The sequence below is a fragment of the Cyanistes caeruleus genome, chromosome 3 (genome assembly GCF_971803275.1).
Source record: "Cyanistes caeruleus chromosome 3, bCyaCae1.hap1.1, whole genome shotgun sequence".
Classification (NCBI taxonomy): Eukaryota; Metazoa; Chordata; class Aves; order Passeriformes; family Paridae; genus Cyanistes; species Cyanistes caeruleus.
In genome coordinates this window covers 91,216,048-91,288,136 of record NC_141703.1, presented here as the reverse complement: position 1 = coordinate 91,288,136, position 72,089 = coordinate 91,216,048, and the positions used below count along the sequence as shown (strand labels likewise).

Sequence of the window (72,089 nt, the reverse complement as noted above, 5' to 3'; positions counted from 1 at the left end):
CTGCGAACAGCCACAAACCGTCTGTTCAGGCAGTGCTCCAAGAAAAGTCCCAGAGCCCTCTGTCATGGACAGAGCACACCGAGGCAGAGATCTCTGCCATCCCTGTTTGGCTAGAAGACTCCTTTCCATCCTGGCACAACGTGTCCTGGCCTTGGGTAGCCAGGCTTTTGTCACCTTCTCTTTGGATTTCAGGACTGTGATCTCTCTTTGGAGAGTTCAGCTGATACAGCTCCTTGCAGCAATATGAACAACACTGAAGGTGTCCTTCTGTCCCCTCTGCTGCCCATGCTGACCCTCAGAGCTTACAGCAACATTCTTGGTCTTGTTCTTCATCCTCATAGACTGGGCCCAAAATACTACAAACACTGAAGAAGACTCCCAGTTGCAGATGCTGTTCTTTGCCATGCTCAAAATTCCTGTCATTACATGAGTATTTCACTGGTCAGGTGATGGAATTTTCTTGGCACCAAGGGATAATGATGTGACAAATATTGGTATTTCTAGGAGTGGTTCTTCCACAGGTGGTCCCAAGCCTTATGAGTTTTCGTTCCTTGTACCAGGTTTATTTCTTCAGCACTGATAATCTGGGGTAAAAATGTGAATTTGCTGTCTACTGTCTACATGTACTTAAAAAGAGAAGGAAAAAGAGCAAAGTGAAAATCGTATTTTGTTAAAGAATATTAAAATCCTAAAATCAGATGGAATGCACTGTTCTGCCCATGGGAATAAGTAATGCCTTGCTAGTGCCAGTGCATACTCCTCTGGAAAGTGCCTAAATCCTGCAATAAGGATGGAAGCAGAAAACCAGCATGGAGCAGATGCTTGGATATTAAGCTGATATTTGCATAAGTGCTCAGATGCCCATCTGTGTTTCCACAGTATCTCCTCTTGACTGGAAGCTCACTGTTGCAATGAAAACACATTCTCACAGTCCACTTTGACAGAGACTCAGAGGCTTGTGCTTTATCAGGCATGTGTTGCACATCAGAGAACACAGTTAGTTACTGTGATTCAATTCATGAGCACAACTGGTTAAGCCAAAATCTTGTGATTTCTTAGGGAAGTCCACAGCCAACTGCAGCTTCACAAACAGCCCCTCCTCATAACAGGGGTAGGGTTTGCTCAGGCCCAAAGCTACCTTTAGGATACTACACAGGATGCTTTTATCCCACTTTTTCAGTAAAAAAACTCTCTTAAAATTGAAAGAAGTTCTAATTGTGAGGGGGATTGGTTGAAGGAATTTGTCCTGAGCAGTGTGAATTGTCTCTTTGTCTTAGTCTTCTTTTACTGCTGCTACCTACTTTCTCTGGTGACAGACTACTCTGAATTTTGTCACTCTAGTACTAGGTTTCCAGGCATATAAGGTTGTTTCAAACCCAAAAATTCTCTGTGGTTTTGGAACTAGTTATGAAATTATGGTATATGCAACCTAGTCCAAGCTGCTGATGTTCCAGTCTTAGAGCTTGGAGAACTGGTAGTAAACAACAAACCATCTTTCACTCCTTCCAGTGACAACTCATTCTCTCTTTCCACTCCTGTATTATGAAATGTCTTTCTGCAGAGCTAAAAGATATATATTCTGTGGGTGGGAGTAGGTGTTTATAGCAATGCTGGGCATTGAGAAACTCTAAGAGAGATGGATCTTTGCATGGCAGGAAAGGAATATATCCTGACACAATGACCTCGAATAAAAATGACAAGTGAGGTCCTCTTTCAGCACAAAGTGATGTCCCCAGAACAGGCATGACACAGTTAAGCAGATCCTGGATAATAGTGCAGAAAAAAAGTCACTGATAGATACCTGATTTTTATCCCTACAAACTCTGTCATTCAACATAGGTACTTTTCAAATACACTTTACAAGAATGCTGGTGTGATCAGTTCTTTTTGGTATTTTTTTCTTTTTTTTTTTGTCTTCTGAACACTTTAAAGGCCAAATGTATTTCAGTGCCTTTCAAAGTTTTTCACATCATGAGAGACACACCTGTAGATTTGTGCAAAATGAAAATGGGTGAAATATCACATACTTCATTGGAACAACTGCTAATAGTCAGAGCTGAAATTAAACCCAAATATTCTGAATAGACTACTTTGACCAGTAGTTGTTGTTCAAAATCACATACAAAAATAATTCCTACAATCAGTTTTGAAGAAGTTTGTAGAAATGCCAAATATTTCCCCAGGTACCTGTAGGTCTTTAGAAGGAATGGATTGACCAAAGAAAAGTTTGCATGGAAAGGTAGTATCTTTTCATAGGCAAATAGAGAAAAATTGTGTAAAAAAGAGACATAAGAGTCCTTTTTTTTTTCAGATTGGAAGCAAAAAATTTCAAATTATAGTGTACCTTCCAGATCTAAACCCAGTGTAATAAAAGACCTGTTTCAGTCCGTCTGATAAAACTTTGCCTTGCTGATATCCTTAGGCCATCACAGCTGCATTCACATCACAACAACAGTCTTACTACACTCAAGGTATCAAATTCTTTTGTCTTATTCAGAGGACTGGAAGGGACCATGACAGGTTATCTAGTCCATCTTCCTGACTTCAAATCAGAATCAAATATACCTATGTCATTACTGAAATTTATTTATCTAATGTGTTCTAAAAGACTTCTAATGACAGACTGCACAGTCTCCTGAGGCAATCTTTGTGTTACCTGAACCTTTCTTACTGCAGTTTAAACCCATTACTTCTCTGTCCTATCCATCAGGGGCATGGGAATCTCTTCCACTCTGTCTATTTCAAGAAATTTTTATTTCTTGAAGACTTTTGCTAAATTCTTAATTTTGCCTTTTTTAAGTTAAACAAAACCAGCTCTCCCAAAATTGTCTCACTGGTCTTTTTCTCTAGGCTATTTCTGACTCTGACTTTTAGGATTCTTTCTAATTCTTTCTTTTGCTGCCTGATACACTGTGGGTTTTTTCCTGGATTTTTCTTGCTATCCCAAAGCATTATTTATTTATTGGTATGGAATATGAAGCATGATCCCAAAACAGAGTGAACTTAGAGAGTGATCTCACACTTCGAGGAACAAGTGACCTTCCCTACCTCAAATTATTATCCCCAGAGCACAAAAGCCTGTTGGTACCCAAACTTGAGGTGAATATACATGCTTTTATCTTTGAAAAAATGTTTGATTCCAAGAGAAGGTAGTAACAGCAAACTAAGGCATGCTTTCATGAAAGGGAACAGTTCTGAGTCATCTAGAAGAAAATAAATATTTTGTAGTAATAAGAATTGCCATTTTCACATGTTGTAGGTCCTTAGCATTACACAGAATGTAGCAGATAATTATTAGCATCAACCCAGCCTATCAGATGGGAAAAGCAACAGTACAAAGAAATAATGAGATGAAGCCTGAAGCCACATAATGAGAAATAAACATAAAGATGAACAGAAAAGAATATTTCCTGATTTATGTTGGTTTGGTTTTTTTTATTTTATTTTCTCCCACCTCTGCAGTCTGGCACTGAATTTTTTTCTCACCTTAAGGGAAGGTGCCTAAGGCCAGGCTCAGACTGGAATCCACTGATGGAGTGGGGCAGAGGAGTCAGCTGAGCAAAGAAAGTGAACTTTCTTCATGTACCATGACTGAAGTAATGCAATTTACTCTGCTGGAGCTGTATCAGATCAATGTGATGCCATTCATCTTCCACCCTGTGCCCAGGTAATGCTTTTACCTCTTAGCTTTCAACAGAGAGGCAAAAGAATAAACTGAGATTAACTTTCATGGAGTTTTATTGCAAAACAAGTGTGTAAAAAATTATTTTAAGTGACCTAGATGATATCTTTTCGCATCAGTGTTTAACAATATCTGCTTCCATAGACGATGTAGCTGTTAGTACTGTAAGGATCCCTTAGGACAAAATCTTGTTGTAACATATTTTCTCTGCACCAAAGCCTACATAAATGTTAAATGAAGCCTCTTTACACAAATATAGGTAACAGAGGGAGAATAATCCTGTTAACAGAATCAGCATTGCAGTCGCTAAGTCATAATATTTTATTTATTTATTATGTCATAATACCTATAACAAAAGTAACTAGATGCTATAAAATAATACTTACAGACACAGAAGTTGAAATGGCACACCATAACCAACCCTTCATAAAAGCTACTCTCATCCACAGTACCCAGGGAAAGAAAGAAGAGAAAGTCAAGCTCCTTTCCAATCCCAAGTAATATTTAGTCACATTCCTGGCCGAGCACAAGAGCTGTGTAGCACATGCTGCTTTCAAAGACACAACCTCCAAAAGAGCCTTAGATCACCATGCAGCACCCAGAGTGTGGATCTTCAAGCTGTAAAGGAGACAGAGGAAAGAAACATCCTTTTTCTAAATGTGGCCTACTGTCAGCTACTGGATTGATCCAAGCCAGACAATGGAAGGGTGACAGAATGGGTAAAAGGAACAGGGATAAAGTTTCTCAGCATGATGGACAGCAAACACAGCAAGGTTAAGGGATCCAAAGGACTGCACCTTGTGCCATGTGGAAACCCAGAAATACATCAAAAGAAGGGAGCAGGGGTATCTGTGCTGCATGTGGAGAGTTAAGTTAGGTATTTGATAGAAGAAGGCTGTCTGGTCAGAAATAGAGAAAGAAAAGCTGTCAATGCTGTAACTGCTAGCTGTGAGGGAATAAAATAGGACTTCCTTGGCCAATATCAATCTATACTGGAAAAAAAAAAAGTGACTTTGAAGAGCTCTCAGCAGAAAAACAGCAAACACAACTACCCTCTGTTATTCTCAGCAAATCACCTGATTTTTCCTTCTCTGGCACTTGTGGTCCACCTCTCCTAAACTCAGCCTCTGCAATTTCTTGAACACTCAGAGCCTGAACAGATAGCAAGGGACAGTGCAAGGAGACAACAGAGTGACCAATGGAAAGAAAATCAGCGCACTCTTTTAAGCCCTTCTTTCCTCCATGCCATATCTTTTTTTTAACTTTTCCTTCCAAAGAGAGACATGAAAACAGCATAATGCAGAGGCACTCAGATGGCACTGCCAACACAGTGCTTAGGAAAACAGTCCCTCCCTGACTCTGATAATTTAGCTTTGTTTTAGTTTCAAGCTAATGAACATTAATGCTGTAGCCAATCTTCAATTTATACCCATCTAGTCCAAAGCACAATTATATGCCGAGCAGAAAATGCAGCTTTGACTCATAATAATAAGATTGGCACTGTGTCTGGCAGCTTTTCACTCCTCCTTTTCATGCCTGCAGCCGTATCAGTTGGGCAAAGCTTGTGCCATATTTCCTAACAAAAGGTCAGGCTGGCAGACAGAATGGGAGGACCGGGGGCTACGCAGTGTTGGAGCAGGACACCTTCTGAAATGCCCAGCATTCCCCAGAAAGAGATGTAGGAGAGGCATTTTCTCAGAGATCTATGCTAAAGAAAACAAGAAGAAATGTTTTAGACTCTGTGTTTGCTAATCCAAGTTGTTCTGTCTTCACTGACAGAAGACTCTGGTTCATGTGAGTCTACTGTAATTTAGTCCTTTACCAGTGCAGACCTAGTCCTAGGGTGCATTTGATGGTGCACCCTGATGGTGGCAAGTGTGCTCAGGACATTTCCAACTACTTTTGAATCACTCTTGTCTATTCAAGACCCTCTGGCAGACTTTCCTTTAGGAAAGCTGGTACTGTGCTTAATTTGAAAGTCAAAAAGTGTCAGTAGTGTTCCCGGCTTTGCTGTTGCCTTGCATGAGATACCAAAGCCATCACTTAATCTCCCTCTCTCTGCTTCATTTTCTTCATCAGTAAAATAAAGTGAACAATAACCAATTCTCCCATGCAGCAGACTCTGGACTAGTCAATGTCAGTTGCAAATGTGCTTTGAGATTGCAGAGTGGAAGTTATTAGAACAGAGTTGAAGAAGATAAGTATCCCATAGCCATCCTTTGGAATCCTCTCACAGTTTCAGCTGTACATCCATTTATTTTCTGTCTGTGTCTGGCGCAGAGTCACTGCTGCAAAGCAATGCTCTGAAAAAGCTCCTGGTGAAAAATTCTGTTGAGAATGATGAGTCTCAGTCTGTCTGGAAGGTGACTATATCTATGAACAGACTTAGTCCTGTTAGACATCTTCTTTGTTTTGGCATAATACCATACTCTATTGCATTTTCACCTGCTTAATGGGGTGGGGCACCAGCTTGTCCTTTGTGTAAATTCCTTTATTTCTTTATTTTTTTCAACAATGAGAAAGAGTTCTACCTGGCCTCTTTGGGGGGAACAGTTGGTGGTGCCCAGAAGGGAGAAGCAGATGCTGTTGAGATATTCATGGTGTCCAAAATAGAAAGCAATTTATATGGACAATTAAGAAGAGCCACACGGGACTTTGGTGGTTGGAAGCTACAAGTCTCTAAGCAGACAATTTCTAGGACTTAAAAAAAAATTGAATTCACCTGAGGCCATGCAAGAGAAGGAAAGTTATATTGAGAGAACAATCCCCAAGTCCATTCACTAGGGCTTTCAGCTCCTGAATTGCAGTGGAAATACAATATGTGGTGTCCTGTCATCAACAGGATTTAGAGGACAGAGAGAGCAGTCATCTCAGAACAGGTATGAAATTGTCAGAAAGAGTAGAGGCAAACCAAGACAGGGTCTTTGAAAAATACTAAAATAGGATCTCTGAAAGTCTCTCTGTCTTGACTCTCACCTGTCATGATGTCTACCCTCCTCTGATTTTCTTTGCCCTAGCTCCTCCAGAATATTTTCTCTTCTCAGTCATGACATCACACAGGAAAAAGACCTGATGAAGGGACAGAAATACAGTAGAATGGGTTATATGTCTGACATTTGTTTTGTTGTCATTGCTTTTGTTCACTTGGCATTGGGCAGATGGAGAATGTCAGAATTTTCTGTTGACCTGACATTTTTCCTGCTGCTTCATCAATTAAGAGAGTTTCTGTTTCAGGCAGAAAGGAGTTAAATCAATCTGCTTCAGAACAACCCTAAGAAATCACTCAATTCCTTAAAAAGTCTCTGGAGGGGTGATTGCTATAGCCTGAGGGATGTGCAAGCTGAAGGCTCAGCAGCCACATTGACATTTGAAGGCATAAACGTTTAGGAGAAGGGACAGATATTACTGTGGTTTTGTCCCTTCTCTAGCTGACGACAGAGCTAAGTGCATTGTCTGCACTTGCCTGTTCCCTAGACATTGCTTGGGGCTGTCTTGTTAGGCCCAGAGTCCCACTGAGAACACAGCAATACAAAAAACAGGAGGGCATTTCTCACTCCATAGCCAGAGCTGGAACCTGCTGAGCAGGAGCTCAGAGAAATCATGCACTGACTCACTCCTTGCTTATTTGCACATGTGAAGTTGGGCCAGCTCAAAAATCTCCTAATGAACCATCACCCTGCAGGATGGTATGAGCTTCTGCCCCAGTTCTTTGGCTGCTGAATTGAACAGTTTTAGCTGAGTAGCTCCAAGGCCTCTGCTGCATGCAATGTGGGATCTCACAGGGCATTTCTCCTCTGGTCGCTTAACTCAGATAAAATCTCTGGAAACAGCTTTCCTGAAGCAGCCAGTCTCTCACAAGGCTGAAACTATCATTTGCAAAAAAAAAAGGATGGACTGGTGAGACTAGATATAGGACCCTACTTACTTCAGGTATGCTGAAGTCTATTTTACCTGCTTGTTTCATTCAGATTTTGCTGATGAAAGGAAGTATTTTCCATCAAGGAATGAAGGCTCTACTTTGTTGCAGCATCTTTTACTCATCTTCCCTCGCCATCTCTAACAGCTCTGATGGGCTTCCCATCAAAACCTAATTTTGTATTTGTATGTCCATTTACTGGATGTTATGCTGCTAAGACTTGGCATCATATGAGCTAAAGTGCTTTTTTTCTCTTAATTTTCCCTCTTGTCCAAGTAACATATGTCTAGCTCATTCCTTCCTCAGTACTGTTTTTGACACAACATATACAGATCTATAGGTAAAGTAGATGTCTGCATGGTACAACATTAATTTTTTGCTATATGATGTATTTTGTCAATCTGAATAAGAACTTAGCTCCTAACAGACAATACTTTAACAGTAAATTCTGTGAGATGTAGTCCACATGGCATTTGAGTCCTTGGTCTCAAATGTGAGGGTTTTCTCTCTCTCTCATAAAATCAGCAGTTGGTTAATATATATTCTGCAGCAGAGCTCTTTCCTTTTCTGAGAAAATTTTCTAAACAGAACTTTTATTGAAACCTGTTCATTACAAGAAAAATACCTGGTGTCTAATAACTCAAAACTTCCCATGGAATGTAATAGAAAGATTTCTGTGGAATAATTCAGAACTGCTTCTACCGATAAGGTATTTAGCCAAGATAGCCAGCAGGTCCTTTGGATATGTCTTCACTGCTGCTTTCCAGAGAAAGCACTACAGAAGAAGGATTTATTCCCTGGAATAAAAGGCTAGCGTGGAAAAGCAGAGTCCATGGGCATCATCAGAAGCTTGCTATATCTAAGCCCACAGCTTCACCACCTTGGCAGGCATGTGAGAGGAATAAATATGATACCAGCCTGCTGTTAGTCAGCAGAACTTCTTGGCATAAGAACATCAAGCAGGAGATCCAGAGTCTTCTCTGTCTGATACCTGTCATCATCCAGGACACAGGCACAAAGATTCTTGCTTCCCCACTTCAGAACTGCCCAGACAGATGTAAAGGTCAAAGGAACGATGTGGCAGTGCTGTGGCATGCCCCCAATTGGTGTACATTCCATAGGGATGAGAAAAAAAAGGGAAATTAAATTGATGCTGTCTTTTCTTTCTACTGAGTGCCAGGAGCTGTTTTAGCTACAACAGAGACACTCTAGAGAAAGGGGCTGACAGGCAGAAGGAGGGAAGTAGGAACAGTAGAACAAGACAAGATTAGCCAGCAGGGAATGGGTGAAGAAATCAAAAGTGGAAGGTCAGCAAAGCAGGAAAAAAAAGAGGGAGCAAGTATAAAAGCACATGGAAAAAAACTGAAAAAATTCAAAGGTAGTTGCAAAATAAGGAGGAGAGAAAACATTCACTGAGCAGACATTGAACAGAAGGCAACCGTATGGGTTATCAATTCCAGCCTCCAAATACTACAGACAACAATGGAAGAGACTTTTATTGAAAAACATCCATAACTTCTGCTTCAATCCCCATTCCCATTCTAAGTCAGAAAACACTGAAACCTCACAACACTTGATGCAAAAGAGAAAATGCTGCAGTGACTATAACATGTCCAGCCAAGACAATGGGAAGGATGAAGGGCTTTGGGAAGGACTCAGACTCTTGCAGATGCAGGCAGGTTGGCACATTCTGATATTTCTTGAGAGTGTGTCATGCTCAACATGGCAATAGAGGAAGTCCAGGGGGGCAGTCACTCTAAACAATCCTTGCTTTTCATTCCAGAAGAAAATCTTTCCCAATGCCACATCCAATCAATGCTTTTAATTCAAGACACATCAGTCAGGCAGTACCACTAGGAGAACCAGCATAACCCACTGACTATTCTGTCTTTAGCCTTGGATAATTTCTTGTTTGGGTAATTTAATGCTTCAAAGGCAGATCAATTTGCCCTCTCCCCACTGCTCATTCCTCCCATCGTTACATACACATCTGAGAGAATAAAGAACTGGGAAATGAAGGGACTTCCTTCTTTAACCCAATAGTGGTCTGTGGGATCTCTGAAGCATGAAATTAATTAATTAAAATATAAATGCAGTGTAATTCCTTCTATGAACTCAGCAAGCTCTACTTTTTAATTATTTAAGTTCCTTGCCCTTGTTATCCTGTAAGGAAGACCAGAACTTCGTTCCTTTGAAGTTTAGAAACCTTCTCCTGATTTCCCAGCTAATTTATACTCATCTGATCTTTTAGCACTGCTTTACTTCAGCTGAAACAATTCTCCATCCTGGTATTTACAAAGAGTGCATTTATGAAGAAAAACCTCACTCTTCCTCATCTTTCTTCTACAAGTCTAACCAAGCCTCCCACACACACGTTCTAAAGGTCTGTTGCTTCCCCTCACCATCCTCACAACCCCTTTCCATGCATCACTTTCCCTTTTTTGACCAGAAGTGACCCAAATTGGCCGCAATATTTTAAGTGAGGCCTCCTCAGTCCCTCATATCAATGTACTACTAAAATACTTCCCTTTCTGAAAATATCCTCGCCTGATATATCCCAGAATCACATTAATCCTTTTCAAGGCAATGTCATATTCCAGCAAAAAGGCAAAGAAAATGTGAAGCAGAAAAGGGAGATGCTGAAAAGAAAAAATGAAAGCATCCTGAGGAACAGCAGACAATTCTGGAGGGAGAAAAAAAAAAAAAAAACAAAACCAACTGCCCTGCAAAAGTAAAGACATAATCAGCTTTGTAGAAAAGGTAATTCAAAGGAATAATGGAAAGTCAGAAAGCTGAGGCGAGGCACATCTGTACAAAATCACGGCGCACTAGCTTTGCACGACCTCTCAGCTTCATGCCCAGTCTCTGGCACTGCTTGCTCATGTCAGCATTTTGGCAAAAGCAAGACTGACAGCATCACACTGGCCAGGGGGGGATCTGAGTGCAAGGAAGGCAGGGTGCTTGGATTAGTCTGGTGAGCCCTGGGGAGACCCTCTGCAGGAGAACTCGCGGGTTGTCCCCCCAGGGTGCGGTGCTTTTTGCGCAGCAATTTAAGAATTAGCATTCCCCTCGTGCTTGGGTGTGTGCATGTGTGTGTGTGTGTGTTGGATATGTATGTGTTTGACATACAAAACCCACAGGGTCTTTTCTGAGACCTAAAATTTCAAGGCTAATATTTTTTAATAAAAATATTTCACTGTCCCATAGACATGCAAATACTGTCCTTTAACCTGCTAAAGAATATAATGGAAGATCTTGGAGTGCTTTAAGAATATTAATGAGATGTTACAATAATCCCCAGGCAGTGTATGCTTATGTATTTTCTGTGTATTCCACAAAGAGATGAAGTAAGTTCTGTGCTAAGTTGCCTCACTATTTTCTGTAGTGAAATGTGATTATGCTTTTTCTTTTAGTTATTATGTTGAAGAAGAACTTCAACATTGAAGCATTTTGCAGAACTTTAAAACAGAAGGTGGAGGAATAGATAAAGCTCTACATTTTGCTGCTATACAGTAAAGTTGATGGGTTTTGCCTTGTAAAAAGACAAATATATAAATAAAACCCAACAAATATTCTCATGAGTGGGTTGTAGAGCAGCACCTTTGTTTCTGCTAGTGCAGAAGGAAGCTTAACTTGCAGCAGACATGCGATATGTCAATTCATTTCCATTGTATTGGCAAGAAGGAACACATACAAGACAGATTTATCAAGCTATCTGATAGTCTAAGAGCCAAGAATTCTTCTTCCAGCCCTCTTCTCTCCTCTCTGCTTTCCTCCATACACACACATGCACAAATAAAGGCAAATCTGCCACTCTTGCAAGCATAACACTGTGAAGTTCTGCAGCTTTATTGTGGGTGTTTATCATAAAGCATCCTTATCTGTTATCTGCTTATAAAGAAGGCTTTGGCATGTTATTTCAGAGTAATAGCCGAGAGCGAGTTAAATTGCATTAACCTTTAAAGCTGGCATTAATGGGTAACCGTGTCAGGAGACTATATTACTGTACAATTTCTTTTTCTTATTCTTATGCTAACTCTGTCTAGAGATGGGTTGCTGGTTTTTTGGTTGGTGGGGGTTTTTTAGGGTGTTTTTTTGTTGGGTATTTTTTTTCTGTGAGTGCCAGCCTTACATCACAGGCTTTGAGCTCTGAGTACAGCATTTGTGCTCTAGGAAAGCATTCAGCTGGAAGAAATGTAGGACTGGCTTTTCCTCAGTGCCAACAGACAGCAGGAAAGAAGCAGGTTCTCGTGGCAGAGGCTGTACATCTTGTCCTTCGGCAAAAGCAGCTGGTGATTTGGTACATGCTCCACACCCATGTCTTATTGCAATGAGGTGAGTTCCAGGCTAGGCTCCACTCCAAGCCTGAAGCTGGAAGGGCAGAACTTGTTACTGGACTTAGCAGTGAGAGATAAGCCCTCTCCTATCACTTCAGAAGGTTGTCAGACAATCATCAGGATAGTGAGATCTTAGAATTGAGATTTTTGGATGTGGGGGCTAAAATGCATTGAGCTGTACTGCATTCTCTGTGCTCTGACATGGAAGACTTCTGCAAGGTATTCCAAGTGTGCAAGCCCAATTTAACAGCCGCTTTCCATGAACAGGGACAGCTGGAGCTACTCCAGATCTATTATGGTGTAAATGGAACTGGAACGTGGCCTACCACTTATCAGATATTCTCTTCTATGTATTAATTATACATGTAAAAGTCCTGTATTTAGGAATAATCGCAATAATTTATCACTTTCAGAGAACTGTAATTGCAAACACAACATAACCATTCATCAGCTGTTTCAGATGGAAAGGAGTAGGCTGAGAGAAGGCAGCAGCCTCTTTGATCACATTTTGATTGGGAAGTCTCTTCATTGCAGGTTTGGTTTGTGAACTCTCCTCCCCCTCATAACTCTTCAAGTCTTCTTCACGAGCTGTTTATTCAAAGAATACCTCTGCTTGACTCACGTCTCATCACAGTCCCTCACTAGCTTTTGAAGGAGAGCTAGCAGGAGAGTGCCGTGAAAGGACACAAAGTTCCCACCAATAGCATTTCTGAAAATACAAAATGGACAAAAAATTACAGTGATCTACAAATCTTTCATATATTGGGAGCCATCAGGTTTGGCATTTGGCAAGCCTATCTTACCAAAAAGACCTGTCTTTGGGAAAGGGGTAAGGGGCCAGAGTCAGTTTTAATCCCTCTCAGAAAAGGTCCTGGTAAGAGCATCAGTCCTACACCCTAGGCCTCTGCCTAAGTGACGTGCCTGGGGTAGTGCAGTAGTGCTGTGAGACGTGGCTGCCAAGGAGATGAGTACAACAGGAGAGCCTAAATAGAAGAGAATATGATTTGTTTTGGAGAGCTGTTGCAACAAAGGTGCATGCTAAATACAGAGCCGCTAGAGTTTCTTGCCAAAAGCTAACATTAATTGTTTCAATTAACACTGCAATTAACATGCAACTGAAATAAATACTTTCTGTTTTCTTTTACTTGTTTCTTAAAAGAAATCCATAACTGATTGTTTCCCAAGCTTTCCCTGGGAGCACAGGTGCTGAGCTGCCCTTTGAAACGGACCTGTGCAGCCTCTTATACGCGGCTGATCCTTGAGGTTGGGCACTGCCAGCTGGGGAGGCTTCCAGGCCTTCAGGGGCACATCACTTTGTGTTTCCTCATGAATATTTGGTCATGGGGGCTGTGCTCAGCGGCATCTTTTTAGCCTTGCTCTCAGAGATGCCTGTCACAACCCCTGTGTAGGTGATCACTCTCCCTCCTTCAAGTTGTGGAGATTCACCATCACAGTGCAATTCTGCAAGATGGGCACCAGCAACCTGGGAGCTTGCACATCATTTAGGACTGGTCTGGTTCTGTGAAGTTTTGGGCAGCTTCCTAGGGAAGGGGAACATACATCACCAGGTCTGGCCTGGTTTTGTCTGCATGTATCAATATATGGCCCTAAAGGAGCTGACCAAAAGCCCTCCCTTTTCTATTTCTTTTCAATTTTCTATTTGCTTTTCTATTTCAAACAGCAGAAGTTCATCCTGTTAGTTACAGAAGTGCCAGCTACAAGCCCCGGGGTGTCAGGCAAAATCATGTGCACGTGAGCTTGTACACCAGTAAGGCCCTGATTTGAGGGGGAATGATTCTGTTCTTGCAGCTCTACCGAGGGTTTTGAAGCAATGCCTTACATTTGAAACTGTAATAAGGATGTGACTCTCTCCCTCCAGAAAACAAAGGAAAATAATGACAATCATTGGTAGAAATGGCGTTGATTTTTCTTAATGATAGATGAAATGAATATTTCGATGGGAGTGATGGATGCTACCAGTCAGAGTTCTTCTTGCTTCTTACTACAGCAGCCAGTGCCTCTTTATGTACCCGTCTCATGAAAGTGTCAGAGATATTTAAAAAGAAGGGGGAAAAAAAAAAAGAAGAAATATGCTAAAATTAAAATGGAGAAGAAAAAGTCATTTCACACATTTAATGGCATAATGAAGTCTTTTTAATGTAATTTTCTTTACTCTTCTGATTACATATTCACAAAGAGGATCTTCACTTCCATCTTTATTAGGCACTGTGTTTGTCATCATTATGGGTTAAGTATTTTCATAAACATTTGATGAATATTAACCATTTAAAATAAAAAATAACAGTTTATTCTCACTGCAATGACTACTTCACATGGAGATATTAATATTAGAGCAAGTCATATGAAATTACAGACAGCCTTGTCCCTGTGTGCAGGGAAGCAGTGCAGAGGCAGGGAGGGGAGAGACTCAGCCTAGTGACATGCAGAGGGGCTTGCAAAGCTGGATCCTAGCTACACTTTTGGCAGGAGCTGACAGTGACCCCAAATGACTACTGAATTGGCTCATAAGAGACTGGGTGGTCCTGGATCCTTTCTACAAGCATGAAAATAACAGGCTGTTTTCTTGCTCTTCTAACAGGACTGCACTCTTGCCTGTTGCTTGCACAGGGCTAATCTAGCCCAGGCTTGAGTGTAACAACCTGGTTTATTTTTATGTTGTCTTTAGCTGGTGCAAATGTCCTAACAAACACAATTTTAAATGTGTTCTGTTCTCTACAGCAGGGAAATGGCTTCCTAAAACAAACAGTTCCAGAGCCAAGTGCTGCAGAAAGAGGAGGAGGAATAAATACCACAAAAGAAAGTCCAGTAAAAAGAGGTTGCCTGGAGTTGGGTAAAACCACAATCTGGTTAATCTGGTTTTAAACACAGAAAAATGCACACATAACATTTTGTGTCAATACAATACAATACAACATAATACAATAACCACTGTAGTTATAATGAAATTATAGCTATGTTTCATTTTGATCCTTTATTTTTATTAAGAAAGTTCATTTCTCAACAACTAAATAATTTTTCAAAAGGAAAAATATTATGTGTACTGCTTAAGCATCGTCTAACCTCTTTCTTCCATTCTGGTTCTCTTTTGTTTGTTCCGTTTTCCTTTCCCCAATCAATAAAATAAAAACATCAGTGATGACATCCTAATTTCACATCATCACGTGGAAACTCATTTCTAACAGAAGGCAACTGTAGCACAAAATACCTGACCTGTTTCACATGACCTGTTCCTTTGCTTACTCAGAGGAAACAGGAGGCAGCTGATACCCTGGGGCTCTCCCCACCTGTAAACCAATTTTAGACATCAGGCCCTGGCTCACTCTTCCCCAAGAGTGCCAGCTTGTCCTGAGAGTAAGGAGCCATAGAGCAGTTGTTTTTTTAAGAAAAATGAATATACAAAAGGTGAGAGAAAAGGTCCACCTGTGCATCTTAAAGTGCCTCTTCCCACCTCCCCAAAGTGCAGAGCAATATTGCCAATGCTGACAAACGTTATTAGAAGGGCTGATGGGGGAAGGATCTGAGAGTTACTCTTTGTTGCCTTCCCAACCATAAACTGGGTCACTTTAATTAAATCCTCTAGGTAGGGGATCCAGAGCAGAAGTGTAAAGAGCCCGAAGGCCCAATTCAAAAGATCCCAACTCCTCGCTGACTGGAGAGGGTTAAAGGAAGAATTACTGGTGGATGTTTAATTAGGATTTGTGGGACGGGGATTGAGCATTAGGCTGGGGTTTGTTTAGGGCTCATGTGTGCTCAAGCACCGAGGTAATTTCACATTGTGCATCGCTGCGTCCTTCGCAGAGCTCAGCCAGTGCCGTGCAGGAGCTGGAGTAAAAGCTCCACCTGGAGACAGCCGGAGCTTGCCTGCTTCCCTGCACACTTGCAGCAGATGCTGCTGGCGAGGTTTTTCTGGCAGAGCAAGGGGGGCAGGAGCCCTCATCCCCAGAATTAGCTGTTCGCTTGCTCCCAGGCTACAGCCTTAGCACTTCCCTTCCTTGCAGCACTTAGCGCCGCTAATTCCCTGCTCCCGGCAGGAGCCGGGCAGGTGCTGAGTGTGAACAGCAATTGCAGGCCTGCAGCAGGGATAGATGGAAAGCTTGAGTCAAAGCCTCCTGCCACTCCCTGGCCACCATTCATGGGAGAGGGATGGTGCCTTAAGAGTTACATTTGAATCTGGAGCAGTGCAGCCTCACTGCCTGTTACCCGCTCCCGGGATTAGGCAGCCAGCCCCGTGCTCCGTGACCCTTTCCAGCAGGCTGCAGCCTGCCAGGAGCCAAAGTGATGCTGTATCCACACTGAGGATCTCATCCTTCCCTGCAGCCACAGGAGAGGCTTTTCTGAGAAACCTCTTTGGTTTGAGGTTCCTTTTCAAACCCCTCTGTCTAATTTGCACCACCTGACAACCGACTGCTTTCCCAGGAACGCTGCTGAGGTCACTGGTACTGGAGGACAAACAAGGAGGCAAGATGTAGCTCCTGGGAATAACTCACCCTCCTTGTCTGGGATGGGTTTTGAAATCCTGATCTGAACAGAAGTTTGCAGTTTGGCATCATAACTCTGTGCCAGGACTGAGGTGTCAACTCATATTAAGCCCCAGGGTTCTGGGTTTTATGAAACAAATGGTTCCTCTTTTTTCCTGGCTAGTGATTTATAAAGGCATGGGGATGCTCCCAGTAACTGGAACTCAGCTGTCTACATTACCAAATCGCTGGTGTGGCCCCTGGCATGGTTTTTGCCCAGGCCAGCCAGTAGCATCCCAAAAGACTCCTTGGCACAGTCTATGATTTAACATAGGCCAGGGATCCTTTCCATAGGCAGCTTGTACACAGCTGCCTGGGGCTGGAGGGAAGGAGAACTTTGTTGCATGGAAGCTGAATACTGCAGGCCAAGCAGCATCATTATCAGGGCATCTTTCTGGAAACATATGTAATCCCCTGGTACAAAAATAGGTTTTTTCACCAAAAGTCTGTTCAGAACCGCTCAGAGAAGGAAAATCCCCTTCTGAGGCAGGTTCTCCTCAGCTGGGCTGAGCCTCATAAAGGTGTGGGACACGCTCTTGGACTTGGATATGGCCTTTCAAGCAGGTATTGAATAGCCAGATCAAGTCCAACTTAGCAGCAGAACAAATAATCTTAGGTGTAGGAGAAAAGAAAATGCTGTTAGAAAGTGGGTGTTGTGCAGTCTGGGTGGCAAGAACAGAGGTGACAAGGGAAGATCTGGCTTGCATGCCCATTTCTGAGAACCAAAGTTCACTATGATGAAATAATCTTAAACTAGACTGGCTTGTTGATAGTGGAAACCAAGCCCTTGCATGTTATAAGTCAGCAGATGGTGTACAAACGTGATGTCAGGAACCAATCCAGTATGACCCATGGCAAGAAGGAGAATGAATAAACAGGGAAATGAAACAGAGGTAAGAAATGCCAAAAAGAGTCAGCACAGAGGGACTCACATCTTCAGCAGCACTGGAAAAAAAGACCACAGGAACAAGTTTTGCCACAAAAAAAAAAAAAAAATCAAGAAGTGAGTCTGTAAACAGAGCTGATCATGGGGGATAAAGATGAAATGGAAGCAGACTTTTTTAGTATCTCAATCAGGAGAAAAAATGTGACAAGAACCGACTGAGAGGCTGAAAAGTGAGTGATATGCTATTGCTAAGAATAATGCTCAAAACTGTAACAGCTGATAGAGGTACTGAGCATTGTGAACCCAGACAGAGTAAGACTTCAGAGACATCTCTTGGTTAAAGTGAAAAAACAACCAACAAGCTCACCAAAAGCCAGGAGCAGCAGAAAAGGGAGCAGATGTTGGTGGTGAGAGCACCAGACTCCACAGGCGACTTTGGAGACTGCCGGTGAAAAGGCAGGTGTGCCTCCACCCTGGAATACAAACGCAGGAGAGTCTGTCCTTACCCCACATACTCACAGTGAGACTTCACCTTCCTTTGTTCTTGTCTGGGACAAATTCTGTCCCTGAAGGACTAACCCAGAAGGACCAAAAAAACCCCTTTCACTTCCTGACCCCTCACATCAGTGCAAGATATAGCCTCCTTATATATAAGCCCTCCTCTGCTTTCCCACTGTTTCTCTGTATCAATATCCTCATTCCCAACAAACTTGCTCAGATTCAACACAACAGGTTCTAGGTTTGTAATTTATAAAAAAACCAAAAAAACCCAACTGTACCAAACTCTTCCCAGAGAGAATAACAGGTAATTTTCTTTTTCCAAGGAACTTGAAGCTCTTTTCTTATTCTCCACTTCAGGTTCAGCCTCTACCTTTTGCCAGTCACTTGTACAGCTGGTTTCAGGCAGAAGCCCTTTAGCCTGGTCTGAAAAGGGCACCTTCTGCTTCAGTCCTTTCAGGCATCTGGATAGGAGGACAAACCATCTCTGTCAGAGGCATCATGGTCAGCTGTGCACCATGAAATGTGAAGATACCAAAGTTATGCCCAAGCAAGCTCAGGTTTCTGTCTCAGTGTGCAGCCATGTAGAGAAGCACTTTTGGGAAACTGGCCCTGGCTAGTTAACCATGCTTGCGACACAGTACCCAGGAGACCTGTCAGCTTCCAGAACTGCCTGGCTCAGCTTTGCCTTGGGTGTCTGTTCAGGATACACTGGTGTGTCACACAAACACACTTGCAGTACAAGGGTCTCAAATGATTTACAGTCTCCAGCAGCCCAGCATAAGGCTTAGCACAGACCTTGGGAAGAGGTTCCTCTGATGATGGTGGGTGTATTTTTATTTATTCCTTTATGCATATATACACTGTTGTGCATAATTAATGCTTCCACACTGTATTTTGACCTTGCCTGTGACTTTTATTTTTCCCACTGCATCTCAGCATCTCTCTTACCTTAGTGTGTGCCAGTTTATTTCTTATTTTTCTCCTTACAGTCAACCATCATCTCTCCCCATCTCTCTCCCCCTTCAGTCTAGACCGCTTTCCCACCTCTCTACAATCCCCCCTCTCTCTATTTCCTCCCTCACTCCATCTCCCTTCCTTCCCTCCTTCTTTCCTCTCTCCCTCCTTCCTTCCTTCCTCAGCATCAGCAACCCGCCCCACCTCCCTCTCCCTCTCCTGTCAGCAAAGCAGTTTATCGGCAGTTGCAGTCTCATCTATCAGTCCAATTCATCTTTCCCTGCAGCCTTTGGGGGCAGAGCAAGAGGAAAAACCACAAGCTGCCTTCCTAAAGAAACCAGTGGCAGCCACAGGCATTAATATGAGAAGCTTGGGAAGGTGTCGTTTTTCACTCAAGCTGACATTTAAGCTGTTTCATAAATATGAAATCAAACCAAGGGCCCAGATGGGCCTCCACCCCCTCCTCTTTTGACTAAGAGCGGTTGTGATACTCTCTTCACCAGCTTAAAAAAAGGGGATGACAGGAGCAAATCCCTGGGGAACGAAGGATAGAAGGAGCAACTGTTCTCAGTGGTGGCACCTGTGCTGTTTACACTAGCTTTAGCAAAGAGTCACCAACCAGTACAGGAGAGCCATCAGTCACTATTGGTAGTGGCAGGTGGGATTTCCCTGTGAGTGCACAAGGCAATGGGGTGGATATTTCTCCCGCTATTCCCACAAGGGATAGTAGTTCTCTTTCCATGAACAGCCCTCTTACCACCATGACTCTTTCACACATACACAGAGTGTGATTTCATGAGAGAATCTCTGTTTCTGGTCCTATTAGAAATCTGGCCTGCTTGCACCACCCCAGTCCCTCTGCAGCCTGTTGTGCCATCACAGGTGTGCAGCACCTGGACCACAGCACATCCCAGAGAACCAGTAAAGATTTTAGGATAATGTACTGGACCAGCTGGAAGGGCTGCAACCTCAGACTTCTTTCCACTCCCATTAGGAAGGAATTCCTTTCACAACTGGGATGAGGAAGCTGTGTTATAAGTATCTGTTAATTATCACAGATACCAGGAGCAAGGCAAAGAATGTAAATCCTGCTGCCTCTTTCTCTTGGCATGATAAGGAGGGTCTCTGAGTTTGTCTGTGGTCTCAGTTTTGCTTTTCCCACCCTGCTGGCACTACTTCACCCCTCTGTCCCTGCAAATCTTTACTGTACTTGCAGGCAAGGGGAGAGAGCCACAGCCCCAGGAGAGCAGAATGGATTTGACACCTTTAGATATGCTGGTAGATACCACTGGCAGTGATCCAGCTCCTTGGGACCCAGGCATTAGTTACACATACCCTGAAATTGCTTGCCAGCCTGTCCAGGGTGTGACAGGAGAAAGTGACCCTGTGGGGCTCTGAGCTCTGCCTCTTGGTTTTGCCATGTCGTATGGGCTCATCCCTCAACACAGCGTGCTCGTAGCACCTCACACTGCCTGCCCCCACTGTAACCCCTGAACTACAGCCAGTCTGCTCTCTTCTGATGAACCAAAACCATCTAATTCTCAGGACAAGTTTAGCTGACCCCTTCTGTGAGAACCACGAGCTTAAATTAAAGCAGCTTCCCTTGTGTACAACCCTATTAAGTGTTTACAGAGTAATTGTGCCCTCTCCCTGCCCCAGTGTCCATTTGTCTAGACTGAACAGGGCAGGCTCCTTTCCTCTGGTGTGGTGGGCTTGCTCTTCACTGATCATACAGGTTTTCCATGTTGACATTTGCTCCAGTTTTAATTCTCTCTTGCAAACAATTGACAAGAATAACTTTGATTGTTGCAGATGATATCCACACCTCCTCACACAACCACCACGGTACTCCACTGTGTCGGGCATGTGCTCCTCCCATGGAACACATCCTCACACTCAACTTGTAAGCAAAATAGTTGAGCCCTGATTGACTGCTACAAGCCAGCCTGTCTTGTGTTTTCTTGCTTCAGTGACAAGCTTTCAGTGTGCAGGTGAAGCACTTGTTCACAGTGCCCAAATCTGTAGCCTTGCATTTCGTGCTGCTGCATTTCCTCATGTTCCTGTTAACACCATCTCCACAAAACCTTGTGGTTTTTTGGTGATCCTCAGCATTGTTGATGCTGCCTGTTAATCCACTCCTAATTGTAGGCCAAAAGTTATCATTAAAAACAATTTTCCCAAGACCAAGGCTTAAGGACTTGCCTAGCAACCTCTTTCCAGCAGAGCTGCCTCCTTCCCCTCTTACACCCATTCCTTACTCACTTCACAACCCTTGTACTAATCCTCATCTTCTCTCATTTAACTAATAATTTCCCAGGTGGCACCAAACCAAATTTTAATGAAGTACAGATAGAGAAGATCTACTACTTTTCCCTTGTCTAGAACATCAGTTACCTTATCAAAGACAGATATCGAGTTAGTCTGGCACAATCTCTTTTTGATAATGGCATATTGCACTATATCCCATTTTCTATTCCATGTCTTCAATTATTCTTTCTGACATAATTTGCTCTGAATCCATCTATGCCCTTGAGGCCAAAATAACAAGTCCATGGCTGCCTAGATTGCTCTCTCTCACTTTCTTAAATATGGGTACCACATTTGCTATTATCCAGGCAGAGGAACCCCCAGTGATTGGGCAGATTTATTAAAAATCCCATCTACCAGACCTGCAATTTCATGGGCCTAGTTTTTTAGTGTCTGGGGAGGGTGGTCTCCTGACCTCCCTTGTTTGAGCACAGTAAGTTCTCTGAATTGCTTCCATCTTGCATGCAATCATTGCCTTTTCAACCCACTTATTCCCATTAGTCCATCTCACTTTGCCCCCACACTCTGTATCCCTGCTCTTAGGGGCAAAGTAGCCCTCTAGTTTAGAACTGTTCAAATTTTTCCCACTAAATGTAGAGGTTCCAGTTTTGGGGGTTTTTTTTCCATTTGTAGTCTTAAGGATCCTTCTGTTGTTTCATTTCCTTTGCAGGAACTGACTCGGTTTGACTACTAGCAATTCTCACTTCATCCCTGCACTTTCTGACCTCCCAAGACATACCTTTCTTTGTTAGTTAATCCCCTTTTCGAGGCTGCCTTGATGTGCAGGTGGCCTAGGTGGTTATCAAGTGCAGCAGACTGCTGGGGGGTAATAAAAGGTCCACAGACCTATGGCTTTCTTGGCTTACGCCAGGCTCTGCAGAGCTGGCCTTGCTGCGACTGCCAACACAAACAGGGGCAGGGCAGCTGCCACTGCTGCAGGAATATGTCCCTTAAACACTGGGAAATGCTGCTCCTACCCTCTGCTCCTCTGGATGTCAGTCAGAGAAGAAACTTAGACCTTCTTCTCAGATCCCTGATTCTTTTCTTCCCCTCCCAAAGCCAGGAATCCCCCTTTCAGTGGCCTGAGAGGCACAGATGGGTGTCTGCTTTCTGTTCAGAGTAGATACAGGGCACTTTTGTAGCTCCTTTGGAGGTGGAGGGAAGCAGACCCGGATCTGCATTTTGAGATGACAGTGATTGAGTGATTGACATGTTTCAGGGAGAGAGGAAGGCTCCTTTCTCTAACTACAGTTGCCTTAAAATACTCACAACTCCTTTGCAGCCTCACAGCTCCTCTTGTCTTCGTTCACCTCACATCTGCTCTGCAGTGCCACCACAAATTATTTCTTTGATCTTTGTATTTAGGGATGGCAGCATTCAGAAATTTGTTAATACTGTAGACAACGTGCTGCTTCTGCCCTCCTCTGTTCCTTCTAGGTTTTCTGCCTGTGGCTGAGACATTTTTAAAGTTAAGGTTTTAAAAATAGTTGCTCATTCATGTCCTCCAGGTTTACTCTCTTTTCTTAGGATGCAAATTACAAATCATTTTGCAGTACCTGCTTGAATGTATTATTTAAATGTATTATGCTGTCCCTTCTCCTTTAAAGTCTCTAATTTCCCAAGTACAGCTAACTTACTGATTTTTTTGCTTAAAAAAAAAAAAAAATTGCCCTTTGGAAATAAAAGGGAACTCACATTCATGATTCATTCTTATTTATCTGACCACTCAGTCTGAGCTAAAACATATAGCTGTAGGACTTGAAGGGACCTTGAGAGCTCATATAGTCCATCTCTGCCCCCAGCAGTGATCAGCTGTCCAGACCTCCATCACTCCTGACAGGCATGTGTTTAACCTGCTCTTTTAAACCGCCACTGGCAGACTCCACAACCTCCCCATGCAATCTGCTCCTTGTATTACTTTCCCCTCACCTCAAAAAATGTTCCCCAATGTCTCATCTGAATCTCTTTTCCTGCAATTTAAGGCCATTATTACTTGTCCTCTCTGCCATGGATGCAAAGAAAAGGTTATTGTCTTCATGGCAGCTTCCTCCTTCTTCATAAACCCTTTGAGACCTCTCTTCCCAGGCTAAGCAGCTCCTAGCTCATTCAATCTTTCCTCACTATTTGTGGTTTCTAAATCTCAGAGAATTCTTTGTTTTGTTTTCTGGACTAAGCCCAGGAAACCTACATCTTTCTTAAAATATAACATCCAAAACTTGATGCTGTCGAGGCCGAAGGATTACTTCACGTATCTCACACATGATGCTCCTGTTTATATATCCCAGCATGTGTTTGCTTTCTTTGCAACAGGTGATTTACTATTATTGACTCACAGGCAGTTTGAGATCCACTGTAACTCTCTACATCCTTCTCAGCACAACCATACCCAGCTGTTCCCATGTTGTGCTGGTACTATCGATTGCTTCTGACCAGCTTGTACTCATCTTCATTGATTTGCATCTCTTTTTTTTTTTTTCAGATTATTTCTCCAATCCCTCTAGGTAATTTTGAATTTTAAGCCTTGTTCCCTCTACAATGTATGTGCTTTTCACCAGGGTATTTATTCTATTATTTATTCTATTATTTATTAAGGGCATACCTTATTCCATAACCGAAGTCACTAGTGACTATGGTGCCCACCTTGATGCATCCTTCTAGTCAACCAGTGAGCCACTGATAACTGTTTTACAAATGCAGTTTTCCAAGCAGTTTGGAATCCATATCATAGTAATTTTATCCAGGCTGCATTGCTCTAGCCTGCTAATGGAAGTCTCACATGAGACAGTGTCAAAACCTAACAAGTCAAGGTGCTTTGTCGTTATCTACAAGGCTTGTTACCTGTCAGAGTAGGAAATCAGGTTGGCTTTATACAATTTGTTCCTGACAAAATCAAATTGCCTGTTATTTACCATGTTGCTATCCAACTCATGATCAATCTATTGTTAGGTCCCACATAAAGCTCTCCTGTAAAATTCTCTCTGCTAACTGAAATCAAGGCTACAATAGCAGCACTTTTGATGAGGCTCAGTGATTATTTGGTGATGAAGTCTTTTAGCTATCACATTCAAGAATAACCGGGCCCTACTTTTATTAATAGCCCTTATTTTACAATCTACATTTTGGAAAATACAGCCTTCTAAACTGACTCAATTCCCAGTTATGTTCCTCCTCTTTCTTACATGTTGAAGTGTTTCATGATCCCATGGGCTAGAACACACATCCACAAGTAACATTTTTTCAGTTCCTTCCCAGTGTGATTTTAACCCAAGCATTAAGTTTTATACGACTCACATGCCCGTCACACCCTTAACAGGCATAATCCTACCTAACTTTATCCTTGTTTCTCTTTTTCCTGAAAACCATATACACTTCAATACCTGGGTCCCAGTCATGACTGTGACTCCAACATGTTTTTGAAATAACCAGTTAGTAACACAGGTGTTTTGCTGTTTCTCATGTTCCTTGATGATGAATGTTGATGCACCTTGGCTGTTTCGGTCTCATCCTGCCCATTTTCCAGCTAAACTGTGTACAAGTGTTCCCCAAACACTATCACTAATTTCACTACTGTTCTAGTCAACATTTGTGCTCTCATTTACTTTGCCTTTCTGTTTCATTCCTTTCCATTCATCCATCTATTGCTATTAGTCTTTTACCCATTCTCTTTCTGTGTTTTAAACAAAAAACCACAAGGACAAATATTGTACAAGACTTTCCTGAACTTTCAGTCTCTTTCCTAGACTAAAATCTCATTATTAATTGTGCTGTCTTAATGCCAGAAATCAGTCTCTCATGCATAGAAGAATCATCTCTCCCTGGAGGATGGCTCTCCTTTTGGGAATGCCTCTCAGTGGTTAGGCTTTCTAAAAACCCTCCCAGTTATATTATTGCCTCTGTGCATGCAAGAAATCCCACTGTAGCTCACCTGAGCTTCACCCACTGATCTGAGTACATTCCTTAATATGGCACAGGCATTTTTAACCTTCTCTAGTGGAATTCTGGCAGTAACACTTGTCCCACCATGAGGGATGGCCGCCAGGTTTTTTCACAGGATGGTCTTTGGGTTCACAGATCTTCATTGTGGAATTCACCACCGGATGTAAAAGGAAACAATATTCTTTCTAGGACAAAACAAGGCCAATGAGTCCCCGGCTGTGGCTGTGGAAGCAGACACAACACCATACAAAGGCCAAATTTTCAAATGTGAGCTGCAATCTGTGCCACAGCCTGAGGGGATGCCTTGCTGAAGCAGCCTGGACAGGAAGGCACAGAAGTTGCAGGGAAATGTTGAGGACAATGGTTCAGCCACTTGTGATCCTCATTGTCATGTAGCAAACTGTAGGTGGGATGAAGGGGAAGGAGAGACAGGCGTTCTAGAAAGTACAGAGCAAGGCAGGAGGAAGGTGAGGGCCTGGAGTGTCTTGGATGTGTGAGAGACTCTGTGCTATGGATGCTTTGCTATTCTGTCCCTGTAGCCTCCTCTGGGATGTGCATGGATTGAGAAATTTATGCAGATTCAGACAACACTTGGAAAACAAACCAAGCCCTTGGGACTCATGGCTGTGCACTATTCCTGTTTGCTGTTTTGTCTACTGGGGGTCCTCCTGTTTGCTCTCATTTTCCTCTGTGAATGACCCTTATCTTCCATCTGTATCCCCAAGCATGTCCGTATTTTTTCCCTCCCTTTCCTTCCATTCAACTAGGATCATAGATGTGGAACACTGCCATATCATGACATCTAACCCTTGTGGAAAAAATCTTCACTGAACAGAAAAGAAACCCAGTGGCAGCAAGGAAACTGGTCTGGAGAGGACTGTGATAAAGTGGAGAGCAAAGTAGGGAGTCATCTGAAGAGTTTCTCCAAAAGCCTGGAGATTTCGGACATCATGAAGTTTCAAGTGCAGTTATATTCTTGAAAGAAAATTAAAAGAGAACTTTTTTCCTCAAAACTTCTAATCTTACAGATTATTAGAAGAAAATATTATTACAAGTCAGGGGAAAATGACACAAGATCTCTTGAAATGTAGTTTAACCTATTGCACCTAGAACATTATATCCATTAAAAAAAAAAAAAAAGAACAGAGAGAGTAGAAGAAATAATAGAGCAAGATAGGGCCCCAGAGACATGCTGTTAAAAAATTATATTTAGAATCTCTGAATCTCCAAGGTACAGCAGACACAGAAGGAAATTATACTGCCTCAAAGGGTGATTTCCAAATACCATACCCAATGGGAAATTACACAGAATTGACTTCCTACATCCTTGTATCTGCCATGATCTTTTCCATTTCACAAGGCAATTGTGAATCTCTGCCACTTGGATTTGGCAGATTTTGCATGGAAGGTGGGAGTGTAAAAAATATTTTCAGTGTATATGTCTAATCCAGTGATTTAATAGATGTGAACAAAATTTGGAGTCTCTATGCCAAAGGAAGATCTGCAATTTCATATTTTTCTTTGTTAAGGAAAACCAAAACAAAATAAACATAGAAATTCTCAGTAAAAAATTGATCATTTTACATCAATCAGAACGTTTTATATGTATCTTAACTTTAGTGTTACATTATACTGTAGTTCCAAAGAGAAAATAAGAATCCAAGCAAGATGTTATAAAAAAGCCTAAATAAAACATTTCAACCTCCTGGAAGTGCTGATATGTTTTCTGAGTGAATTTCATCAAATGGGGCACATTTCTACAGACCCTGAAGCTTTCATAAAATCAGCCTTTACAAATGAAAAAATCCTTATACCAAAAAAACCCAAAAAAAAGTCAAATGCATCTCCTGTTTAGTTGCTAGCCTTCATTGCTGGAAGTACAATCATTGTCACTTGGTCACTAAACAGCCTTCAAGGAATGAGTGATAACAATCTCAGCAGTGCTCTGGTCAGACTCTTGAGAGAGCACACTCAAATTCACGTGGTTTCACACTGGTGACCTGCAGACTGCTGCAGGTCCACAGCCTGTGTAAATCACCCATGAAACACAGTGTCTTTTGCTATTTTTGAACTTGCTGTACGAGGTGAAATTTCTGCTGGAAATGTTTGGTTTTTTCTGATTTTTAAAAGCATTCTCAACATTTGTCTGCCTTGTAGGGCAGCAGAAGATGAAGAGTCACTGCACTGAGACTTGGCCCGCCACAGCAGCAGAGGAAAATGTACTGGCCAGCGACTCAACAACCCCAGGGAAAATCAACTCTGAGGAAAAAAGAAAGCTTTCTGAAGAAGGGAGATGATAACTTCATCTTCCTCTGAAAGATGCTGTCTTCTGCCTCCAGGACAAGCATGGATCTGAGGCAAATCCTCTCTTTTCTTTTCCATGGAGTTGTGCATCTCTACTGCACAAGTGACATTATTCTTCCCTTGTATTTCTGAAATTACTCTTCTCTGTTGCGCAAGTACTCTCACCTACATTTCTGGAAAGTGATAAACATGTTAATAAATGCAGCTCTCTGCCTATCAAACCTGAAAATCAGGAAAGCTGCAGGTTCAGAAGGCCAAACTACAAATCCTTGCTGCTGCGGTGCAGCAGATGAAGGACTCTGAAATACAGCAGTTATATTAGATAGTTATCACCTGGGTGAAACATTTGGGATGTTCATGCATCAGATCTATCCTCCCTGCTCAATAGATCATGTACAACCTAGTAAATGTTCTCTAGGGATATAATTCCCTGCTTTTGTGGTGGAGACCGCTCTTTCTTCATTCAGCATCAAAGTTACACCCCTTATCTTCAAAGAGAGGTGTTCCACTTCAGGTCAGAGGTGGTCTAGTATCAGTGAAGAGTGAGTAGGACAAAGAATTGGTCACTATCTAGGAGCTAATGAATGGATCAACGGAGAAATCACTACATCTCACACTTCACTGACCATTTTGGACTAGCAGAAGGATTAATTACACTATGGACAGTGGGATTTGCCCAAGTAAATACAGGGACATGAGCTGTAGAAATTTGCATCTGGAGAAGCCATTCTAAGCTTCCCTTGTAAGTCAGTAAAGCTCTAATCAATATAACTAATGCTGTTTAGGGTGCAGTTCATCTCATCCTAAAACAAACACCTATGTTTTATCTGCTGAGGCACTCTCCTCAGTATCCATTAACAATAATGGCATGCAGATGCCTAGCAGGGGTAAATCTAGGACATAGATACCCATCCCTAAGTGAGACAAGTCCTCCCCTGCATCCCTTTCCAAGCTATAAATGGGGCCCTGGTAGGCAGTGAGGAACAGGCTTGCATTATCCGTGCAGAATTTGTTGGGGAATTTGCTTCTATATCCTCTTGTAGCTAATGGTCCATTCCATTAATTCTTAAGGTTGAGGTGACCTTGCAAAGCTAAATAAGTGCATTTCTCAAATAGCACACAGCAAATATATGTATGCACACATTTAGATAGTCATGAAAGAAATTAACCCTACCTCTCTAACTCATTTCCCACTTTCCTTTCAGTGGCAAGATAATCCACTTAAATAGAGTTCTCAACCTTTTTACAGGCATAAAATAACATGAAAAATACGGAAAAACCCAACTGGTTGGTTCCTTTCCTGTTCATGGAATTAAAAGTATAATTATTTCCTTATTAAAACAAAAATTAAATATTTTCTGAGCTTTCATCCTTTTTTTCTTTTCATTATACCACCTCTTAAAATAAAAAAGAAACATGAAACTTAATAAAAATAAACCAAAATTGATGCAAACAGAATAATTGGCAAGGCGTGAAAATACTGCTTGTATCCTGGAGACAGACTACGTTGTCGGTCGTTTCTTAATTTTCACTCTATTAAGGTAATTTCCTGTGACTGTGGCTTTTTTTCCGGCAGCCATTCTCGCACACCATCATCTTTGCATGCTGGGTGGGGGTGTGTAGTTTTGGGTTTTCTTTTCTTGGTCAGGAAAGAAAAAAATGCATGTGGTCAGGTCCATTTCCAAGAACTCTGGAGGCAGACGCGCTGATCTGTGAGTCCAGATGAGTGGAAGGCAGCAGGGAAAGTAAATTTGCAAATGCAGCTTCGACATCACTGTAATATCTGCTCAACAGCACCTTCACTGGATGTCTCCTACAAGAAGACAATGTTTAGGGCAACAGTGCACTCCAAAAACATTCTACCCAGAATAACGTGTCCCCCACCAACGCACCCAAACTTGGACCCAGGTCTGGTTCTGGACTTACAGCAGACTGAGAGCAATTTGGAACCAGTCCGAGGCTATATGAGTTTCGGTGGCCACCATGACTGATGGCCATGTGTTGGTCTCCTTCATTGCCCAGTTTCTTCCCTGCTGGTGGCACTTCTCCCACACTCCTGCTTATGAGCAGGAGATGTTGATACAATCCATCAAGGCTATCAGAGGTACCTGCCTTAAGACATAAGTACCCTGAGGAAGTTTATAACTTAATCTAGATTTTGCAGAGAGCTGTCCCAGCTTGAAATGTACAGCTTGTCTTTTAACATGTCAGAAGTGACATAAGGCCAAATTAAACTGATTTTAGAACCACAATGAAATTCTCATATTAAACAAGATTAAAACCTTTGTCAAAGACTCCTCCACCTGAAATAATTTTAGTAAGCTTTGGAAGTCTGGGAGTGGAAAATGTCTTTCACCTTTTCCATTCTTCTCCTTGCTTCCAGCCAGAACCAAATACGGTAGTGTGGAAAAGTTTTATGTGGAAACAAGAATTATCAGATGCTCTCAAACTAAAATTGCTGCCTGTGATGAGAACCTGGCATAGCTGAGCAGGCAAAGTGCTTCTTCTATTCATCCCTCCACCTGTGATACTTGCTGTTCTTCTGTGTGCATGTGTTTGCACGTGTGCATAACTTTCCAATGACTTTGAAAATCCAAAATTTTTTTATTATTATTATTATGTAGATATCTTGTGTATATTTCACAAAAGTATGTTGGAGGCTGTACACACACTTCCCTGGAAATTACATATTTTTCACAATACTTGTCTAGTGTTCAGCTGTGTACAGAATTTAATCACAGCCTGGTATTAAGGTGTAAGTTTGATCATCAAGTAAAATGTGCTATCTTTCTTTACTACCTTTGCTCTTTGGGAATCTCTCTGTGTTTGAGTCTCATATCAGTGACATTGACAGCTCTTGTTGCTCTTGTCTGAACCACTGGCAGACATAAAAAAGCCAGGCTGGCACTGCCAAATCCAATTTCTGTTTCGGAAGCATTTGACCATAAGAGGCAGTTGTTTCAGTATTTTGCTGCATGTCATTAGGAGCAGGTGTAGTCTGGATGATGGCCCAGATGAACTGTGTTCCACAAGCAGCTCTTGCCATGGGAGATGAGATCCGGCCTTGCTGAAGGTATTTCATCTCTGCCTCCTTTCTGCCCAACGTGGCAGTCCCAAGTGAAAGCTCACTGGTTTCTACTGCATTTTGAGTTTTGTCAGAAACTGAAATACTACATAAAGAGCACATGTCTGCTTGCAATACCGCTCAGTTCTCTCTGTTCATGATTTTCAGAGGAGACAAATCACTTTCACACTCAGGATTTTACACAAATGAGAGATTAATGCCATAGCTGTGTCTACAACATTCAGCAACACAAATCTACACAGAGCAGCTTGAAAGGAATTGGTATAGGTTAGAGTAGAATGTTTAACCTTGATGATGGTGAATGGAATAAATGAACCAGTGAGGAGGCAGGTTCTTTCCATTCCCAAGGTCTTAGGGGTAGCACAGAGCAGACCTCATTGTCTTCAACATCCTCACCAGGGGACACAGAGGGGGCAGGTAGAGACCTCTTCATTCTTGGGACTAGTGACAGCATAAAGCTGACTCAGAGCAGGTTTAGATTGGATACCAGGAAGAGGTTTTTCACCTAGAGTGTGGTTGAGCATTGGAACAGGCTCCCCACAGAAGTGGTCTCAGCACCAAGCCTTGACAGAGTTCAAGAAGCATCCTCAAGTACATGGTGTGACTCTTGGCAAGTCCTGTGTAGGTCCAGGAGCTGGACTCAATGACCCATATGGGCCCCTTCCAACTCAGCATATTCTATGATTCTATGATGATTCTGTTATTCTATGATGATTCTATGAGTCTATGATTTTATGAGATCTTTTACTGCAGGTCTATCTCTTACCTGTAGCCATTCCTCCAGATTCCCACCCTCTTTGAGGTCCCATGTTTTTCACTCCTTTTTAGCAGGAGGACTAAAGTCATTGGAGGGAACAAGCAAGGCTTTAGTAGGAAGACTTGTGTTAACACCTTAATGAAGTGCAGAAGAAAGAGAAAAGGCAGAAAGAAGAAGTGAAAAAGACAAGGTATAAGGGAAGAAAACTGGCAAGCAGAATGAAGGCTAGAAATGCACCTCATATGTGTTGGGGCAGACTACCATACAGCAACAAGTTTTTTAAATCTCCTAGAGCAAGAAGAAGCAGACAGGCACAGAAGAGTGAATGGCTTGGCCTAAACCACTGACAAAGCTGCTACAGCGACTGCAAAGCCTGCAACAAGTGGCCAGTATGGATGGCTCCAGAGAATGTGTACTTCAGCCTCACGTCCTTCTACTGTGTTTCTGCTCCTCCAACACCAACAGCCTCCAAACTCTCCAGAAGACTATACTGGATAGAAAATCAGCCATACCAAAGACCAAACCACACCAAGTGCAGACAGATCCAGACTGAGAGAATTACCCAAGTGCTAAATCCCAAAGGAAACTCAGCATAGAAGTCAGGAGACACTCAGATCTTTCTCAGACTGAGACCCTCACTCCTCATATTATAGGAGGACAAGAAGCATATCCATGGGCACTAATAAAGCCTTTTCTTATGCTTAGGTTGCCATAGGTCCTCAACCTTCTGTAGATATATTGCCTAGAGTCTGTTGATGCATTGTCGATTTTTCCTTTTTATTTACGCTCTTCCCATTTCTGTCCCATATTTCACATTCATTCTAGCTTATTCCAAACTGCCTTTTCACCTCATTTTTTTTTCAGCAGGTGTTTTTCTCTTTCTCACCAGCCTCTCTGCTTTTCTCTTTCCTAAGGGGAGTATGGACTGGGAAACATCTGAATTAAAATGTGTGCACATCTGATGCATGCAACATCTTGATATGAGGCATGAGAAGTTTGCCATATCCCCAGCGATTAGCTCTTTGACTGCCATCTTCCCAGTAGCAGAATTTTCTTCAAGAGGAAGTACATGGTGCAATCAGCTCAGTTAAGGGAAATTAAATGAATTTGGGATTGGTAAAAAACACACACAATCAAATTCTGAAAGAGTGAAAGGAGACGTGTCTTCGGTATCCGTCCTGACTCAAATTGCTTTTCAGCAGTGAAAGTAAAACATATCCTGTTTACAAAACACAGGGGAAAAAATCTCAGAGCATGATGCATCCTGACAACTAGCATTTAAAGACACAAACATGTAACTAATGCAAATTCAAAAGAGTTCTCTTACTTCATAGAAAGTTAATTGGCACTTTTAGGGAGTAGACCAAACAGCACAGAAATTGTCTACTTATTGAAATTAACTGAAGTGGAAGGAAAACAAAGGATGGGAGAGAAAGAGACAAAAAAAAAATATATATACATTTTAACTCCTCATAATGGACAGAATGCTGTAAATTAGAGACAAAGAACCCTGCTCTGCCAGTAATTACACCAGTGTGTAACAGGGGACATGGCTGGACCAAACTTGTGCTGCAGGGATTTTTGTTGCCCCCCTGTAAAATGGAATCACTGCCATTCATTTTGTTTTCTCCTCCCTTGCCCTCCCCCAAGGCAAAAATCCCTGAATCAGCTGGATGTGATCAAGGCATTCTGCCACTGTACAAGCAAAATGGGGAGCTCTTGAACACTCTCATGGCAGACATCCCACATCCCACTAACATATTTTAGCTGTCAGGTGGATTAAATGTCTCCCTTTAAACAAACTCATGAAAATGTAAGAGCCCCTCACCATTTTGTCTTTCTCAAGATGAGTTTGCTGACACAGACTAAAGGTGGGCAAGAGCAAACTGGTCATTAAATACTCAGTGATCTACAGGCCAGATATTCAGGAGTTCAGCATCCACTCTAAGGGTCTTTCCAAAGGATTCAGCCCCTGATAGTTCCTGGCAGGGAAAGACCAGGTTTTTGGATACTCCCTAAGTTCAGTGCACAAGAACTGCAAGTACTGAGGGCTTCTGAGGATCCTGCATAGCTTAACAATCGTTTGGATGAACAGTGGTGCCAGAAAGCTGACTCTGACCAGCAATCATGTGTCCTTCTTTAGCCAGAAATGCCATAAAACTGGATTGTTTAGTGTTGTTCTGCAGCTCCCACAGTCAGACACTGACAGCTCAAATGCAGCTGTCTCTGATTTTGGGCTCAGTTTAAGTCATTTAGACATGCTGCCCAGACAAGTTTCTCCATGCCTGGAGGATCTGGAGGCCACTTTAAAAAATTGCCTTGGTACCATATCCAACTCTCCATCCAGCCATGAGCCTGACATTCTCCCCTGAGCCTGCAGAAGTCCTCAAGGACATCACGTTCACCACTGCTGGAGAGCCCACGAATGTGACAGCTCCCTGCCTCCTGCCACAGGCCTGCCTTACCAAATCAGACTTTGATGCTAGTCTGTGGTGAAATGGGGTTTTCTGTGTCCCGAAGGAAAGCAAAACTTACTTGAAGTTACAGGCTTATGGTCTCGGATTCTTTTTGCTTCAGCTGATATATTGTCTAAATCTAAAACTTATTTAAAAACCTGTCTGGATGCGACGGCTTTTAATTAATCTTCTCTTAGTTTTTATACTATATAGTACCTTGAAGACGCAAGATCAATCACTGCTGTATTGTAATGTAGAGCTGGGAGACAGAAAGATAAATGAGCTATCAAGTTTAGCATTTTGATAGCTAAGTTTAATTTTAACTAGCTAGGGAACATACTGTGGATAGGTGGATAGAGTCATGAAATGGAGCTTTCATCTTTAAGACCCAATCTAGAGTTCATCAGAAAGGAACAGAAAGAGTTCCTTAATGTCTGGTCAGTCTCACATGGACTTCTCAAAAAAAAAAAAATAAAAAAAAATAAACAATTGCAGAAAACGAGAAACATCATCAAACAGCAAAAATAAGAATCACACAAATCTGATGGTATGTGACTGTATTTAGCACTTTTCATCTGCATATTCTACAGCTTCCACCCTCCAAAGACTCATTCAGAAGGGCACTGGGACCATTTCCAATGCATAATATTAGACATACATGAGAGTTGTGGCAGAAAGACGTTTCAGTACTTTATAAGGAAGGGTAAACACACTGTCATGCACATGATGGGGAAGAGAGAGGGAAGTTTATCACTCAAGGGTACAAAATGAGTCAGCAGCAGAGCTGACAGCAGAACCAAGGAATCCTGACTCATGAGTTATTCTATCCATGAGGCTTTCCACAGCACTGCAAGTAATTGATATAACAGGCATGTCATTCATCCTTTAGAAAGTACCCATTCAGGATGAGGGACATTCAGGCCCTTATGTCTTTTATGACTCACAGTCACTCAAATTATGATGTGTTTCACAGAATCTACCACAGAAACTTTAATTCTTGTGATTTCTGCTTGGTCCATTGCAATGATTTTCATCTTAATGCGTGCCACGCATCCATCACAGTGACGACTTCATAAGTGCTCCACCCAGTCCTACTGCAATGACTAATGCTAATGCACTGCACCAGTCTGAGAAGAATTTCCATCATGCATCATTTTAAGATCATATTGTATTCAACAGGACATTTAAATTAAGGCAGTTCTTGTACATATGGTTGCTCTGAATCTTAACTCTGGCCTTTTTCCATTAGATCAGTAAAAAGGTTGAGCAGGGGATCTAAATAAAAAGTAGCTTTCTTTCTGCCTGCATTTCCAAGGAATTTATAAACACCCATCGCTCAGGTTTTCCACAGTCTGGATGAAAGCGTCTTTTTCCCAGAGGTATATTCTGATACACTGGGGTGAGAATTACATTCACAAAAGCCAAAGGAAATGCTGAAATCATTGCTTCTTGTTCCATCAGGCCTAGAGTAACAGTGGGATTTGTAGTATTTTTTGCTTAGGGAGAACAGTGTATCTGTGCTTTCTCACATAGTAAAGAAAGTAGATGCAACTGACATGACTGATAATTAAATCTTACCCAAATAATTAAGTTCCCAGTTACTCTCTGCTATGATACTGGGGCTCTGGGCACACAGTTAATAACACATAGCACCCATTATTTTACCAATGGGTTGAAGATGTTGTGGCTATGTGACACAAAGAGACAACCCGGTATTAATTCATTCAGCTGGCTGAAAATTTTACCAGAATATTTTGATGATTTAACTTTGCTCCAAAGGACTTTATTTGGTGTAAGACACCATCTGTCCTTCACTATGTGGCATAAAGCCTTGAAAAATCGTCCCTCTGTAGCTTCTGGTTTACTTATTCAATCAACAGGTGCATTTTTAACCACACCCGACCCAGATCAAAATTGTAGCAGGAGCTGATGCAGCAGGGCACATGGCCTCAGAGTCAGGATGCTGTTTTCTTCTCAGCTCACTCCATATGCTTGTCAGTGCAAGATTATGTGCTGCTATTGCGCTGGTACAGGGATTTTAGCCAGTCTGTTCCATGTTCCATGCTGTGGTGTGTGATGTGGCTTTGGGACTGCAGATATCCTGGGAGGACCTGTGCCAAAAGAGGGTTTGTGTTCTGCAAGGGCAGGCTCTCGTTACTAGAGCCAAATGCACAGCAAAGACATGCAGGTCAACCATTTTTAATAGATTAGAAATAGAATATGACTCTGGCCATTTTTATACTCTGTTTATACATGCTTTAGACAGCCCTCACACGTGCAAAGTCCCATTGGAACAAGAGTTCACAGGGAGTAAATCTCAAGCCTGTAGCTTAGAACCACTTAATCACACAACAGACTTCATTTCTGGCAGAAGTAATTAACAAAGGTTCAGTCATCTAATCAGGGAACAAAGGCATGGCTCTGTCACCTCATTGACCAATCACACCACCCGAATATCGAATCTTGACTATTGACTACTCACAGCAGAGGGTTTGCAGTACCTCCCACACCAAAACACGCATAAACAGAGGCTGCAGGTCAGTCAGTGCAAACCCACTGTGTAAAACAACTGCTGCTGAGCACACAGAGCTGGAGAACACAGGAACCAGGGGTAGGGAGGGAAAACAAAGCAAAGCAGCTAAATTTGCTATCCACTGCAGATTCTGCTCAGCTGAGTGTAAAACAGCAAGAAAAAGGGAGTGGAAAGAAAGATTGGAAAAGAAGATGTTCCCTGTGTGTCCTCTTGATAAATGCTGCCCAGACAAAAATTCAGAAGTGTGGGAGCACTCAGGTTTTCACAGGGCTTCTCTAACAGCAGTGAACTGTCTAAAAGCCCATCTTGCAGGACTCCACACTATATACCAATCTTCCCGGACAGAGCATTCCTCAATCACTTCCCTTTTCCATATGCTTGTTTTGCCCAGTGCCAAGCAAAGGCATTCTGCCAAAGCTGATTTCTTCTGCCCTGCTTGGAAGCTTGGAATGCTCCTTTGCATTGTGTTCAGGCTTCCTTCTTTGTACCGAGGTGAACTCTTCTGCGCTATGAGAAAAGTAAAGTGTGGGACAGGGAGGGGGCTGAGGCTCAGTACTAGGTTTTCCTGGTAATGGCTAGGGCAGAACTGAGACTGGGAGCAGCCTAAGACAAAGTTCCCATTCAGATCATAGCATCACACCATGCTCCTGCCTCTGCAGTATAATGAATAATAGCCCCATCATCCAGGCACCTTTTTTATGGGGGATCCATCAAAAACAAAACCAAACTGAAGAGCTCAGGTTCATTCTAATTTATCATGTAAGCCTGACTCTGAGAAAAGCTGTCTTACAAAAGGATTCACACCTTCAGAAAACATCCCCAGCCCTGTTTAAGAACTTTGAAAACAAAACCCAGTCTAAGGAAACCCTGAAAGATTTGGAGTGCAATGGCTAGTTCAATTCAAAGGGATGTCATTTAGCAGTATCTTCCACCACAGTGATGCCAAAAGAAAACCACAATGAAAGAGGTCAAATAGCATGTAAGGGGCTAAATAAAGAACTTAAGTTCATACATCCAAGTACAGCAGGGCTGGTAATGAGAAATTCTAAGGCAAACCCAGTTTTGCACCAAAACACTATGCAGAGAAGCTAGAGAGCTGGGATTTATTTTCAGACCTGGCACTGTTTTTGTGAATGACTTGGGCATCATCAATACACCTTGTTCTAAATCTTTATTTCCTTAATCATAAGAGAGAGCAATAATGCCAATAAACTTCAGAAGAAGCAGGAAGGTAACATTTGCATAATGTTCTGGTTTGACTGAGAAAACAAGAAAAGGCAGGAAGACAAGGCCTACCTAGGTCCTTTCCTGTGAGGATGCAGTCAGGAATAGTGGAAGGTGCCCAGCTGCCCACACAGAGACAGATGATGATTGTTCCACTCTGGCTGCTCTTGGTCATGCAGGATAAAAGCTGTGGGGGAATCTAGGTGCCAGTCTCAGTTTGCCAAATTGCTTAGGTATTCAGCCTAGGTCTAGGAGTTTATCTGAGTGAGTCTTAACACGCTGGGTTATGTTCAAGGTCAGGAAGGTTTCAGTGAGAAGAATGAACTGAATGCATAAATGAATGTGCAAAGCCAAGAGACCAGGCCAAACTGAAAGGGGAACCAGGGAATCAATGCATTGCTGAAAAACATAAAAACATCTCCCACTTCTTTTTTTACCCCCACCCTGAACATTATATAGGAAGACCAAAGAAGAATCTGATGACTGTGGTGGAGGCTAGTGGGCTAGTGCATCCCTCCAGCCCTTCCCAGCTATGACCAGTATCATACTGTGATAGCAAAGAAGTTAGTCAAGAACTAAGAGTTTCTCATCAAAGAGATCTGAAGAGTAAATTCACTCACCAGAGTAACCCACCAGCTTCCTGTAGAATCACAGAATCATAGAATGGTTTGGATCAGAAGAAACATTAAAGATCATCCAGTTGCTAACCCCTGACTTCTACTTCACCAGGTTGCTCAGAGTCCCATCCAATCTGTCCTCCAACACTTCCAGGGAAGGGGCATCCACAACCTCACTGACCAACCTGTTCCACTGCTCACCACTCTCACAGTAAAGAACTTCCTCCTAATTTCTGGCCTAAGCCTCCTTTTTTTTCTGTTTAAATGCATCCCCCTTTGATCAGTCCTTCTGGGGGAGGGTATGTGCATGAGTATATGTATGTAGGAAAACAGTCCTCTCATGAGACTGTAAAATCAGGCAATTAAAGGGATGTAACCAAATTCACCTGTAGGAAAAAGATAATTTCCTATTTCCTACCTCACAATGATCTCTCCCCTTTTTCCTCTTCCAGTGTTTGTACATACAGGATGGAACAGTGTACTTTATTTACCACTTCTCCTCCTAGGCTCATCACTTCAGCTGCTGAGGCCACATGGATGGCAGTTCAGTGTCCTGTGCAGCAATGCAGCTGGCACATGTTGGTTTCCGAATCCATGGGAGGAGATGGCCAAGAAGTGAGAATGTTTCCCAGAGCAGCTGCAACTGACCCATTGCAAAAGACACACAATGAGGATTTCACCAGCCACTTAAGAGTTGAGCTCGATGATCCCTGTGGGTCTGTTCCAATTCAGATTATTCTGTGATTCTCAGTATACCTGAGTCCCTGAGGTCAGAGACAACATAGCACCTTCTTCTCCAAGTGAGAAGTGGCAATTACTTCCCTGAAGTGATTAATCAGGTAACTTCTAAGGAGCTTTAATTGCTGACAGCAGCTCAGCTTCTCCAGCGCAGGGTCATGAACGTTGACAGAGTGGTTATAACCAGTTTGCACTCCTCTGCCTTGGAGCAACAGAGCTTTCTCCATTTGAGGTATCACAGGAAGAGAAATGAGACAAATGAGAAGGGGCACCGTTTGCAAAAGAAAATGAGAAAGATCTGGATAGATGAACAATAGCAGAAAAGTCACACTGATTATCTCAAATCACCCGGCAGAGGAGATTACACAAAGAACAAATTTAATCATGCAGGGAGAAGGGAAAGCAAGACAAGCCTTGCTTTGCCTCTCTGGCCTGCATCTCCTGCTTGCTTGCTGAGTGCTTGCAAACTGCTGAGGACCAGAGAAGTCCCGGTGCTGCATGGAGAAGACAATCAAAGCCAGATTCAGCAGAGGAGCCGCAGACAGGGAGCTGAATGTTCTCTGTGGGGTCAGAAGGGTGGGACAGCCCATGCAGCAGCAGTGCTGTGTCAGCCAGGTCTCTGCCAGGGTGGTTTGGTACCAGCCTACTGCAGCCAGGCAGTGGGGAGCCTGCTATCCAGCTGTGCTGGTCTCTCATGTCCACATCAGGACAGCCTGGGGTTACCACACATCAGAGTACCCCCAAAGCAGAGGAGAAACCCTCTTGTCCTTTTGTCAGCTGTCTGGTGGAGGCGTGCAGGCCAAGGTACGGTGGTTCAGAGGCACAGCTGGAGATGGTGAGGAAGGGAAAGGGAGAGCTGCCATGTTTTTCAAGGATATTGCAACCTTCATAGCAAATCAAACCAAGTGTCCAAGTCTTGTAACACCTTCTCTTAGGCAGCGGCTAGCATTAAGGATAGATGTAAAACACTTAAAATGGGAAATAACTAACTAATATGTCCACTGGGGAAGTTTCTTTATAACCCCAGGCAGTTAGTGGTTGGATTTATGCCCTGAATCTCAAGGGCTGATATTTCTTATAAATTTTTTATTTTCTCTAATGTAACTGTGAATGTTCTCACTGTCCACAAAAATAGCTTTCTTTTTTTCTTTCTTTTTTTTTTTCCACTAAGGCCATGAGCTCAGTGGGTGACACCCTGCAGCAGGGAGTTCCACAGTTTAATAGGGTACAATAAAAAAAACTCTCAACACAGATCTGCATTGCTTTTTGATTCAAAGGATACCCTTTTGTACCAGTACTGAGAACCTTTTTAAATATTATAATTTATAAACTTCTGACATACTCTTTCTTATTCATCTCTTCTCCAAACAATATCTTCCTTCATCGTTTTCAGTTTTTCCTTATCTGAAAAATCCTTCCAAGCCTCCAGACCATTTTCACTGCCTATCTGCAAGTTCTGCTATATTCTCTTTTTTTTCCTATAAAAATATAAGCTGATGAGAAATTAGCTAAGTATGAAAGGTGAGGGTTTATCAGTAACTCTATAATGGTATTACATCTTTAATGTTAATTTCTATCCTACGCTGTAGATATTTATTCTATGCATCTAGTTATGCAAGGTTCAAGGAAAGATGGGGGGGTTTCTAGCTGCTCTGAATAAGCATCTTTGTACAACAGCTATCTCCTGCAGTTCCTTATGCCTGTGAATACAGCTCCCATCTTCTGTCTTAGTGCACGTTATCAGGCTGTGATTCTTGTTGGGGATTGTCATTAGGGTGGCGAGCTGGTAGAGTTATATAGCTGCCCAACTCCTATCAAAGGAGAACTTGAAACACTTTCTGTTATTTTTAAATATAGCCTTGTATCACCTCGTTTAACTTTAATGTTCCGTTTGAATGAATCTCTCTGTAGTCATCTAAGGGAATGCTCCACAAGGAAAAAAACACTGAAAAAACTTGCTGTTTTTTTTTCTCTGTTAAATTCTTCTCTGAAGTGGTGTTCAGAGAGGAAAGATTTCTTGAGTGAAAGGACTAGCACAAAGCTTATGGCAGAAAGTCAAATCCCTGCATTTCACTCCCTTTTGCTCCCTCATGAGATCTTGTCACTAGCAGAGGTTATGGGTAGGCAATCACAAGTGATCGAGTTTCTGATGCTTAACCAGTTACTGTTCATCAGCTGAACCACAGAACCAAAGATGTCCATATTTCATGTCCACAGAGACAGGAAAAAAAAAATCTCTTTGCTTAAACTACCTTCTAGGAGCACACCAAAGGGCAATTAAAGCTGGCCAGCTGTCACTCACTCGGCTATGAAAGCACATCCGTTCTCTCAAGCTTTCCACACCTGCAATGATTCCTCAACTCACAAGAGAGCAGGGTGGAAGCAGCAGGAAAACTGTAAGGTACGTGTATAGAACAACCTGTCAGACCCTGCAGCCACTTGGCCTTGTGTGTATTGCACACCTGAGAACACAAACCAGTAAAGGCACCACACAGAAACATAGCCTCTCTCATCTCAGGTCCTCCTTCTCCCTTCCCCTCACTAAACTTCACCTGAGGTCAGAGGAAGGGTGAGTCCAGCCATGTGGGCCAAAAGGAGAAGTTGGAGTGGGGGTGGTGTTGAAGCCAGGGCAATGCTCCTGACACTGCCACAGGAGGGGTGGCAGCAAACACCAAGGTGTGGCAGGACAGACTGGCACCACAGCACCCACTTCTGTTGGGTACTGCTAGCTGAAGCTGCTGAGACAGGCGAGCCCCACATCCTCCAGGAAACCTCTCAGCCAAAATAGTCAGCATGACTAAGGTCAGTGCTTGCTTAAGGTAATGCACCAGCTCCAGAAACAGCCTGGTTTGAAGCCAACTCTGAGCTTTCATGACACAAGTGCTTTTTTGGTGTGAAAAAGAAATTGAGTTGACAAACATTGCTAATAGGAGGAAGAAATAAAAAGAACCTTCTCCTTATTGAGATACATTGCTGTATTTTCTGGGTTGTTTTCTTGCAGGTTTGGAAATAAACTCTGAGCTGTTTTGCAAACCCTTCATATTCAGTGCAAACATCTTATTTTATTATCTGCCTTTCTGTTGTTGGTCTTCTTTCTTCTTCCTCATTTTTTTTTTTTTTTTAATCCATTCAACCATTTATTGGAACTTCTATTCTCCAGTGTACATTTCTTCTTTGCTATACTATCTCCTGCTTTCCACAGATAAACACCTCACACCTGGGAGACAGGCTCCTCTAATTAGTATTAAAACCTGAAGTTTTTTTTCCACCCTTCTTTGAAGCTTTCTAGGATGCCTTTTCATGCATAATAATGTTCTCAATGCAACATAATGCAACGCTCAATCAAAAGATGCTGTAGCAATCACTCTCCAACAAGAAACATGGGCCTTTTCTCTTCCTCTGTACAGATGATGGTGAGGCAATAAAAAGTCCAGCCTGGAAGATGTGTTCAGAAGTGGCAGTTTACACTTGTGGCAGCCTGTGGCCCTCAGCACACTCTGTACAGAAGGTTCAGTGTCTTTTGTCATCTCTGCAGCTCCCCACCGCCTTCTCCGGCACAACAGGAGTTCTGGCTGCCTGGTCCCCTGTCAAATAAATCCCTTCAAACAGCAGTTCCCTCTCAGCCAGCCAGCCCCCTGCACAGCATGGGACACCCACAAATCTTTTCATTCTTCCCTGCAGATCTCTTGTGGTTTAAGTCCCTGACTGCTGCCTAAGGGATGCCAACTGTGCTGCTGCCTAATGAAGACACCAAGGTCCCAGGCACTATGAATGCACATGCTATAGACCATTTCCAGTGGAGACTTCCTTCAGAAATGTACAGAATCTGCTGTCTTCCCACAGAGCCATCTAGGCTTCAGTGGATGGGAACATCAGCATTCTTCAACAAGAAGCTGTTTCCTGACAGTTTTTCTGGTCGCTTCCTATTCAGAAACAAGCTAGGGTCACCCCTCTGCTCCCTGAAGCCAGACAAGTAATCCCACAGACTTCATAAATGGTATTGCCAGCAACAAAGAATCACTGTAGCCACAGCTAGATGATGTCTGCCACAACAGGAGCCATCTAATCTTACAATCATTTGGATTATTGTTTCTTATATTAATAATTTATTAGTGAATTTCTTTTCTCTGTGTTTGAATGAATATGCAAATGCACAAAGAAATGTTTGCAGGCAAAAGCTAAAATGGTGAGAGTGGAACTTGAGTGCTGTCGTAGCAACATCCACAACTTGGCACCCTTGCAGAGGGACCAGTCCTACTACCCTGGACCTTGTATGAATTTCAAAGGAATTTGAGTGACTTAGGGTCTTCAGCCTTCACCTTTCTGACAAATGTCATTACAATTGCTCTTCCAGTTCCACTCAGCTGCTTCCAGAAATCCCACGATGAATAAGACTTTGCTGTACATAGCATCACTGAACTCTGTGGGGCAAGCTGGAAAGTGCTACTAAGAATGATAACAGTCAACCAATAGGTATGTTTTAAAACAAAACAGTTAATTGAAGGAATTGTTCCAATGTCAGTCCCAAGCAGGATAGAGGCTCTGAGTTTAGTTGTCCACAAAAGCATTCAAAAGCTTTCTTAGTTTTCTACTGTAGCTGATCTCAACCAGCCATATCAAGGTAATGCCATACGCACGAAGGACTGAAGCAAAAATAAATACCTCCCCAGTGTCAGATCCCAGCTCTTTCAAGTCAAGTAAAACTCCTGAACTCTAGGATCCGTTCTTCCTCTTTTAGTCAGTCCATAAGCACACTCCTACTGATTCCAACAGATTTTGTCTCAGAGATGAAGAAATCACTTGGGACCTTGGAGATCTCCATGGACAGGTCTTTCAGGACTACACAGACAGGTGGGAATTGGTGCCTGAGCAGTGCCACCCTCATGGGTGTGTAGTGACATCGCATCAGGAATCACAAGGGGACACTGTACTAAGGAGAACAGGGAGAAGGCTTGGGAAGACAAGACGCTTGGGATATTTGTTCCAACTCATCCCAATCCTAGAAAGCCTTGAGGACCTAAATTAGTCCAAGAGTAGCTAGGAACTAAACAGGGGGCAAGAGGGACTAGGGATTTTTCTGGACCTGGTATTCTTCTGGACCTGGAAGAAGAGTAATGAATCCTGGAAACACCTGTGAAAGGATTCAAGTGTATCAACATCAGACTGTAGTATTGTATGAGGTGTCCAAGGATTGCTAAATTGTCTGTAGAGGACAGGTGGATGAGACAAAAAAAAAAGTCCACAGTCGAGTCCTGCCCTTCTGGAGAGGCAGCTGGAGAGGCTACATGACTGCTCACCTGTCTGTGGGTGTCTTTAGGCAGTCTGTAGATAAAGTCCAGATTCAGGCAGCCAGACCTGTGTTTCAGTGGGGATTCTTGTACTTCCTCAGGCATCTGATATTGGATTGTGACACAAGCCAGGATGCCAAGATGGAGACACTGCTGGTCTGATGCACAAAGACAGTGCTGGCTGACAAAGACCCCCCCACCCCTGGTTTAGAATGTCAGGGGAAACATGAGAATGTAGCATGGCAATTACTAGCTTGCTTTTCTTTAAATATTTCTTGCCAGAATCCCCCCATCCCATCCTCCTCCTCCTCCTCCCCACACAAAGAGCTAGCTAGGCTCACTGCAGTTATGAAAATTATCTAAATGCCCACTGGGCTGAGGGGTCAGCTAGTTCACCAGCCATAACAATTAAATTCTGGTTATTACTGTTTCATTACTATACAAACTAATCCCATACATCTCATGAGCTGATGTTGAGGTGACTTCACGCTCTTTAAAACTCATGCTATTAATTAGAGTGCAGTCAGCTCTCCTCTGATTTGCAGCCTCCCTTCTCCCCACCACCTCTGAGAAACCTGTGTCCCTGCAGCCACAAGTACTCCTGGTACCCCAAAGCTGGGGTCCCCATTAACACCCCCACCTGTTTGCATCACTTTTTCCTTGTTATTCTAGTCCTGAATTCCCCTCAAAATTCTGCCTCTTATCTTGAAGCTTTGCTCTCTCTTTTCTGAGACCCTTGCCTATTAAACCAGCTTCTGCTTAAACAGAATCAGCTAATCATATTGAATTATGCCAGATTTTAATGTGGCTTCCTACACAGACACATGCCCATAGGGATCTGGGCTGAGAACACCAAGCCCACATCATCTTTGATCTAAGACACTACAAGATATAAACCCTTGATCATATTTCTAATGCTAATTAGTCATCACCTTCCCCTTTTCATAAGATATATGTGTCTAAGAACACTGTTGCTGATTTGGTCATGGCCAAATTAATGGTTGTATGTGCAGTATGTGGTGGCATTTCTATAAGAAAGTTTAATACTAGTGAAGTGGTTGCATTGAATCAAAAATTATAAACTTTTGCAGCTCTCCTGTAATTGCTATTCAGGGAGTCATTGTAAAAGCAAGACTCCAAAAGAAAATGAGCAGCAACATTTTTGTAATGAAAGCAAAATGTCTTCCATGAAAACCATAGTCCCCATCCTTGGAAAACTCTGCATTATAGCCTGCAAAATGCAGACTCTGATCTAAAACTGAGGCTCCAGCCCTAAAATATCCTATTACTTTTTGTAATTTCTACACTCGAACTGTTATCATGTAAACCAACAATTACAAAAACAATAATGGTGTAGGTTTCCCTGCTGCCATTATTTTCTCTGAATAGTAGTGGCAACATATCCCCAGCCACTATTAGGAATCACATACAGTTCATGCTCTTATGCTACTGCAAAATGATCGCACATAATGAACCACGTACAGTGTAATTGATGGAAGCCATATAACTCATGCAAACAAATGGATGCCTAACAAATAAACATTTCCAAAATGAACAAGCACTATTTGTGTGTTCAGCTGAGATATGAGCTGTGTCTGCTGCAGGTGACAGACAGAAAGTGACAGAGACTGACAAAATAAAATGAAAACCTAAATATTTACTAATTTAATCAGTTCTTTCCTTCTTCTTTATGTCTAGGGGAATGTACTTTCTAGCAGTCTTAATTTTAGTCCTAAATCTTAATTCCAGTCCTAAGGTTTTGTGGGCTCTAGTATACAGACATGAGAATTTCTCCATAGATAAGGTTATATTTGGAGATTTACACTGGCTGATGTATAATTACTGAATTCAATTTTCAAATTTGGCATCAGGGAAAAATGGATTTGTTAAATAATGGCTTCAGCTGAAGATTTAGAAACTGTTAGAAAGTAGACATTTAAAGATGCCCATTGAAATTCAGACCTGTTTTTCTTATATTTCTTTGGGTTTCACTATCTTAAATCACATATGCTGTGCACACATCACTTTTCACCCAGTATCTCATCTTTACAATCTTTCAGACATTGGGCGGGTATTGGGACTCGAAACGAAGACCTTTAAAAGTTATTTCTATCATTTTTTGCTACTGGATTTAGCCTGGCAGAGAAAACCAATAGATGTGAGGGCTGTCATCAACGCCGTGCTCTGCTATGCATCAAGGTGAGAAAGGCACCTTTGTGCACAATGTAGTTTATGGACATTGCATTTCACTTAATGAAAGGGAGTAAAATACAGATGCTGTTTCCAAGTAGCAGGGTCTCCTCTTGCTTCCCTTTCAAGCATATCTTCAGTGGAAATGGAAACAAACAAATTCCAACCCCAAGTGGACCATGTCTTTGTTAGGAAAAAAAGAAGTTAGGCTCTTAATTCAGCGTAGCTTCATAGGCATAAAAGGCTTGTAAAGATGGAGCCACTTGCAGAAAGTGCAAACTAAGACTGGATCCCAGCTCCTTACTCATCTCAAAACAACAGCTGCTTTGGTTCTCCTAAGCCTTTCTTTCAGGTTAGCTGCTCTCTTTCCTTGCCAGGAGAAAATTCTGCTGGGATGTCTGTAGGTGAAGAGCAGAAAGTGCCGTGGGAACCTGGCTCGGGTGCACATAAGCAAGCAGCTGTGCTGGTCTCAGAAGTCACCTGTCCCTGGCTGCCTGCTCCTGTCAGTCTGCTTGCCATAGCTGCTGGCACAAGAACTTTCCTGGCCTTTAGCTGCTGCCCTACTCAGCAGTAGCCCAAAGCCACCCTCACCAGCAGCTTCTGTTGGTTTTTTGGGCTGTCAGCTGCAGTGGGCAGACACCAAATAGGCCTTGTCTCTGTTTCTTGGTTACAGAGTAAGATACACCCAACACAAGAGTGGGGTAGGCACCAGGGGGTGGCTGTAGTAGCAGTAAAGCTGCCAATCACTGAACACCAGAGCTGCCAGGAACATTTCGCTACCCACATTGAAACAAATGCCCAAAGTGTCATCTGAGGTCTTGCTTTCAAGGGAAAGTTCCAGCAGTCACATCAGTGGGGATGCAGATACAGTTTAGCAGAACGAATCCCAGCATGAGCACCATTATCCCCACATGAGAAAAGAGGTCTTAGGGACAGAGGGCTGGGGTATTGCAAATATTTTCCCAAATAACAACAGCTGATGAAATAGGCTCCCCTAACAGCCAAAAAAAATTGCACCCTGTGCAAAGCTTATACCTGTAAACTTTCATCAGTTTAAATCTACCTCTGTAGTTATATTGGAAGGATGTTCCCAAACAGGCAGAGTCTGAGGAAGGGATAAGGCACACGCCAGGAGGACCTGCTGGTTATGCAGGGTCAAGGGGAGAAGGGCTGAAGCACAGCTTGAGAGGAAAGCTGGGGGGCCAGGTCTGGCAGACCAGTGTTTAGGAGTGTTAGGGAAGATAAAATGCCCTTCAGGAGGAGGTTCTTGGGGATTATAGCTCTACACCCTTGAGCACACTGCTGTACAGCAGCCATGGTAATAATTAATAACAAGGAAATGATTCTCGCCCTGTTCTGGTCACCTTATTAAAGTGAGGATATTGTGGAAATGGAAAAATCCCAGCAGGACAGCACCTAGGATGATAGATGGATGGGATGCATTTTTAACAGAGCTCACTACATTTCAGGAAACATATTTCTGAAGGGAAAGTGGCTGCAAAGCTTTTATCCTTGCCTACTCTGCTGCTACCAGCTGCTTTCAGAGACAGGACAAGACAGTGCAAGGTGGACTCTTGATTTAAACAACTTGTGGCCAGTAATGTTGTGGTCTGTGGTCCTAAAATGCTTGGTTAAACCAGCAACCCTGTCTTTACCTTTTTTTGTCATTCTCCTTTGCCCTTTGTGTTCTTGCCAATGCAAGTTAAAGAAGCTGTATTTTCTCAATGGCCACAGTAGCACACAAAATCCAGAAGGAGATGCTGTTTACCCTAAAGGACTCCTAGAACCCAGTTTTCTAGTGCTAGGCCAAGCTGTAGTTTCTGTTTAATAAAGGATCCTCTTAAGTAGTCCCAATGAACAGGAAGTCAAAACAGGCTTTGGGTGCATTTTCTGCTATGGCAAAGCTGACTTGAACATAAATAGTGGATTTTGACCTACACAGATGCACAGGAGGGAACAGATTTTGGCGAAGCTGTGCTAGGATTTTAGCCAGAAGCAGTCCCCCCAGTAGGGGCCCTGCAAAGCCCAGAGGTCACCTCCCTTGCATGAAAGCAAACCAGGAACCCAGCAAAGAAAAATTTCCATAAGATCTTTCAGTGCCTTTCGCTCTGCCCCTGCAAATTCAGTCCCAGACTGCAGCTTCTCTTGCCAAGGCTTTTAGGTGACATGGTGCGCTAACAGAATGGGACATTCACCCTACCCTCACTGAGACACAAAGCACAGACCTTTTCCAAGGATCCGTGTTACAGTTTAAAGGGGTCAGGCAAAAAAGAAAGAAGCAAAAGAAAACCTTAGCCCTCCAAAACAACTGAACAAATATTTCCCTGGTTAATAAATAACAGGCTCGGCTGGGGAATTGTAATTGTGTGTATAATGCATCTCAGATCTACGGTATAATTACACTCTGGAAACCATTGACTAATAAAAGGCACCAGCCAGGGGAAAGGATGCCTTCTTGCCATGGGTTGACAGGCAAGCAACAAACAAGGTGCACTTTTTCACCTTCTATTCAATAAAACTAGGGTATTAAATATGCAGGCAGAGCACCTCCATTAAGCAATTCACTTCCTTCCTTTTCTTTCTCCTTTTTTTTTCCTCATCTCCTCCTTTTGTTTCCATCAAGACAGAGAAGGTTAAAAAAAAAAAAAAAGCTATATATGAAACCCCTGGCTATACGTGAGCTGTACTTTAATGAGGTTGCATCTTAGTCCCTCTGCTATACTAAGTAAACATGTTTCTCCCCCTGCAAAGAAAGGCTTTGCTTGCCTGGGCCAAAGGGAAAAGAGCTTAGGGAATACTAGGAGGCTTTTTCTCTGCCCACACCCCTTCCTCCATTCCCACTAAAATACAACCCTTCCTCACATTTCAGAATGAATGCTCATTCACCAACTTGCAGCAATATGAGCTATTTCCATATTGCTCACAATGCATTTGAACCTCAACAGGAAATCAGAGACCAGACAACTCACCCGAAAATCATGTTCCAGTTTCTGAAACTTGTCTAAATCCAGGAATCACAACAAAATTGGATTTAAAAAATGTGGATTTAAACAAAACAGCCAGGTCTTTTTCTCTAGCTTGCTCTGAACTGAAGCACTCAAGTCAGTGCATACCTCCAGCTATTCTGCCAGTGTCTCTCTCAGTCATCTCTATGATTTCAACCCTGGATGAACTGAAAAACAAGAGTCTTACATGGCTACATAACAGGACGACCACAAGATTATTGTATGAGTATTTGGAGTCTCTGGGAAATATCTGGTGTGGTGTTTTGCTGTTTTGTATCATGCATCATGTTTTGCAACATGATACAGAAGGGTAACAGGTTCAAAGTACAACCTAAGTCCCTTTTTCACCCTTCACTGCAGCACTGAGCAGGACTGGAGCATGTCCCTGACTTTGCCTCCCCTGCCTGGAAGCTGAACACTCAGCTGCTGCTGACATGTCTTTGCAAAGAAGTAGGAGGCAGTGTGAGCCCTCACACTTCCAGCTGCCCTGGAACTCATGAAGGAGAGCACGGACATGAATTCTTGCTCTCTTTGTCCCTGACCTACCCATCACAAGCCCTGCATAATAACCACTTGTGTCAGAGTTGGGTGAGCACCGGCTGCCTCAGTCTCCTCAAGCACTTCCTCACCTTATGACTATGAGATGTCTGTAAGTTTTTGCGTCTCAGCTCCTGAGGAGGGAAGCAGCAAACATGGCTCCCACGGAGTGAGGAGTCAGATATTAAGGTGGAATTGGGTGAGCTGCCATTTGAGAAACCCCACGGCTGCTCAGCAAGCACTCGTGGTTTCAGACGCTTCGAGCCGCTGCACCTCATTTCCCACCGGAGCATGCAGGAGTGCGAGTCCAGCAGTGACCCCGCTGAGCTCGCCGGCATGTGCAGATGTGCAGATGTGCAGATGTGCAGATGTGCAGATGTGCAGATGTGCAGCCTGGCCTTGGAACACACAAGGGAGAGCAGCAGAGCCTGGGGAAGGAGCAGGGACACAGGAGCTGGCTTGGGAATGTTTCCTGACTCAGCAGCAGGGCGTTCTCTCGCCAAGGCCCTGCCGCTGCTAATAGCTTGTGGTAATGGAGAAGCGTCTCGCAGGCAGGACGGTGGGAGGCTGATCAGCTCCGGCAGAAGAAGTGAGGTCAGTGATAATGAGTGACAGCGATGAGGAATGCAAATTGCAAGAGGATTTATGGAGCAGTTTCTGCTCAGCGAGCAGATTCCAGATAAGTGGACTGTTAATAAGGCAAGCAAGCTCTTTGGCAGTGCCAGCTGTTGGAGGGGGACTTTTTTGACTGGCATTCACACCAGACCAGCTGCAGGGGTACCACCAGCACAGACAACACTGCACACATATCCCTCACCACACACACAGAGGTAGCACGTGGGATAAGGTGAAAGAAAGCAGGGATAGGTGGCAGAAGACTGCTTACCAGCACACAAGGGAAAGCCAAAAAAGAGGACAACTTAGCAGGCTCAAGCCATAACCAAACCCATTTTTATCTTCTCTCAGCCCCTTCCGTCTTCCTCAGAATACACTATGGTGTTAGATGAGTATCTCTCACTATTCCTGCCAAAGATGAAGTGACCAAAAGGCATGCACCAAAAATCCCAGCAGAGCTGGGAAAGACAAGCTTACTTTGCCCACCTCTTGCCTGCACAAGCTTGAGTGTCTCAGGATTATTGCTGCTGTGAATTACAAATGGTAGGTGTCACAGGCTCTGCTGAGGAATGCCACACTCAGGGCAGTCTGCAGAATGTTGGTGACATACTAGAAATCTCTTTTTGTTCAGTATTATTCCTTCCAAGAGCTGTGGGATTTTGTCACAATAAAGCCTCTCAGCATCAGAGGAGCAGCCAGTTTCCCAGCCACAGAGCTGCCACCCTCAGCTACTTGGTGCGGTGACACACCTGAGCCTGCAAACCTTCCATTCCCAGCACTGGCCTTGAAATTTTACTCCAAGTAATGTGCCCACCAGAAAGTTGTTAGATTCAAGTCTTCAGGTTAAGGAGGCCTCACAGACGAGCTGCCATTGAGCCCTTGTTGCTGGTAAGATCAAGTTCTCCCCATCAGAGGAGGTAAGCTGGAAAGCCCCACTCAAATTCTTCTTGTAAATCCTGAGCTGGGGATGCCCCAGCAGGCTGTGCTGGAAAGGTCTTGCCTCAAGAAAGAGAGGTGATGGGAACAGGCACTTCTGGACAGACCATCCTTAAGACAAAGGAATGGCAATGGATCCTCTCTCTCACTGGAAAAAGCAGAGCAAATTCCCAGGCTAAGGACCCTCCCCTGGGAGGCTATCCCCTCCTATCCATGTTCTGAGCCAGGAGACAGGGCTCTCACAAACATGCACGAAACAGGTGACACAGCAAGGGACAATGGGTGACATGGACAAGGGATGTTGGATCCTGCAGCAGCCAGTGCTCAGACTGTGTTATTTGCGGAACCGCAGCAGCCATGTGTGCTCCTTGGTTTCCTGACAGCACCAGACCTCCTGGCAGCATTTGGGCACGTCCTCCTGGAGCAGCAAAGGGGCAGGGCAGTGCACATCTGCATCTCAGCTACACCACAACAGGGGTGTGAGAGACAGAAGCCAAATGAGCTCATTTCATCCTGAATACATGAGACTTGACAAGCCTATTAAAGGGCTGTAGCCTACTGTGTCTCGTTATGAAAAATTAGTGCTGTCCTATAAAAATACTGGAGAGAGTGTGTCACTTAAGGAAAGAATGTCTTGAGGATATGGTCTTTTCTTAATAGGCCCTACATCATCAGGGACATACATACATCAGGAATGAGCCAAGGGGATTTGGACCTGGGAGCTAGTATTGCTCAAGTCTGACACCTTTAGGATACTCTGGTTTGCCCATCTCTTCCTGCTTGAATGAGGAGCAGCTACAGTAGCCAGAGGTTAAATGGACCAAAGAAAAATTTTTCTTGGTTTTTGCAGTGCCTCAATGAAAAACTCAGTGAGAAAAAAAATAACAGTTTGGATTTAAAAAGAAAGAAAACTGTGTAAAGGTTTCCAGCAAAATAAAAGTAAACCACAACCATTTCATCTTTGGCCAAACCCAAACTGGGTCAATTCAAACACAATGTTTTTTTCTTCTCTGAGTTATTCAAACTGCTGCCTAATCTTTTATTTTTAATGTAGATTAGTGTTAATGCCATTTCACAAAACAAAGATATTTCTATGAAAAGAATGTCAAAATTAAATATTTGAGTATTTCAAAAATTAAATACTTCAATCAAATCCAAGATGTTTTGACATTTACAATAATTCTTAGCTCTTTTCCCTCTGGGTTTTTGGGGGGTTTGGTCATTTGGATTTTTTGCTATAACTCTTTGTCAGACTTGAACTAAGCACATCCACAATTTTGGCTTTTTCATGTTCTCCCCACCTCAGACCCTGCCACTCCTCAAACTAGTTCTTGTTAAGGGGTTATCTCCACTTGTCAGGTTGAACCTTCTCATGGCTCTGGGGACTGACCCAGTGTAAAAATAAGCATAAAAGCATTTTTCATTCTGTCTCTTCCCCAGTATTTAGGAAAGGCCCAAGGAACTCAAACATCTCTGTACATTTGCTATGACCATGGGCAAACAAACACATCAGCTACATGTACGCAAACGATCGATGGAAAGGCAAAGGTGAGTTCTACGAAGCTGTGCATTTTACTGGAGGAATGCATAAACCACATGGGCAGAATGAAACTATCAGCCCCTGCTGAAGCACAGTAAAGCCCTACCAAGAAAGCTATGGCTATGATGGGGAGAAGAGCAGCAGCAGCTCCTACAGTAAGAGACATTGGTCAGCACCCTCAGACATCAGACCTTCACATCTCAGGTATGTTCAAACAAAGGTTAACTCAGTGTCTTTTTCTGAAGTCTATTCTTATAATTAAAGTGAAAAGATTTCTCCTGCCAGTTACCTAGGAATGTTGCCTTCCAGACAGGCAGAGGAAAGAACACACATATGACAGCTGGAAGAGAAACCAAAGCGCTTTGCCTCACAAAAGAAAATACAAATGAGCAATCTGAGTGCCATCAAACCTGCTGTGAGAGAGAAAGAGAGAGAGAGAGGTAGGATCAAATCCCTTGTTAGACCTTAAGCTCTCTGGAATTAGGCCACTTTAAGAAGTAAAAGGACTAGAGTTTAAAGGATTCTGAGAATTTCCCATTCCTTGAGATAACTATGACCTTTACAAAGAAAACTACAAAGAACCCAGAGCATAAAGGAATGAGACTTCTGTGTCTTTCCTTTTCTTTTTCTTTCTTTCTTTTCTTTACTTTTTTTCCCCTCTCTCTGCTTTCTTTGTAGAAACAGGTAATTGTGCTGCCCTTTCTTGGAAGATGCAGTTCTCCCTCAGCTAGAGCTTCATAATAAAAGTGCCAGTACTGCCACCCTTGGCCAATGCAAAATTTGCATGGAGAATACAGTCGTGTGAGACTCATCATTAACAAACCTGTCTTTACAGCATGCTCTGGAGCAGAGGCAGAAAAGATACAACTACTGGGGTAAAATCTAGCCTAAGTCTGTTGAAGTCTTAGCCTAAATCCACTGATGTCTATGTCAACTTCCCTAATGAAGATGGACAATAGCTGCCCCAGGTTACCACCTCGATTCAAATGCCTCACACCTACACAGGCATGAAGTGGCCAGTGGTGCACATTTCAGCTCCTCTGAGAGCTGGTACCTTGTGTCCACAGATGTCCACTCAGAGATTAACTAAATCCACCTGCTGACATGTACACCATGCTCTTCTGCCAGTCTACCACAAAGGTTTGCATGCTTCAAAGAAAATGCTTGGAAGAAATTCCCTATAGCTGCAAGAGATTCCCTAGCTAAAGAGATGTAGCTACAAGCTGTTAGTATGTGAACCACGGAAAACAGGAAGAGGATGAGGAAGGAAAAGGAATTTAGAGTTTGGTTGCTATGGAGAGTAAGGATAGTCTCCTCCACACATCCAGGCAGAGAGTACATTGTGTGGTCACAAGAGTATGGAACACAACATGTCCATCACATGTACACAGCAAAGGTACTCTCTGTGGCACACCTGCACACAAGGGACTGGAAACACTCCAAAGGACACCCTAAATGGAGGTAGTCAAAGCTCAGACTTTCACAGACAGCTGTGTTTTGTTACCAGAAACTCAAATATGAATAAAAGCTCCTGTGAGCATGCAGTCATTTGCACAGGCCCAGACAATTCCAGGCGTGCATGTCTGCAGCCAGACACACAATACAAGGTACCCACACTCTGAGTGACAGACTTCATACACCATCTCATGCTCTCAGGAACATGCACGTGTTCCAAATCCCAACAAATTTATCTATAGTGATTGATTCATACAGCAGCACAAATATAAACCTGCTTCAAATAGGTTTCCACACAGACTCAGTAATAAACATCCACACACATCATTGAACAATTAATCTACACCCGCAGGTATTCCTGCCCACAACTCATGGAGGCACAGAGAAATGGGACAGTTGCCCAGCCAGATGCAAATCAGTTGTAGGCATAGGAATACCTGCATACCAGACTGCTACCAGGAGTCACAAACCTCACTGGGCAGGGCCTGCCTACTCTTAGGAACTCACCCCTCTCTTTGAAGGGGTTCAGCTTCTTCATCCACTTGGTGTTCTTTGTCTTCGAGAGTTCTTTCTATTCCTCCATCCCTCTTTCTCTCTGAAGCTCTGTTCAAAGAAGAATAACACAGCAGAACTAATAGCCTAACATAGCTGTCTGATGGCCTCCCTTTCATGATTACCACTTGACCACGTGGACAAATGCATATTTAGCTGCCAGTTGAAGCACAGTCAAAAAGAACATTAGAAGGTAAATGAAAGGGAGAAAAACTTCAGGGCTAAATCCTTCATTGGGTGCCAGGCAGCTAAAATCAACAGTATAACACTAGGTCTGAACTTGGCCCAGCATGGTGTTTTGATGAAATAAACAATTAATTAAGAAATATCTTCCCAGCAGATCTATTCTTGCGGCAGAGTATGTGAGAAAAACTCAGATCCATGTAAGAGTTCTATCACCACCATTACATGCTGGAGAATAGCATATAATTAATTATAATGATGGCAAAGATTAGATCCAAATTCCTTTACACAGTGTGTACACAGCCCAAACAGACAAAATAAATCAGAGTGCCCATACCCTAATCCAGCAGCTTCAGAGGATTAAATAGGTGCATTCTAATCACAGGCTGAGAGCAGCCCCACTCAGTATGCACAGAGGTGCCCCATGTGCAACCGTGTCTAAGGGATCCCAGGAAAAGTATCTCACTTGATGAAAAACATAATTTAGGCTTTGATCATCTGCCGTCCTTTATGATGTCCTGGCTTGCTTTCCCTCCCTAGATTTTGGCCTACACATTCCAGGCAAATTCCACATTCATCTCTCTTGAAGCCTCTCCTGCAATGCCACCTGGGGAAGGCACAAGTTTTCATTGTGTGTGCTGTGCTTTGTTGTTTAACGGTTGATGAACCGATCTTGAGGTGGCAGCACTAAAGACAGAAGGTGAGAAAGAGTGGGGTTTCTCCCCCTAAGACATTTTATTCAAAGTAAAATGCCTTTTGCCCTTCATTTTGTTAATATGGACTATACAAGAAGGTTGAGGTTACACTGCTTATAAAGCAAGTAGGTATTTTCTCCATCCATCACAAATGATTTTCAAATTCTGATGAAAAAATCATTTCTCAGAATGAAAAAAAAAAAAGCCTAATAAATAAAATTACAAAGAAACACATCTTTTCATGCAACAAGGGTAAAATTCATTTATTGTGCCACTAATCATTGGGTTAACTCCACTTCTGGAGTGGCTGAGACTGAATCAATCTCATTACACCTGCTGTGAGACTGAAATCTTATGTTAGGTAAGAATAGACCTGGGTGGCTCAGCCCATGGGAAACATCATAATTTGTCAGAATGAAAAGCTTAATTAACACATACTTTTCCAAAGTAACAATTTTTTAAAAAAAACCAAAGAGAAAAGCAAACAAACAAACACAAAAATATAAAACCCAGAACTGAAAATACAGTCATTTTTCCACTTCTCCAATCCAAAAAATGTCCTTTGGCATTCCTCGAAACCAAACATTTCATCTGGAGATGTTACAGTGAGTGATTCACAGCCTTTTTTCTGCCTGTGCTGGACCTGATCTGTCACAATACCTGTCTGCTCTCTGGTTTTCACTTATCACTGTTCAGCCTGCTCAGTGTGGATCTGCAGCATATTATTGGAAATGTGTCTCAGACAAGCAGATACATCCATGAGAGCCACAGGTAAAATGCATCCAAACTACAACTCCCATGAGGCACCACAGCCCCGTGGGCAGGCACCACCTGATTTCAAAGAAATGTACAGCAAAGTGCTTTGATTCATTTCAGCAACTGCAAATGTTTGAACCAATCCAAGCCAAAACATTCTGTTCAGAGTCTAACATTTTAAAGCTGTCAAAAGTTGCTGTATTTTATTTACAATAGTAATGAAAATGGTGTTTTCCCTCAGAGATTCATTTCCATGGGAAAACTCATGCTATGGAAGAACTGGAAGATAAAAGCCTTAGTAAAGTCTCCTCTGGCCTTTCACATGGGCAACATCTTCACTGCAATTATATCACAGGGTAAATTGCAGGAAGCGTGGACATACATGAGGCAGCTTGACCTCACATGCTGCTGCTGTGGGTAGCAGTAAAGCTAAAACAGGCCTGTATAAGCTCATCTGAGAAGCTGTATAAATAATGTGTTGGCACACTTCATGAAGTTTACCGCAACTTTAATTCAGAGAGGATGCTTATTCTATTCATCCTGAAATCATGTCCCTGGCTCCAACATGGACACGTCATCCAGGGGCTGGCTCTGTATGCAGCAAAAAGCAAGGCACAGTACCTAGGAATCCCAAATGGGTGAAATGAGATCTTCCAGAGAACTTTTCCTGAGAAGGATTACCTAACACATGGCCTTAAAGGAAAGGTAGCAGGATATTAATACAAAAGGGTAAAAAGAGTGTATGTATTTTTAGAGCTCCATAACACACCTGAAGTACTCCATCCACTTCTGAATTAAAAAAAAAACCAAAAGAAAGATAAACTAAATCCACATGTCCTTGCCTATGTTCCCCTCTCTCTTTTTCTTTCTGAGATAGAAGGTATAATATAACCTCTAGCACTTCACCACAGTCTCATGCTGTGAACCAGTCAATAATTTTTATTATCACTTATTATCACAAAAGCTGCATCACTCTCTGATCCATCAAGCATGGATCAAGGTCCCATTCCACCTGGTGATGAACAAGCAGAGAACAAAAATACAGTCTTTGTCTAAAGGAAAATCTACATATAAGGCAAGAGAGTGGCTGGCTAGAGGCAGATGGGGAAGAAGGAGTTAATGAGATCATTCATGGAAACATAGAATCACAGAATGGTTTGGGTTGAAAGGGACCTTAGAGATTATTTCATCCCAAACCTTGCTGCCATGGGCAGGATTTGAGGGCAGAACACAGAGGTGCTTTTGCAGATACTAACAGGGAAGAAGGCAGGAAGTCCTTCTGACCTTCAAACCTGACTGGCTCCAGAGAGAGTGTTATAAACGCAAAGGCAAATTTATGATAGAAATGAGAAATAGATTTATTAATAAACAACAAAGAGAGAAACAACGATAAAAATCCACAATAAAAAGATCAGCGCAGCGCTGGGTGGACAGGGTCTACACCAAAAGGTATAGGTTTCCCAAATCCACGTCTGAGGGTCCCCAAGCCTCGGTTTTTATAGAGGTTTTGTGTCCTTAGGCTAAAATTCCAGGCAGGTTTCATTCACCAAGTGTCTCTGATTGTTCAGTGAATGAATTTCCTGCCGTAGAATGATGACATTAACTTGTGTCCGGCCAGAATCTCCTCATATGTAAAGGAGATTCTGTATGTATTTCAATTTGTGTTGTCCTGGCAGGGCGGGGGAATTCGGGCTGGTGCCGATGGATATCTTGACTGCGCCTTTCTCTTTGTTCCTCCTGATCGCTTTCTCAACACCAGGAACAGCCCTGGTCTGGCAAGGCTCAGTTTTTCGGAGCCTGTCTTTTCACTATTGATCAGATTGTTTCCACAGAAGTCTGCAGGGCGTTGCTCAGGTCCGGAGGCCGACGATTTCCCTGAGCCAGCTCCATTGTAGGTTTGACGAGCCTCGTCCTGTTTTTTTTGTTCGTGTTGATGGGCCTTGCCAAAGTTCGTTATCAAGGTGTCGTTTTGCAATCAGTTTCTCCCCAAAGGAGATTTCGGCCAGCCCCAAGAAGGGGTTTTTCTGTACATTTTATATTTTATATCCTTGCAAACACATTTGTCACATTTATACAATTTTCGAATTTTTAATACATATGGTAATTTATTACAGTCCCCCACCTAATAATTTATCACATTAAAAATTCGTGCAAACTGAAATAGTTTAACCTTTGAAAAGAGGAATATTTGTATTCCTTTTTACCCTTTTTCTTTTAGTGTCTTTCTCTATCTGTTTCTAAATCATCATTTTCAATTGACAACATGTGTTTGCTCTCAAAGTCCTTTAAAGCCTGTACTGCTTCCTCACTTTTTTTCTCCTCTTCTAATAATAATAATTTTGAGAGAAGGGCCGTTTTATTTTGTGCTTTTTCCGGTTCTACTGGGAGCAGCCCGACCTTGGGAGCTAACCAAAGTCGGGCGTATTCTTTTTCCTCGGAGTCCGAGGAGGCTTTACGCTCCACGTGAGAGATTAACTCGTTACATGTCCACTTCTCAAATGTACCTAGTACTGGCCAGATGAGGTAATTTCGCAACTCTTGCCCACCCCAAACCTCAGCACAGTAATAGATCATCTTTGCCTTGGACTTCCTTTTTCTTTCGGGACACTTTTCCCAATTTCTCAACATCCACCCCAAAGGACTTTCTGGGGGAATGTCTAACAATTCCTTCGTTCTTTCAGAAGGGTCCTTTTCCTTAATTTCTTTTTGTACCTTACTTTTTCTCTGCCCCATAGTGAAGAGAGAAAATTCTTACCTGTTCTCTGCGTTGTGTTCTTTCGGTTATACTTGGGAAGTCAAAAAGACTGCCAATACTCACCTTCACGGTTTGCTGCACCGGGGTTTTTCTTGGCGCTCTGACCTTTCCCTCGGAACCCTCCCTGGGTTCTCTTTTGGGTTGAAAGAGTTTACTAATTCCCGAGCTCGATGGGACGTCCTCTTCCCCTTTCAACCCCCTTTGCGATCGGTCCTCCGGGACTCCCTTTAGCCCCGGGATTGACAAATGTGGCAGAGAGTCTCACACGGAATCGCTTCCTTCGCGGCCGGCCAATTCCCTCGCGGGAGGATGGAAACGCGGCCTTGAAGTCCACACTCGCTCCGTGATCAGATCACGTCTCACACACACTTGCCCAATCGCCTGCTCAACCTCACAATACTTACAGCAACTTTTCTTGCAAGGATGTCTTTGTGCACTTCAGACTTTTTACAAGCTACCAAGCCGCGGCTTTTCCTGAAGGCCCCGTGCCTTCCCGAGCTCTCTGGATCCGTTTCTTTTTATTGTGGTTTTTACCTTTCCCAAATTTGGTTCGGATGTTGGGGTGGGCTGCGGAGGTTCTCGACTTCCCAGGCCGCCGAAATCGGCGGGGGTACCCCCCTGGACAGCGAGATTCTCCCACAGCTGTTCCCAATCCGAGTCACGGCACCAATCTGTTATAAACGCAAAGGCAAATTTATGATAGAAATGAGAAATAGATTTATTAATAAACAACAAAGAGAGAAACAACGATAAAAATCCACAATAAAAAGATCAGCGCAGCGCTGGGTGGACAGGGTCTACACCAAAAGGTATAGGTTTCCCAAATCCACGTCTGAGGGTCCCCAAGCCTCGGTTTTTATAGAGGTTTTGTGTCCTTAGGCTAAAATTCCAGGCAGGTTTCATTCACCAAGTGTCTCTGATTGTTCAGTGAATGAATTTCCTGCCGTAGAATGATGACATTAACTTGTGTCCGGCCAGAATCTCCTCATATGTAAAGGAGATTCTGTATGTATTTCAATTTGTGTTGTCCTGGCAGGGCGGGGGAATTCGGGCTGGTGCCGATGGATATCTTGACTGCGCCTTTCTCTTTGTTCCTCCTGATCGCTTTCTCAACACCAGGAACAGCCCTGGTCTGGCAAGGCTCAGTTTTTCGGAGCCTGTCTTTTCACTATTGATCAGATTGTTTCCACAGAAGTCTGCAGGGCGTTGCTCAGGTCCGGAGGCCGACGATTTCCCTGAGCCAGCTCCATTGTAGGTTTGACGAGCCTCGTCCTGTTTTTTTTGTTCGTGTTGATGGGCCTTGCCAAAGTTCGTTATCAAGGTGTCGTTTTGCAATCAGTTTCTCCCCAAAGGAGATTTCGGCCAGCCCCAAGAAGGGGTTTTTCTGTACATTTTATATTTTATATCCTTGCAAACACATTTGTCACATTTATACAATTTTCGAATTTTTAATACATATGGTAATTTATTACAAGAGGAACTGGCCAGCATGCAGAGCTGGCCCACCATGGCTGAGCAGGGAGGTCATCATGGGCCCTGAGTCAAAACCAACTCATTGTGTTAGAGGGGGGATAAGGAAAGCTGGACAGAGGGCTGTCAGAGAAGAGCAGCAGAGGGTATACTCTGCCACTGTGCCTGGCAAAGCCTTTGTAGAGGTCCAAGCAAAATGTGCTGTAACACCCAGTGTAAGAGAGGGCTTAGCTCTGAGCTGGGGCCCTGGCTTGGAAATGCTGCTCTTGAGAAACAACCTGCTGCTGTAGAGTTTGGGGAGGATGTTGGGGGGTTGTCAAATTTTGCTCTTTAACCATTATGCTGGGCCTGACTACTCGCAGTTGCCAGTTGGAAGCAAGGAGAGAAAGGCTGAAAATTCAGAGGAACCCTGATCCCAGAGCTGGGTTTTAATGATGTTGTGTGAATCAAGCGAAAAAGTGTAGCATAGAGGATTGTATTCTGAAATCTGGAATGTGTTTTAAACAGTAACTTTCTCAGAGTTTCCTCCTAAGGTGAGCAGAGAAGCATTTGGTCTGCCTTCTTTTCCGTTCATTCCCTTTTCCTCTCTAATTTTTCCATTGTAAAGAAACACTGAAACCAGAAGGATCTCTGAGACACCAGACCTGATCAAGCGTGGGGCAGAATCTGCTCGTTCCAATTATCTGCCAGCCTAATCATAAAAATATCACGGTGCACACTCCATATGTCATTTTTATTGAATTCATTCAGGAGTTTCTCGATTAATCTTTTATTATTCCTTTCCAAATCCCAGGGTTCCCATAACAGGGGCTGATCAGCTAAAGCAATTCTCACTCTGAGAGGAAACAGTGAGAATTATTTTGGCTCTTGCATCCTTCAGTCACGTCACCAGAATTCCCTTATGGCCTTTTCTTTGAGTGCCTCCTGCCTGAGGCACTGTGCCTCAGTGCCTCAGCCCTCATCGCTCCAGACAGGAGAGCCTGACCCCACTAAGGACAGCATGCAGGTAAAACTTCAGCAATATCCCATCTGAAGGAGGAGAAATTAACATTCTCACAGTGAATAATCACAGGCGTTAGAGGTTGACTCCCAACATGTCTGGGAAGACACCTGGCCCAGACCAGCAGCATTTTGGTGTTTGTACTAAACGTAGCATCAGTAGCACCCAGTAGATCCAATGCAAAGGAAAAACAGCACAGTTTTCAACCTGAAACCCTTGGCTTGCCTGGTCTGAGAAGTCTGACCTTTCATGGCTCTAGCAATGGCATACCTACCAACATGATTTTTCACTCCACCTCTGTTTATGTAAGCAATTCCTATGCTGCTGCATGCAGCAGAGAGGCTGTAGCACTCCTGTTCTTCCCAGCCAAAGCTTCTATACCAGCTCAATAAAAAAGGCAATAAAGGAGCTTTCCATCCCACATCTGGGATGCATCCCACCTGTGCAATTCCCTTCACCTAGGCAGAATGAGACCTAAAGGTACTGAGAGTTTCCCCAGGCAGCTGTGTTGCCAATGAAAAAAATACTACTGGGAGAATAGTAGCTAACTTTTTGTTATCTCTAGGGTAGGATATTCCTGTCCCAGTATCTTGTTTGGCATCTTCATCACCACCTCATTAAAGCTTCAGTTCATTAATTAAATATTTAATACATTAAATGAGGTTCCTTTTGTACGGAGGAGCTGAGATCTTGTTGCTGGTGAGCGTGATGCTGTGTATCCTCCTGGGAGGCTCCAATTTGCCATACTAATTGCACGGAGACTCTTCAAAAGGCCCTGTGCTGAATCTTTGGCTGCTGAGCAAATTGTACTCTCCATCTCAGCAGGAGAGAAGCCTGAGCTGGGAAAGACACAGAGCAGCAAGCCACTCTTCTCCACGGTCCCTGGCAGTCTGGAGAGATCACCCATGTGGCAGGGCACAGTGCAAGGCAGCAATCCCAAGACTGAAAATAGCTTCCAGACCTCATCTATGTCAGTGTGCAGGGCGAGATGCAGCAGATCCCAGCTTTGCTAAATAGAGGAGGAGCCCTGCTAATTAGAGCTGTTAGATGGGAACCAGTTAAAGGCTTTCTATTTGCATTTTAAAAGGTCCCACTACTGCACCAGAGATTTCTACTCTCTTGGTTATATGTATCAGAGCTGTACTACCAGTTGACTCAGTACAGCAAAGATAGACTCTGGTAAAAAGCAGAGGTGCGGAAAGGGGAAGCTGGAAGAAAGGAAAGGGGGCAAGAATCTCTCAAAGCAGATGGGCTGCTGGTGGAACAGAACCTTGGGCCAGCTGTAAAACCATATTGCTGCCTTACTCTGCCCTCATCTACACTTTTTTGTCCCCAGCCTGCTGTTTGCTTCCACCTCTGTCATTGTGGTGAGAAATCAACTATTCACGTGGCTGAGCTGTGATAGAGAGGGTTGACACCTCTGGCAAGAGAGGGTCAGAAAAGCTAATTATTTTTTTAAACCTTTGTTCAGCCCCTTCCCCTGCCTTTCTCACACACACACTCATCCCTGATACCTATACAGAAAAATTATTAGCCTTACTTCTGTTGATATCCACATAAAGCTAAGAAACCAAATTCCCAACAGAAACTGCAATGGCCTGAACATATGGTTTAAATCTCAGGCCCATTTCCTAGGCTGAAGGAGGGACACACCATTATTGTATCATTGAGAACAACATTATTCTGTAGTACTGTTTGAAATCCAGTAACTAAACTGCAAAGTCTGTAGACAGTAGGGATTTGGACCCCAGATTTCCAGCATCAGATATGTGGCTTTTATAAGATAAATAAATCCTCTAGGAACAGGTGGCAGAAGGAATTGGAAGGAGCTTTGCCTCCCCATGGTAAAAGATGGCATCTACATGCTCAAGCCTTTTAAGAGGAACGTCTAACTTGGAGGATTAGGTAAGTAAGCTTAAAAAGGAGTTTAGGAAGGTTATTGGGCATGAGTTTTGAGCGGGGGGGGGGGGTGGGGTCCAGGAAGGTGAAAATGTAGGTGGATTAAGGTTTTATTCTGGGAAGGTGAGGGGAGGAGGAGGGATGGCAGAGAGAACACAGATTACAGTAACAGGCTGAAGTACAGAACACCGATTAAGAAACAAGCAGGAGGCTTTAGGTTGTCTGTGTGTGGTTAGGATGTTCTTTAAAGAATGAAATCAGGCTGCTAAACAGGGCCAGCAAAGCCCTGTTTTACACAGTGATAGGAAGGGTCCTTCCTGTGATAACCTGCAACCTCAAAAGAGGTTCATCAGAGTAGGTTTGTCTGGGCTACAAGGCACTTGACTCAGACTGCTTTTCCTGCCTTGCTCTTTTGTTGCTTTTCCAGGACTGGTTCCCCACAGATTTAGTGTGAGAGGTCTTCACATGACTGGATCTTGAATAGACCCAGCAACATCAACCCCCTTTTTCCTGTTCCATTGACCAGGGGACCAAGCTAATGGAGAAGAGACACAAATCAGAGGGCACAGGTCTCTGGCATGCCTCCATAGGTCACCCAAAGGGACTGGATGTCAAGAAATCAACTCCTCAGAGCACAGGGAAGGGAGAGGACACACATATTTCTGCTCTGACACATTTTTTGTTTCTTTTTTTATCCTTCCTTTTAATTCTATGTTAAGAACAGGAAGCTCTGCAAAAATAGGGGGGAAAAAAGATGAGAGAAGGAGAGAATGTTAAAAACTGATGAAAGATTTGGGAGAAGACAGACATGATCATCCTTTGGGATGGGGAAATGACCAGGTGCAATAGCAGTCTGAGACACCCTGTGTGGCAGCAGTGGGATGCTATGCTCAGGGGTGGGATAGAAGGAGTTGTGGGTTTCTTCTTTCCAGACACCAGGATGGAAGCAGATTGCTCAGAGGCTGAGCCACACACAGAACCACCGTGATGAACACAACGGGTGAACAAATTCATCCACAGCTAATAAAACACCTCCATGGGGTTAGGTACTGCTTGGTGTTCAATAAACAAGATTTAGTACACTGGTGGTGGACAACACTTCAAGGGCTATTTGGCCATGGGTAAGGGCCATTAAATACAGATGTAGGAAGTAAATAATGGAGACAACACGGTCCTCATCCAAGACCATGTTACAGTTCAGTGATGAAATGAGGGATCCAGCCCAAGTCTGCTGACCTTTTATCTCCTACTCTGCTCAGGGGATCTACATCATCTCTCGCTAAAGCCAAGTGCCAGACATGAGCAACCCTACTGAAGCCAATGCTGTTACACTGTCATATGTTTTGCAAGACTGAGAGAGAGTTGGAAGGACAGAAGGTCTTCCTGAGCACAAAAACCAAAATGGGGAGGAAAAAGCCTCTTGGCAGGACTGGATAAAGGAAAGTTTGTTCATGTAAAATTTAGGAGGTAGTATTCGACCGTCAGTCTTCACCATTCCTCCATTTGGCCCTTTTCACAACACTAAATTCACCTGAAACCACGCACGCCTGAAAAATCTCATTGATGTCCAGCCAAGCATCTATCTTCATCCAGCTTTCTTCAGAGAACCTCTCCCATAGCAGTCAGATGTAAATTTTCTTCATGGAGACTATTTTCCTCTTAATTATTCTAGAGGGAACAGCTCTGATGGTGCAGATCTTTCTCAAGTAAAATCACTGGAGTAGTGGAGTACAAATACCTGATCTCATACCCTGGTCTTATCCATATCTCATGGATATAAATTGCAAGGCCCACTGTAGTGGACTTAAGAACAAGATCTGACTGCCCAGAATGAGATGAGTTTGAAAGCAATGTCAAAATACTCCCATTACAAGGAAATGAGCTTGTGCCCAGATTTCTGTTTGTCAAGGTTTCTGTGACATGTACTGTCCAAAGCCATGGTTTACTGAGGAAGGGGGCAAGGGTTTACTAAAAGTAAGTGCTTTTTTCCCCCTGCTAGTTCTTAAAAAAAAAGCATTCAAAAAATAGATGAGTTTGATGGTTCTTACCACTCTGGATTGACACATTCTATTTGCCTGGATCTAATGTTTTTCATGCTCTTGCTGCTGAAACTGCTGCTGTGCACTAAAGCTGTAATAAGTTAGGTAAATCCCAGATTACTCTAAAACAAACGCAAGCTCTGATTTATGAATACTTTCCTTCTCAGACTTTTCGGAGCTGGGGAGCAGGGTGGTAGTCTCCTTTGTTCCAGCTCTTCTTTTCTGCAACACTGAATTGTTTTGAATGTCACCCATCTGTTTTTATACTTCAAATCACAATTCCACCTTTTCCCCCCATAAGACTCTTTCTTTTAAGGCTATTTTCTCAATAAGAACAGGAGGCCAAATTTTCAATTGTGCAACCCAATGAAGGGATACTAGTGGAGAATTTGGTTGTAGAGGATTTGAAGCCCATTAGACCCCCGGCACAAAATCTTGGCTGGGGTGAAAAGCCACGCGGGTGCTGAAACGACAGCCATGATACTTTCCCATCACCAGTCCATGCTAGCAATTTATGGAGTTTGGATGCAATTGCTGGCAATGACTTAACTGCCAGCATGGCCACAACAAATCACTTTCAGCATCATGTCAGCTTTCTGTGATTAAACTGTGGATCTGAGAAGGCCCAGCCTCATGGGATCTGTATATAAGGGCAGACAAAGGCAGACATGAGTGCTGCCAGAGCCACATCCAGGAGAGAAATGGATAGGGGCAGGTTCTGCGCAGGCACACAACCAGTCCTGGGCCCCATGACTTGGAGCGTGATGTCAGACAAAGCTAATGAGGGGGAACAGACCTGTCTGAGCCCTCTCCTTCAGCCTGTGCGAGAAATTCGTGCCTGAGTGTTACATAGGGAGATGCCATCTGTTTTGTCTGGGTCAAGGATATGCTGCCCTTCGACTGGGGCAAATCTAAGAAAGGAAACCGAGGCTGGTGGAGGCTAAAGCCAGAAGCAGGGAGATAGTAGAGAATGATTGTTTTACAGCTGTGGGTCTAGTCCAGCTGGGATCAGGTGGGAGGGTGAGGAGGGCCCTGCCAGCTGAAGTAAGCATGGAGATGGAGGCTCACATATCCTGCCCAGAGGACAGGAGTGAGGAGGGGTAGGAAACTCCTGCCAAGTAGGTCTATGCCACAAGAAGAAAGATTAACTAACAGCTGAGGAGCTGACGGCAACAGCAACAGCCAGTTCAATCAAATAACTTCCAGCACACAGCAACAGCATTTATCAGGTCCTTACAGGCTACCCAAAACCATAGTACCTAAATGGTTTCTACAGATGGTAGCATATCATTAAAATTAGCCCTGTTCTTGCTTTCCCAATGCACTATCTGCAGCACATTAGCTACCCCACTATATTAGTTACCTAAAGAAAAGGCAGAGCTGTATGAAACAGCTCGAAAACATTTCAAAACAGAAGACTGGTTTAAATAAGCCTAGTCTTCCCTTTTGTGTCCATAAACACCTGCTGTGATGCTTCTGCATTTGTCCATGAAAACTCTTGCAAATCCAGAGAGGGATATGTTTTCCAAAAGAACATATGAGTTAAATTAAAGAGTAAGCAAAGGCAGTGGAGGCAGTCAAGAGTGATCTGTACCTTTCCCTTCCACAGATAAGATGCAGCAGGCAGAAAGGGGATAATTCTCATCTCAGTTATACAGCACACCTCTGAAGACAATCCTCAATCCTTCAGAGGGCATTGGTATGATTGGGACCAAAACCTGCCCAAAGGCTGCTAAAGGTGCAACTAACTTCTGTTCCTTAAATATCCCAAACATCAAATAATATTTGCAGTAACAGCAGGACCATGGTCTCAGGTAGAGGGTCCAGGAATATTGAGATTCTTATATCAAATCTATGCTTTTCAGTAGTTCAGTACTGGGTATTAAGCTAACGAGATATGTTGCAAGAACAATATGCTCAAAGTATTTTTGCCCATTGAACTAAAAATGACAAATCCCACACACTCCTCTTGATTTGGTTTTCATTGCATATAACATAAGCATTTCTTCCAAGGTCTACAAAAGACAGAGGCTGCATTCTTCATGACTCACTGAGCTATCATCTGGTGACTGAAGGTGTAAGACAGACCAGATGTCTGCTGGGGCTACTGCCTGCAGGGCCTGCAGAGCTGCCTGTTACCAAATCACAGGGGAAGGTGCCACCCTCTCAGACCTGCCAGGGAAATTGCTTATGTGATCATTCCCTAACCCACAGCAGTTAAAATAAAGCAGTTTAGACCTGAGTGGGGTCATTTTGATGGTCACTGCATTGGCAAACTGCTCACACTAACATCTGTGTGGCATAGCTGGCTGTAAAAGGGTAGACAACCCTTCCATTGCTCCAGGTGGATCCAGATATGCACTCTGAATCAGACTAGGGCTAATCATCTTATTTCTAAAAGGAATCAGAAGCTTCCTTTTGGCATAATCCCTGAAATCTTTCTAGCTACTTTTCTGTCTCCCAAGGCACACTGCTGCCAGTTTTCAGAAGAATGCTGATGTATTTTTGCAGTGAAGGGGGAGACTTGCAAGAGAAGCCACCAGATTGTCTGCCACAGTGCTGACAGGACAGAAGAGTTTCTTTCACTCTTTCTTTCCCTAGAGCTTATGACGCTCAATTCAGCTGCTTAAACAGCCATTTAGAGCCATGGGACAATTCCCACATGACCTAAAGCTACCACTCTGGAAGGGCACAGGTGTCCTGCTGGTCTTTGGTAATCTGCATCAGTTTCAGATACCCATGTGTATCTTTAGCAGGGGAAAAGGCAGCTAAATTTACACAACTGAACTGAGCTATTAGGTCAGCAATTCAGAGGGTTTTTTTCTGACAACTACTATGGCAAGGGTCAGCCAGTGGCAAAAGTTTGCAGACCATATTCAATAAACACATTTGTTATGTGAAACAATGTGGGCTTGCGTCTGAAAAGGTAAAAGATGCAGCTAGACACATTTGGGTATTGTCAAAATATTTAGGTAGCCAGCATACAGGATTCTAACTTCTACTCAAAACTGCACCAAGGAAGATTAAAGCATCCTGTCACCTCTGGTGACTTTTAAAATTCCAGCCTCTTACATAATACAGCAACACAGAGCTCCAAGCAGAAGCAGAGTTTACAACTCCCAGACAGAGGTGTGGCACAAATGCAGTCAAGCATTAGGCATAGGAGCATACAACTACCTCCTCTGCCTCTGCTGCTGCACAGCACTCTGCTAAAGGTGCTGAAATACGGGTGGCTACACAAGGGCAAGGATGGAGCCACAGCTTTCAGTATTCTGCAATCACCTCTGTCATAAATTCATAGAACAGTTTGTGTTGGAACGGACCTTAAAGATTATTTAGTTCCAACCCCTTGCCACCTTCCACTAGACTAGGTTGCTCAGGCCCCCATTCAACTTGCCCTTGAACACTTCCAGGGATGGGGCAGGGAACTTTCTGTGAGTGGGATGGGGAAAAATTTTTTAAACTCTTACTCCACCATATAAATTATTTTTTCTTCCTAATAGTGGGGTATAGTGGCTTAGATTTGCCAATTTGAGTTTTCTGGCCAACACACCAAATAATGTGGTGGTTTTAGCATTGGCTAAAATCATCAGGGCACTTACTCATTTCTTGCTGTGAGATATGCATCAGGAGAAGGGCAAAACAGGCTTAAAACTTAAACAGTATATAGAAACTTTATTAAAAGAATAAGAAGCATCAGAATAAAACCTCCAGAACACCTCTCCTCCCCCTGCCCAACTTTTTCCTTTCCCTACTGACTACATAGAGTCAAAAGCTGGGATGTTAAAACAGTACCAAATATACAACAGGCTTTCATCAGTTCTTGTAGGGAGAGGAGTTTTCTTTTGCCATGCCATGGAGACTTCACAAGAAACAGTTTTCTTGTGGCTTTTCATTTCCATGAATACCAGCTGCCCAGGAAAAAGTTCTGCATCATGAAATTTCTCCCATTTTCACCTCCTAGAGGTATGTTCAAGGGCCATGAACTCATGGGCTATTATTTTAAGGCTGAGTTGTTTGAAGGCAAAGGTTCTCTTCATCTGTCTCTGTGATAATTTCTGGGAACAGAGGTTTTCTTCTCCCCCTGGGGCAAAGGGTCTTCATTACTCTCATCTTTCTCTCCTTCTGTTGAAGCTTCTCATGGGATCACAGCTATCCAACATATTGGATTTATCAATGGATGCCTCTGTTCACATCTACAGTTTGAACGCTTCATTCCCCCATACTGTCTCATGAATTAAAGGAGATATTTCAGTGTATCATTGTCCATCTCCACGGCCCTGCCAAAAGAATATTTCAGCCCCACTCAGCATCTCCTCAATCTCCTTCCATCTGAGGCTTGACTCTTTCATATTGTCTTTCTATGTGTTGTCACTCTGTCCTTTTCTCTCCCTGGAGAGAGGAACAAGGGTCCTGCAGGTCTCCTCTGTGTAGTGAAAGGGTTAATATCTCACCCAGTGGCAGTAGCAGTCACAGTGCTGGATTTCAGGCCGTGCTGGGCAGCCAATGGAGGGGGTGGGCAGTCCTGGCTCAGCTTGGCCTGGAGCTGTTGGGTGCCAGGGTGGGGTTTAGTGTAGCCAAGATGTCAGCAGCCATGGCCCAGCCCAGCCTGGCTCCCACAGCCTCCATCCCCTGCCCAGGAGCCGCTGGGGTCCGACCCGGCCTCCCCCAGGCCGCACAGACCATGGGGGAGCAGGGCCAACCCCATCAGAGCTCTGCTACCTTCTGAGGCCAGAAGCAAAGAGAAAGAGTTCTCAGGCTTGTGGTTCTTAAAATGTGGATCTCACAGAGGCAGATCTAATTTCTAAATGGGGCAAAATGTTGTCATTTCTCAGAACTAGCCAGCTATTGGCCTTCCCATGCACAGAGGAAGCTCCCAGCAGCTTCTCTCAAAGAAATCACTTCTGTGGGTGTTTTTTTACTTCTTCTCCAAATGTCAATCAATGCAAAACCACCACATGGGCCTCGAATTTAACTCAAAAAAAACCCAACCCTAATTTCACTCTTCCTCCTTCCTCAAATTATTGATTCCCTCTTCCAAAGCGCAATGGCTTCTGTGTGCCTTCTTCATTTTGTTAATTACTTTTACCCAAACAGAGGTAGGGAAGGAGGAGAACAAAGCTATGTGAATGGATCTGACCCATCACCTTTTACCACAGCAATGCCAAGCAGCAAACACACTTAGGAAATCCAATTAGTGGGAAATCCACAGGATGCAACTGTTCATAAGCAGCACTCATTGAATACATCGGCAAATACACATTCAAAATGAAAGTTTGCTCAAGAGTGGATAAACATGCTGCATTGATTAGACAGGCAGCTGTTAGAAGTTTATTTGTCTCTTTTCAGATTAGTCAAACAAGAGGATAGATAGACAAGTAGATAGGCTGACAGACAAACATATAGATAGAATTGTTCCTGCAAAAGTGCAGGTTGCATTTTCAGGGAGGTGGTTTGGATAAAATCGATAAACCAATTTCTGGAAGTCGGAGTACCGCCCGTCATTAGAAAAAGGCCTCTGAAACCACCCCGTGCCCAGCTGTGAGATCTCTCTTCGTGGGTTTCAATGAGAGTGAAATTGAGTGACTTCAATAATTTCATGCCGGGTTATGGGAGGAAGGTGAGGAAGGGTGAGTTCCCAACCATCTAATAGGTCTCTAACAGCTCGATAATTGGCCCATCCTGTGGGTGATTAAGGATGAAAATAACTAATTTCCGCTCATCTTACAGACTAATCAGATCACCTCACCCCTATCATTTTCTCCTCTATTTAAAGATGCAGTCTCCTTCTTTCTGGCATCAAAGGCTAGCAGGATGCAATTATTTAAGTTAGTAAAGGAAGTAGTTCAGGCCAGGCTGATGTTAGTGAGTTTAAGATACCAATTGGTTGCTATGTAATAAACCTTTTACTTCTGCATTCTGCTACAGTGCTCCAGCCTTGCGTGCAGCATAGGAGTCCTGCTACCAGAACCCAGTGCTCTGCACTGGAAGTAGAGAGGGTTGGACCCAAATCTGAATATTCCAATGCTTGAGAATCATCCCCAGCTTTGGCTTCCTAGCCATGCTTTCAAGAGTTTGTATGGCTGGTGATTTCTTTTCAGAAAGGCCAACTTTCAGCACTATTGCTAGTGCAAAAAATCCACATACAGCAGATTAGATACAATGCGCACATCCTGTATGGTTCCACTGAGGCTTCTTGACCACCAGGAACAGGCAAGAGGCCACAGAGATGAAATTAAGGGCTGGACAAATCACAGTGTGGAGTGGGGATCTCATTTTACTCCTTGCCTTGAAGCTGTGTTCCAACCGCAATTGTGATGCTTCCTGAATGGCTCAATGCAGCACTAAACATTTTGCCCCAGTTCAGGCCAGTCCTTGTCTAGATTCATGGCTGTGCCTTTAC

General features: G+C 43.2%; 3 long non-coding RNA genes across 3 annotated transcripts in view; 1 reads left to right on the top strand and 2 right to left on the bottom strand.

Annotated features, from left to right (window-relative positions):
* Nucleotides 1-28,832: 28,832 nt before the first annotated feature.
* Nucleotides 28,833-55,509, bottom strand: LOC147654337 (uncharacterized). Its single transcript, XR_015284974.1, has 3 exons — nt 55,410-55,509; nt 54,845-54,940; nt 28,833-29,174 (listed from the first exon to the last, which is right to left on the bottom strand). It is a non-coding gene; the product is annotated as an uncharacterized LOC147654337 (long non-coding RNA).
* LOC111939181 (uncharacterized) lies at nt 50,240-54,163 on the top strand. The gene is made up of 3 exons (XR_002869187.2): nt 50,240-51,323; nt 52,783-53,086; nt 53,192-54,163. It is a non-coding gene; the product is annotated as an uncharacterized LOC111939181 (long non-coding RNA).
* Nucleotides 55,510-70,973: 15,464 nt separating the features above from the next.
* LOC147654336 (uncharacterized) overlaps nt 70,974-72,089 on the bottom strand; it is an 11,495-nt gene continuing 10,379 nt past the window's right edge. The window contains exon 2 of the long non-coding RNA XR_015284973.1: nt 70,974-72,089. This exon is cut by the window's right edge and continues 1,077 nt beyond it. This is a non-coding gene — a long non-coding RNA (uncharacterized LOC147654336).